Here is a 72,089-nt window from a genome sequence, read left to right on the forward strand (position 1 = left end):
GAATGACTTACTCCCTACCTCCGACCCATCTCCTTTCTTCTCCATAATTTCTCAGTAGCACGTATTTTCTTATGTTCACGAACACCCTTCAATGCCACTAACTTATTTCTAAACCTCACTCCTCCTTGCTTATCCCATTGCCATGAAACCTTTATTTCTTTTAAGACAATTTTATTTGTTTCAGCATGTGGGTGCATGGTGGTACACATGTGTCTGTATTTCTGTGTGCACTTTTAGAATTTTACTTTATAAGAAGTAAAATTCTGTCAAAAGTGTAAGAAGTGCAGAGAAGGAAGTCTATTTGTGGGCTTGAGTCCATTGTTGTCTTATATCCCACATTAGACATTGATTCTGAGCCTTGGAACTGACTTCAGATTCCTCTCTGAGTTTGGGATGGGAGGGAAACAGATTCATGAGTGCTAACTGTGAGTGGTGTCTCCTGTCTTCAAAGGGTGCGACAGTTTCCCAAGGAGCCATTTCTAGCTGTCACGATGATGTAGCATGGAAGGGAGTCTGGAATGAGGCAGTGGCACTTCCTAGGTACACATCAGGCATCTCACCCAGCAATGTGCAAACCTCCCTGCGCAAACGTGCAACTGCCCTGTGCGGGTCCCTATGACTTCACATCCCACTGAACATTCATGTCGATTTAAAAATATATCCCATTTATAGTACCTAAGTCTAGAGTCTAACTTTAAAAAAAGATATACATATTGAATATTCTGATTTTTTTTTCCCGATTTTAAGCTCTGTTTAGTTTAGAACTTTAACATGCACTATGCTCCCTTTCTGGAAAAATCACACTGCCAACAGCTATGCTGTTTGTAGTGTTTCCAGTACAACAGCAGCCATTTGCACTGCTATTTCAGAGCTTCAAGTAAAATGGAAATAGATTAATACTTTTTAGAATATTCTTTTTCTTAAATGCAGATCTGTTCTGTGCATATAACTGCTCCACTGTATCCTCTGGCAAAGCCATGCAAAACATGTATGTACAAAGGTTATTATATGTTATTATTTTTTAATGCTCATTTATATTTAATACAGAGCACTGAGGTTTTGAAATTCTGCATGAAAGTGGATGTATGGCTATGAGTTATATAGTAACGAAGAGGCAAACACATATTTGCCATATTAGCCAGTAGCTCTTATAGGGCTGAGCCTTCTTGTTGGAAGATCTGGACTTTCCTCAGGTTAATCAGAACCACCTTAATTTTTTTTTTTTTTTTTTTTTTGATTCAAAGGTGTCCATGATGTAACGTCCTTTGCCCACTAGTTTTGGCATTATTAAGTCTTTTCTGGAAAGAAATATAACTTCGTCTGTCTCAAAGTTCAAAAACTCCACATTTCCTGCAGAGCTAGGCAGCAGCTTTTCGGCACCCTCTTCCTGTGGCTGCTCCAAGGGCTGGATGATCCATCCTGCCTGGTGTGTGAGCCATACTGCCCCCCCCACCCCCCAGCCCCCCCAACCCGACCTGCGCGCACCTTCACCTCCGAGGGGAGGGGGGCACTCTGTGCACTCCGCCTTCTGCCCTCATTGTTGTTAATCCACCAAGCTAATTAGTCTCGTTAAGGGCCACTAAAGGCAGGAATCTGCTGGATTTTTGTCTCATTCATTTCTTTCAGAGGAACTTGCAAGGAAGATCCTGTCAGCATTTGGAATGGGAATGGAATCTCAAACGCTTGGCATGAGAAACGGCTGAAGGCGCCAGCCTTCCAGGCCAAGGATTCTGGTCACAGAGTCCCAATTCAACTTTTTCCCTTGAGGCAAACTTCAAAGTATGCAGAAATCAAAAACTCAGAATGAAAATAAACCGAGGGTATGATACCGCACTTAGCTGGGACTTGCTTGAAACACAGTTTTCCTGCTCTGTCTCCAGAACGGCCTCACGGAACACACTCACTGGAGAGACAGAACAGGTTTGGGGATATTGGATTGGCTTGTTCGGTTTAATTACTCGAGTTTTACAGAAAGAGACATATGGAAACGCTGTTAGCTGTTTTCCTTCCTCGATTTTTTTTTTTTTAAATTCGTACTTTTATTTTATTTTTCTTACAACAGGTTTCTGGACAATATGCAATTGTGTTTTACAATCAAGTTCTTTAATGATTGAGAAACCCTGGTAGGGGCCAGAACAAAGAACATCTTAAAGAACGGTAGTCAGAGTTATGGCTTTTTAAAATACTGTTTCTGTAGGTGAGGTGTGAGCTGCTCAAGGAACCTCACAGAAGGGCATAGACTAAAACTGTTTAAGAGTTTATTTAGTCATTAGGCTCGATTGAGCAGAATAAAATGGCACCAGGGGCTTGGGGTCTTGAATTTCTCTTGTTTTCATGTGTTCTTAGCATTGGTGAATTTCTCCCCTGTGAATTGCTCACCTTCAGGATTCTGGTCATGGCAAGAGAAGTGTGGTACCGTCAGCCTGGGTAAGGGTCTTGTTAACACATCAATGCACACTTTCAGAGAGCCATGCCAGGCCGTGGTGGCTACTGCATTGGGCCATTCACACTCCTTGCTTGCATCTGCATAGTATGCTTTTGTGTGGATTTGGTAATGTCATTCTGCGACGTGGATTCAGCTAGTCAGTTTATAACGATTACCAAACGGCTTGCAAAATCTTGGAACCTGCTGTCTGTTAAATTGAGAACTCTCGGGCTGAAGCACTTCTGACTTCACAAAGGGAAGAAAAATAGAAACGGTGATAATTGGATGGGTCTTACCTCATGTGATTTCTCTCAAGCATGACAATTTCACCACACTGTTTTGCAATTCTGAAGCCCATGCCATTTAGATTTGGACTATTGTCAACTATCAATTAGTGGAGAGAGGTGCAGGGCTGCTCTCCCCTTTCCAGCATTTTCCCAGGCCACTGGAATCTTATAGCAAGTTTGCTATGAGCTAGCATGTTCAGACAATGTGAGGGTTTGGCTACTCGGGCAAGGGAAGAGCTCACGAAGAGGCCCATTCTCTTCAAGCTCTTGGGTTTCTTTATAAAATTAATCAGTCCACTTAATGGCCTTGGAAGACAATGTGTGTGTTGCTAATACCACTGCATTTCTCCTGCAGTGAGCAAGATATTTCTGTGCTTAATGTCTCATTCTGAAAATGTGTTATTACACAGCAAGCTAGTTAGAGGGCAAAAGAGACAGGGCTGAACCTCCAGCACTCCCTGGATTTACCTACCAAGGAATTCTCATCACTTATATTTCCAAACTACATTTCTTTTCTTATTAATTACACAGGTTCTGCAGTAGCCTGTCAAGTGTTTAAATTCTACTTCTATTGTTGATTCACTGAGTGATACTGGGCAATATCATGTTTTCAGGTCTCTCTAGATCTGTAATTCAGGGAAACCAGTAAGACTTATCGTGACCGTTAATGTTCCTATTATTCATATTCATTATTCATTCATATACATATGATATTCATTAGTCATACAAAGGCGCCAAAGAGAATGCTTATACCAGGACTTAGTCGGAGTGCAAGAACTCAAAGGCACAATCTCCGAGACTGTTCTGAGGGCAGACATTGACACCTTCTGCAAGCTAAACATTTTCCAAACCACTCCTGATTTGGACACTTTTCTGGAAAGGACAGAGAACTTAGTTAAAGCCGTTCCATTTCATTAGTGGCCACTGATCATTACATGAAATGATGCCTCTACAATAAGAACCCACGAAAGGTGGAATATCAGTGTGTGGTAATATGTATGGGGTGTGGCAACCTGGAATGCTCACCTGAGATGTAGTGTTTACGGTTTTTATTGAGACACATAGGCTGGGTTGCTTCAAAGTCTCCTGATCCCTGAGGCTAAGCTGATACCCACAACCTCAGAGGCTGCCCACGTGCAACTAAGTTAGCACAAACTGTCAGTTATAGACAAAGACTAGACAGCTCCCTGAGGCCAAATTTATGCCCCCACTTTCTGTTTTTCTTTCTTTCCCCCTTTTAAGATAAGGTCTGACATAACGGAGACTTCAAATTCTTTATATATCCAAGAATAACTTGAAACTTTTATCTTCCCGTCTCTACCCTTTGAGTACTAGAATTACAGGTGTGTATACTACCATATGCTACAATGATGGTGATCAAACCCCTGGCTTAATTTATGCTAGCCAAGTACTAGACCAACTGAGCTACATCCCCAACCTGACTTAGGGCAAAATCATTATCATATAGTTGGCACAGATAAGCATTCTGTTACTGTTTATGTGTCTCAGGATTTTCCCTGTCCAGTCACATTAGTGCAGAGGAGGTCTATGACTGGACAGGGAAAATGGGGCAGAGCTAAGAGTTGCAGAGCAAGGGAGAGTTTAGAGGGTAGGAAGAAGAACCAAGATGGCTTCTGACCTGCACGGCATTTACCAGCCACAAGTGTCTATGACTTCACAAGGTTAGAAATATTGGGATAAAGCTTTTATCATTATCAAATGGCTCTGAAATAATTGTATTGGCATCTTGTAAATTGTGATATTATTGATTCATAAATCTGACTGGTTAATTAAGCTTTACGAGTCATGATTCTACGGAGGTACTGGGTGTTGTGAGATGCAACCAAGAGGGTTGGCGGTCCCATTTAGTTACTGGAATGTGAGATCACTGACTACATGGGTTTATGGCTGAGGAAGAACTTGCAGAGTCTGGGACAAGCGCAGCGGGGGCTAGCTCAGAGAGAGTAGCTTGGCTGTGAGAACATGGTGGAGCGGGACCCCTACAGGACATAGTGTTGTGACATGGACCAGTAGGGCAGGAGAACTGACAGGTTCTTTTTGAATATTTGCCGCAAGAATGATGGTTATTTTAATTGTTTGTTTCCTTCTATAGGAAGATGAAAATACAGCATTTTCAGCTTCTTTTTTATTATGAAAATGTACAAATACACAGAAAATAGTGTAAAAAATACCTTTTTACTGGAGGGCTAACAACATTATGCTAAACTTCTGTGTGTGTGTGTGTATTTTTGTTAAGGTATATGAAAATAAATAACAGCTCTTACAGTCATTAATATTTTGAAATACTCTAGTATGCACTTTATATTAATAACTGTGATGTCCTTAACTAGGCAGCTAACAATAATATCCTAATATGCAATAGTCTGGATAGTCTGCATGTTAAATAAAGGGGAAATACGAGCTAACGAGGGGCCCAGTTAGTTGCCGTGCTCCTTTGCTCAGAAACCAAGCTATTCCTATTTCTCTCAAATGGAAAACACTGGACTTCTCATTTCTCCCTCAGTCAAGTCTAGGACTGTGCATGCCTCATATTCTTAGCCTCTATGCCCACATACACTGTTGTACCAGGCCATGAGTTTTGGTGTGTGCCAGTACGGTCTGCTGGATTCTGTCATTCTTTCTTTCCACTGCTTCTCAGCATCAACAATGCTCCTCCCCCATCCCCTATTCCATCATGGTATTTCTGTGTCTTTCTGATCAAAATGTGCACTCTGGTTGTTGGGAAGAGCTTTTATGCCACCTGTGGTCCTCTGGTTCAATAGTTTTCAATATGTATGCAATTTGGATTCAACCAGTGAGCTCCAGGGACCACCTCAAGGGTGAGGCGCTGGCTAAGAGGTGAGTCATAGAGTTGACAATGACTTTTCTCATTGCCATGACAATATATCTGACTTCAACATCTACAGCGAGGAAAGACTTTAGACTCATCGTTTCTGAGATTTCAGTCTGCAGTCCTTGGCTCTGTTGCTTCTGGCCTGTGAAGCAGAGTGTATCCTGTCCACAGGAAGGGACTTGCAAGGAGAAGTGGCCCTCTGTGATCGATGAAAGTGATCATGGTTTGCCCTAGCCCAGTGCAGGGTTCACTATAGGCACTTGTTGATTGGCAGGGGATTTTGTACCATCTCATCTCAGTTTTAATGAGTTAATAAGGAGCTTACAAAACACCCCAGGAAGGTCTATGACCAAAGACTTGTCTTGTCTCCTCAGAGCAAAGCCAAAGAATTATGTCTCTTAGAGTTGTGTTTTTTTTCTGGATGACATACTCAGTCTAGCCAGGGCTTTATTGATAGATGGTCAAACTATCTTTTTGTTTCTTTTTCTGCAATGGAGACTGAACTTAGGACTTAACATGTGATTTTCTTTTGGGACAGGGTCTCTCTAAGTTAGCTGGGTCATCCTGTATTGTGATTTTCCTTCCTCAGTGTTCTGAATAGCTGGAGTTATTGGCAAACTCCAACAGGTGCAAAGAGTAAACCAGTTTTTAAGAGAATCACTCACTTCCAATTTCTCACACTAAATTCTAGTAGACTGAATTATTATTATTTTTTACTGTTATCATCATTGTAGTCTTCATTATCACCATCACCACCACCACCACCACCATCATCATCATGATGGCAGGATGGCCTGAGATTCTCTCCATAGCTAAGGGTGTTCTTGGACTCCTCATATTCCTGCCTCTATCTTCTATGTGCTGGAAATAGAGTGTGCCACCATGCCCATATGAACGATTATTTTAAAAATTCCCCTATTCTTAGTTCCTACTCCAGAAATGCTCACAGATGTCTTAGAAAAAGGAAATTTTTTGGAATCCAAAGGAAACTCATCTCTAAAACCAAGAATACATCACATCATCTCCAAGGTCAGCCCTAGCTCTGTGATTTCTATACATGAAGTCCCTCTCCTATGCTCCATTCACCAGAAAGCTCTTTTACTTGTTAGGCTGTTCAGATTTCTGTGGTCATTTGTGTGGCAGACTATAACCTTCCAGCCCAGAAGACACTAGTAGACAAGCCATGAGAAATAGGGTTAATTATTTATTGGAAGTGCAACTAAACTTTTATCATACCAAACCCAAATTGTCATTTTCTTTTGGCAGGTACTTTATGGCAACCAGATGAATAATACTTTAAAAATGTTACTCTGAAAGTTAACTTAGTTTCTGTGGGTTTGTTTATGGCTAACATCTGTTAGGGCCATGAGATAATAGCCCTCGAAAATAAAATCCATTAGAGGAATGACAGAGTTTAGTGTGGAAGAGGTTAGGATTCTATAATGGCTTCTGCAAATGTGCATTATTTGTGTCACTATGTAATGAATGTTGGCTTCTCCGCTAGAATCTCAGCCCCATAGTTCTTGGAGACTGACCTCACTATTGTATGTAGTCCTGGTGCAAAATGCCTGATATTCAGACATTATATTTTTATTAACAATATAAAAGACAGACTCTGATGATGTAATCCTGGAGTGCTCTGCCCAGAATAATATGTTTTATCTAGAGCTTTGGATGAACACACAGAAGATAGGATACAATTGTGAGGCAGGGGTGGGGTGGAGGGTGGAGAAAAGTGTTGGTATAGGCACTTGGAAACCAGCTTTTGCAGGCTCAAAATAAGAAAATGGGCATTTCCTGTGTTTAACCTGAATGCGTTTGTTTTTTCAAAAAACCCTCCTGTTTCTCAAAGATCTGAATTTGAAAGACTTATTTAAATACAGCACACTTAAAAAGAAAACTGTGTATCCTACCATAATCTTTGAGAATGGATGAGTGGCAGTGTTTCCTATAGGACGATGACATTTTCAGATGCTTGAGAAAGCAGAATTGACTTAATTCATATGCCTGAGTCCTAAGAGAACTGGGACTAATGACTGGAAGTGACTCAGCAGCTAAGGAGTCCTTTGTGGAGCTGGAGAGATGACTCAGCGATTAAGTGTGTACACTGCTCTGACAGAAGAGCAGGCTCAGTTGCTAGCACCCACACTGGGTAGCTCCTAATTACTCGTAACTCCAGCTCTAGAGGATCTGATCGCTCTCCTGGCCTGTGTAGGCACCTATACACATATGCACACACACAAAGACACAGAGGCACATATACACAAATAAGAATAAATAAATCTTTTAAAATGTTAAGATTGAAATAAATATAGTATTGAAGTACTTTGTAATTACATCTAGGCTGGCCCTGAACTCCTAGTCCTCCTGCCTCTACCTTCCAAGTGGTATTTTAGACATAGACCAGTACAGCTAGCTCTTGGTGACAACTCCTTTTGTCAATCTGAGAAGCTCTTACTTAGTCATATTTTAAGGGGGAATTTAAGGCATATCAGAGAGGGGGCAGATGACCCCATCTTCCAAGTTTATGGCCAGGCTTCAAGGAACTCACGAGGCCCATTAATCTAGGTCCAGGTAGACTATCTCTAAGGGACTATCCCCTTCACTTGTTAAGTACTTTATGACCTAAAATGAAGGGTATCACAAATCACAGTATGTATTTATAGGAAAAAAATTGATGCTAAATCCTAAGTGAATGTGTATATACACAGGCTAAGTAAATATTGTCACAAGAACAGGACCACAATTAACAGAAAGATGCTCTTAAAGTGTGGCATTGATGTTGTCAAAGTCTTTATATAAAGAGGAACTGAATTAGGTGGATACAGCAGTGGCTATGAGCATCTTTCTTCCCTGTCCACTGAAGACAACATTTAGTTCAGCATGTGTATTTGCTCCCAAGACTCAAGAGACACAGGCAGAATGGAACAATTCTTCCTTTTCTCTCTCTCTTTTTTCTATTAGATATTCCTTTTTATTTACATTTCAAATGTTACCCCCTTTTCTGGTTTCCCTTTGAAAACCCCCTATCCAATCTCCCCTCTCCCTGGTCACCAACCCACCCACTCCCGCTTCCCTGTCCTGGCATTCCCCTATACTGGGGCATCAAGCCTTCTTAGGACAATGGGCCTCTCCTCTCATTGATGACTGACAAGGCCATCCTCTGCTACATATGAGTCTGGAGCTATGGGTCCCTCCATGTGCATTCTTTGGTTGGTAGTTTAGTCCCTGAGGCTCTAGGGTTACTGGTTGGTTCATATTGTTGCTCCTCCTATGGGGCTGCAAGCTTGTTCAGTACCTTCAGTCCTTTCTGTAGCTCCTCCATTGGGGACCCTGTGCTCAGTCTAATGGTTGGCTGAGAGCATCCACCTCTGTATTTGTCAGGCACTGGCAGAGCCTCTTAGGATACAGCTTTATCAGCAAGCACTTGTTGGCATCCACAATAGTGTCTGGGTTTGGTGATTATATATGGGATGGATCCCCTGGTAGGGCAGTTTCTGGATGGTCATTCCTTCAGTCTCTGCTCCACACTTTGTCTCTGTATCTCCTTCCATGGGTATTTTGTTCCCCCTTCTAAGAAGGACTGGAGTATCCATAGTTTGGTCTTCCTTCCTCTTGAGCTTCATTTGGTCTGTGAATTGTATCTTGGGTATCACAGCCTGATCTTTGTAGTGTAATGCCTTTCAGGGGAAGCCTGAGGCCTCTTTTTAACTGAGCCTGCTTCAAAAGCTTAAATGTGTGTGTGTTTTAACATGGCACAATGTTTCCAGGGTCCACCGTGAGATAGGATATTCCTCTTTACATCTGCATACTAAAATAGTTTATAGCCTTTATTTTTTATCTTTTCATAAATTGACAGGCATGTGGATTGGTTCACTGGGGAATTATAAGGAGATATTCTACTACGAAAACTCAGACATGCCATTTTGTCTGAACATGTTTTCCATTCTCTTCAGGTCAGACCCAGGAGTGGAACTGATGCCTGCTAACTCCATGTTGAACTCTCTGAGGAGTGACAGAACTTTCCCCCCAAAAGCCTGCAGAACGTTTACATCCCACCCAGCAGTAAATGCTCCTACTTCTCCACACTCTCCTGCACTTGTTTCTTTCTTTGCTGGATTACACTGTGGTTTAGAGCCACATTTTCCTTCAGGAGTCATGATGGCGACTGTCCTGGTTAGTTTTATGTAGGGCATTTTCTTAATGAATGATTGACACGGGAGGGCCCAGCACATGGTGGGTGGTGTCATCCATGGGCTGGTGGTTGTAGGTTCTATATGAAAACAGGCTAAACAAGCCATGAGGAGCAAGCCAGTAAGCAGCACTCCTTCATGGTCTGTACTTCAGCTTCTGTCTCCAGGTTCCTGCGCTGTGTGAGCTCCTGTCCTGGTATCCTTTTTTGATGAACAGTGATTTGGAAAGCCAGATAAATAAACCCTGTCCTTCCCAAGTTACTTTGGGCAGGGCATTTCATCACAGCAACAGAAACCCTAAGTAGGACACAGATCATCCCTTTAGAGGCCTACGACCTTTGTATGTTCTAAGAAATGTCTTTTTAAGTCATCTTTCCATCTTTAAAGTGTTTTTTTTAAATTGACTTTTCTCTTATATAATAAATCCCACTTTCCCTTCCCTGCTCTCCTCCCATTCTCTCCCTTCAGAAAAGAACAGGCTTCCCCGGGACATCAACTAAACCCTGCATCACTACAATAAGACCAGGCACATACCATCAAGGCTGAACAAGGCAAACCAGTAGAAATAAAAGGATCCGATACATAGGCAAAAGGGTCAGGAACAGCCACCAGATCCACTGTTAGGATTTCCACCAAAGTGTCTTTTTTTTTTTTTAAATGATCTTAGAATCTAAGATTATTACATATTTTGGAACCAGACCCATATGAGATAGGAAATCTGGAATGTTTTCTCCCACTCTGTGGGCTGTATTTGTTATCCTAAAGGGTTTACATTTAGATGTCATCCAAATTATCTTTTATTTGATTTCTTTGTGCTTTTGGTTTCATACCCAAGAAATCTTACCATTCAAAGGTCAGAAACTTTGACATATAAGCTCATTCTTAAACTGGACTTTCTAAAACTTCCTCTTCTCCCGTGAGGAGTGAGAGGCATTATGCAGCTTAAAGGGAGCCAGAGTCTCCACTTAATGCTGGGGAAACTTGGTTTATTTTTTACTAAAGGATAGAACATGATATTAAAGAATTCATAAATCATCTCCCAAATTAATAATTTATATGCAGTACTTATTACAGGACATTGAATGTATTCTGGCTATTATTTTAATCACTATAATTATCTGAGACTTAAAAGTCAATGTTCTCTGAATAAACTAATAGAAAACAATGCAGTTTGGAATCCATGCTTAAGAGAAAAACATTCAAAGACATTAACATGCGAGAAGCTTAGCTGAGGAGTCTCCCTTAACCCTGTTCAGCTAACTAAAGAACAGCATTTCTACATGTAGGCAGGAGAGCAAAGTCTTGTGAAACTTGGAAAGAAAAACAAATCATTTTACATCGTTTCAGAAGTATCATTTATGTAAATGCACACTCAAGAGTGTTTCCCTATTGTTAAATCCTGGTATATGAGTTGCTTCATCACAGAACAAGTAAATGGGAATGTTAGGGCTGTGTGCCTCTAAAAAGGCCACTCTAACTCCATTAGAGTCCACTGGGCAACTGCAAGGGATAGTTCTAAGTATGCAGTTTACCACTCATGATTGTACACAGAATGCAATTCAACTCCACTGGGCGCTGTTTGACTCAGTTACTAAAGAGTCACAGAGTTGTCGCCATTTCCACCAGATTAACACACAAGCAGTCTGCAGGGAAGGGGGACTGCATTTTTAATGTGTATCAACCAGCCTACAGAGTGGGAGTGGGCAGGGAAGGGGCATTCCTACCCGGGGCATGTGGCCTCTGGCAGTGTTTCCTTCCTGTGGCACAGTGTACATGAGTCTTCAGGTGCTCAGGAACCAATCTGTGGCTGTGAAGTTAATCTGGTATCTGTTCACAGAAGTTGTGAAAGAGTGGGTGAAGATGCCCATACTCTTAGACACATACCACTGATGATGATTATGAGGGATAGCCAATATCTCAACAGAAAGATAGACAAGAACGGAGTATTCTGTGACTAGGGTATTATTGCGTACATTGCTTTCAGCCTTAGAAATAGAGCTGGAGAGATCTATCTTCAATAATACTTTACTAGCTGAATAAATTAAAACCTAGTAAAATTCCTACTTTTAAAAACAACACACACACATATGTATATATATATATATATATATATATATATATATATTACAAATGCACAGTGACTGCCTCTGAGACACAGGAACAAGGAAAGGAAAACACACATTCACTTCTCTGCGTATGATTGTAGTGTCTAGTATTTTTTAAATCATCTGTATCCCCTTATAATTCTTAAAAAGTAAAATTTATGGGCATCCTAGTCCAGTTCTGAATTGGACACTAGCCAGCAAAGTGCTTCAATTGTGCATTAACAGAATGTTGAACATACTTTTCTTAAAGTACCCATCGGGAGCAGATGTTTTTCCCTGAGGGGAAGCAGCTTTCAGCACAACCCAAGCCCATGAATTAAGGCACGGTTCATAATAAGAACTCAAGGAATACCAGATACGAGATTATCCTTAACAGAATGTGGCTGGGGTTGATGACAGATTTAGGACAAATGACAGAAGTTTAAGTGCTTAGTCTAAAATGCTTGCTGGAGGAGGGGGGCCTTGTTTTGTGGACATGTGCAGTCTTGAGGACCAAGAACCTCTTACACAGGTCTCTGAGTAATGCAGCCACTATTTTCCACCTTGCAAGATGTTTCCATTGGAGCAGAATCCTGAGCAGTCAGCTTTCTGGGGGTGGGGCTCACATTTGGGGACCATTAACAATAAGCTTCATTTAGAATAACTCTCTTTGTTCCTGACACTGGTAGGCCTTTCCACAGACAGACATTATTTAAAAATTAGTAAGACAAGGCTGGATTCTCCCCTTCCATCATGTCCCACACTCCCATTTTCCTCACCTGCGGAGGAATTCTAACAACATCTCTCAGTGTTTCTCTGAGGCCAAGCAGAGGCCAGTGTGACTGTATGGGACCAAGAGCCTTCACAGCCCTGAGGTCCTCATAGACAGGAAAGCACTGTTATATAAATCTGACTTGGTGCTACTCTGAAGGTGGGAGACATTAAAAAAATGAACCCATACACACAAATGCACACATACACAGAGACACACAGATACACACACAGAGTCTCACTATGCAGCTCTGACTGGCCTGGGACTGGCTCTGTAGAACAGGTTGACCTCAAACTCTCAGAGATCTACCTGTTCCTCACAAGTGCTACCCTACCCAGCTTATTTTGATTTATTTATTCTTCAAGTTATGGTTTAGCAGAACTCTATCTTGTTTTTAGGAACCTTAACAAGGTTGGTATTATATTAAGGTTTATTATGCACAGCAACCATGACTTACTGACCATTCCTGTTACAACGTGAGATGGATGTAATTCCCCTAACCCAGCAGTCACACATGTTTTATGAAATAATGTTAAAATTCCAGAAAACTATGAGTCAGTGCTGTCTGACTTCTTAGAGATAACGTCATGGTGCCAGCTGTGGATAATCTTTACGTTGTCTGCATTAATCAAATGAATCACTTCTTAAATTTAGTAAAGACACAAACAGGTGGGTGGGTATTTTGCAGACAAGAAAACCTTTTTATTTTAAACCACAAATAGTCAGCAGGTGGCCACAACTATCCATATTTCATTAAAATCACATAAAACCTAGGCACAAAAGCACCACTGATTATTGCTCTAGAAAAATTGCATGAAAAAATTTAAATATGCTCAGTAAAAACACCACAGTCTGCACAGGACTTAAACTGTAAAGCAAGGGCATGGAATGCTGAATCCATTTCACACGCAGCTCCGATGTGAAATTGGTATTTGCGTGACTTGAGGATGATGGAAATTTCCAAAAAACATCACCATAAGAGGATAAAATGTCCATCTTCTTCATATAGATTTTATGCTGACTAATAGAGTCCTAAAAAATTAGCATTTACAAAATACTTGGTAAAAATAGCTTTTAAAAGTTGTCCCGAGAGGTACGTGAAATCGACCCTAGTTTTCCATGACAATTCACTCTCCCTCCTTTTCTATAGATTCAGTTCTCTGTGCCTGTGAATAAGAAAGGAAGGAAAGAAGGAAGGAAGGAAGAAAGAAGACATCTTGTTACCAGTAAACCAAGTAGAAGCAAAGGCGAGTCCACCCACCAAGAATACACTTGAGCATTTGGCCCCCTTGGTTTTGCTTCCAGCTCTACTTGAAAACACACTTCAACTCTGGCTGGACAGACAAGGCAGGAAGGCATTACGCAACACTCGGCAGCACTGGTTGCTATTTTTCTGCTATTTAAACAACCACAGAAGCCTTACCTGCACGCTCCTGTGTGCATGATAAGAAACAGCACGCTACTCTCTGATTCTAGTCACTGCAAGCATGCAGAATGTCTACTGTACCCTTAACTCTCACTGTTTCAATCTGCCCCTTTACTGACAGTGTGCTGGGTGGGGGACTTCTGCAGGCTGAGACATTAACAGTTGAACGAGAGACGTGGATCTGCAGTAACATTACAGGCGATAAAGAGAGACATTGTGAGTGCGCTATCCAGAGCTGACGGGCTGAGCAGTTTTTTAAGACACTGATTCGGTCAGTGGGAGGTGTTTGTGGAAAGTACCTCTTCAACTTTAGTGTCACCATTTGCAGATGGTGTAGTACCTTCCTTTCCAGCTTCCTGCTTTTCTTCCTTCTTCCCCTTAGCACCTCTGCTAATCTTTGTTCCAGGTTCTTTCTAATGGATCGAAGCACAGGGAAACAGAAAACACATTAGGCGCAGCGTGATGTTCGTGAACACCAAGGAGCCCCTGCTGGAACTCAGCCAGACACCATGGTGGCTACCATTGGGGCTTTGGTGGAAAGTGGGGGGCCCAACCTGCCTTTTTCACTTGGGCTATCTGCTGATCCCATCAGCACTTCTATTCTGTGGGAACATGGTGACTGGCTCAAGTGTTGATAGTACCAGGGACATTTCTGCTATGACTGGTTTTGCTGTGGCGAGGGCAGCCATAGGGCCTGGTAAAAGGGTAAAAGCCTGCGGGGGGAAACCCACCCACCAGAGGCCGTAGATTTCTCTGTTGCTGTCCAGTGTGACCAGTCATGTGGAGTCGTAGATCTTACACAACTAGAAAGGTATTTAAAATAAAGGCCCAGATGAAGAGAAGTTGCTCATTTTATGCCGGCACCACAATGGTGAGCCCTGTTTAGGAAAACTGTATTCACTACCACATACAATTTTAGAGAGTTTGGGTGCTTTGGGGGGAACATACAGCACAGGACAGTCATTGTGGCTAAATTCATGGGCAGTAACAGACTTCAGTTCTCCTCCTAAACAGGATATTCCTATCTATTTCAATAGAGTAGACTGAGCTCGGGCTGACTAAATAAAGCACCCAGAACGTGTTTCCCAGTGTCAGGCTGGTGTTCACTACTTGCTAGAGTAAATGATTGTATTTTTATTGCTAGTCATGGGAATGGCCATCTCCTAGTAGTTCTATGAGGCTGTGACCCCACCTCTGACATTTGGTGCTGGTGGCAGCAATGGGGTCCAGGGCCAGCTCTCACCAGACTGCCTTGTGATTTACTGTACGCTCTGGGGGAACTTCCAGGATGTTCACACAGGATGTTCAGAGAAACTTGCTGTGCCCCCTGCACCTCACTGACCAAATGCAAAACACATTCCCAGTAACGTGTAAAATGTTGCCCATAACCGTGGGGACAATTCTCTAGTCTGTATATTTTAGTGTGACTCATTAAACGGGATCTCTCCTCAGATGATATTTTTAGGCACAGGATTCTAATTTACTAGTTGTTTAGAAAGCCAAGGGAGGGAAGAGGGGAATACCTCTTACCTTAGCAGATGTTTTTCTTGGTTTAGGCTCTGGTTTTGGTGGAACAGGTTTCTGCAGAAATAATTTAAATTATACAAACATTGAAACGGATACCATTAGCACCAAAACGAAGACAAACGGGCTGAGACAGCCATGGGCTCTGAGGGTGGCTCTGTTCATTTGGGGTATGGTCCTTTCAGTATCAGGTACTATTTTCGTCCCAGGTTTGCAGATGGGAAGGAAAGGCTGACTCATTAGGCTCTGGTCCAGTAGACCTCTCCTGGGCAGGGTTAAGTTTCTCTTTTTGATATCTGTAGTTCCTCTTTTCAAAACTCCACAGCAAAAGGAGAAACTCTGGCCCTGGCTAAACGGCTGGATGAGTTTGCTCTCAGTGGCCTTACTGTCCAACTAGGATCTACAGTGAATCACAGGCAGAGGCCACCATCTGTCGGTCATCAAGGAGGACTGTGATGGTCTTCAAAGCCTTATCCAACCCCCTCCTCCTGACACAGATTTCTGGTTCTGTAGCCAAGCCTCTTGTCTCATCCCTTCAAAGTCAGCGTAAGGTAAGAATTTAACACAAGACACCAGGTTCATTTATCTCTGGGGCTTTTTATTAAGAATATAAATGCAGCAACATGTCTGGCTATTAGAGTTAATTTTTTTTTTCTGTGGGTGTTTTAGGTCAAATATTTCTCCAATAAAGGTTTAAAATGTGTACATCTCTCTGAGATCTAAAGGAATGTTTTAAAAATATAAAACACTGTCTAGTGTATCCCTGTGAAGAAAAATGTGTGCCCCCCCCCAGTATCTGTAAAAGATTTGGAGATCATATTCAATATAGCCTTTATGTATAAAATTTAATTGGAGATAGTTTGGTTCCAAAGGACCAGCTGTTAGAAATAAAGCCAGACATGGCCACTCACTCTGGTAACCCCAGCATTCAGGACAATGAAACAGGAGATGGTTACCAGGTTGAGGCCAGCCTGGGCTACAGGGTGAGACACAGTCTCAAAAAAAAAAAAAAAAAAAAAAACCCAAATAGGAGGGCCAGTGAGACATCAGGAAAAGATACTTGCTGCTAAGCCTGATGACCTGAGTTTTATCCCTGGGGCACACATGATGGAAAGAGAAAAACTGCCTTCTCTGACACCCTCACACACAAGTAAATAAATGTACCAACAATATTTCTTTTAAAAAGGAAAAGAAAAAAGAAACGCCCTTTCAAATGAAATTAAAAAAAATGTTGAGCTTGAAAAGTAAGAAAATTTTTATTAGTCTTCTGATCCCTCTAAATCTTCAGTCTGCTTTCCAAATACAGAAGCTTTCCTGGCTCCTACATCTTCTTAACTTTAAAATCCATCACTGTAAGTTTTGACAGATCAGTGTATGTTTCTGTGGTTGTTAGCAAATTGTTTCCACTTATATCATTTCCTGTGAGATAGACCTTTTATTCTGGTTCAGCATTCAGTGTTATCAAAATAGTACTAAGAAACTAAGACTTTGTGTGTGAGGGAGGGGGGAGGGGGAGAGGGAGAAGAGGGGGAGGGGGACAAGAACTCCTGTGCTCGCTAAAGCACAATGTCAGGGATGTTCCTCAACCACTCTCCACAAGTAGCTGGACTGCTTGCCTCAGGACTCCTCCTGCCTCCGCTTTCCAGTGCTGGACTGCACGGTGTGTATGTGTGTGTGTGTGGGGGGGGGGCACACTGCTACACCTGGCTCTTTATGTGGGTGCTGGGAATCCAAACACGGATCTCATGCTTGCATGCATTGCAAACACCTTTCCCAGTGAGCCATCTCCCCAGTTCTCAGAGGAGGGCTAGAGTCTGGAACACTGCTGGCTTCAGTCGAAGGCTGTGCTGGCCCCGTGGGCCATCTCAGTGAAAGGGGCTTCTTAAGTTGCTGGTTCCTGGAGCTCATGAAAGCCCTCTTTTAAGTTTTGGTTTTCCTCTGACTTTCGAGGGTTACTCCCTTGCTGGCTTGCTACTTGCAGCATCCCTTTCGTCTCTCTGGTGATTGACACTGTTCTATGGACTCAACGTGACTGAAACCCTTCAACTCCTGCGTGGTGTGAACAGCCACTTCCACACACACTCAGCAGCACCTGTGACGTTCAGTGTGGGGATGGTTCACTGCCAGAGAAACTTTCCCCAGTTCTTTATTTTGAGAAGGCAGCTTGGGGGCAAAACCCTCTAGACATGCAGAGTCCGGCTGCTCTGTTTGTTATAGAATGAGGAAGAACTGAGGCGCACAAGGGCCAGAGTGCAGCGCACGCAGGCTGGCTCATAGCTGGAGCACAGGCTCAGTCTCACCTCTCCATCCTAGCTCTGGAATCGTCCCCATCCCTTCCTGGTCATGACCTACTGAAGAAGACCCCATGAGACAAAGTAAAAGTGCCACTCTTTTACGATAACCCAGGACTGGAATACAGCTGAAGTGTATGGACATTTAGGGACATTCAGACCCAGGAGTAAAATGCACACTAGTGTGGGTTGTGGGCAGAGAATCTACACTCCGGATCCATTTCAACATTAACAGGTGTAGAATTTGGAAATCAGGATTCTCTTAATGTACTAGCTTGTCTCCGGGATCTAGCAGTTCCAACCTGCACGGGTTTTGTATACTTGATAATGGTCTTGGCCACTGTTTCTCACTGACACAGATAATCAAGTGAATTGCTGGGCAATATGGGTCAGATCTGCTGGAAATTTCAACCCCTAAGTACTTCCTAAAAGGAAAAGAGACTCAAAGAAAATGCCAGGTAATCCTCCTTTTGCTTTAGATAAGGGAGCACACATTCTTCAGAAGCGACAAAAAGGGGCTCTGAGGACTTACCGCTGACAACCTGGCCGACCGTCTTGTGGGCTACAAAAGAATAGGAAAAAAAATTTTTTTTTTTTGTATTTTAAACATCCATGTTAGTTGTAAAAATTCATTCTTGATATATTCTACTTTGTTGAAAGAATGCAATGTATGACTGCCATCATCCTCAACAGGTTAGCACCATGGAACATGCCAAGTCCACCAGGCACTCCAGAGAATGAGAGATATAGGATACAGGGTCACCTTTCACGGAGTGGCTTCTCCCAGGTAAGAGGGAAGGGAGGAATCCTGGCTCCACCCTACACCATAGACACTTCTTTTGTGATACATTGACACGAGAACACTGAATTATCTTAAAAATGCTCTCTTTAAGACGGAACCAAAAGCTGAAAGCTAGTAAGAGACTGATGTAATCACCACAGAATCAACATAGTACCCCCTCCCCCCTCTGCCATGCTGGAAAACAGAGCCTGTGAATCTCACACAGGTAAGAAAGGTTGTTTGTTTGTTTGTTTGTTTGTTTGCTTTGTATTGTTCGGTACTTTTCAAACCCAGAACAAAATTAACACAATTACCTACTTAAAATAGGTTTCACTAATCTCTTCATTTCAAACATTTAGAAAAATCAATGAGATAGATATTGAATTTAGTTGTTTTTTTTTTTCTCTTCAGAAAACCTTTCAAGGATTTATCAGTTAACAGCCAATGTCATCCTAAAGAAAATACAACATAACCCAAGCATCCAGCACACAAAGATGGCACTCTTAACTACGCAGGAGGACCTACTTGTCCTGGGCAAAGGAAGGGATTCAACATCCTAAAACTAACACTGGCTTTCTCCGCAGGTTTGACTCTATACTTCCTTTTACTCTTTTCTCCATCTCTGGTCGAACAGTAGATACTACCCCACACATCCCAGAATATTTGCTGAATAAATGAATGCGAGTGTTTCCCTGACTCACATTGGTTTATGAAGACTCTTGACTCATTTTGCTAATTTAAATGCTTCAAATAATTTTTCTTAACTGGGTCAGCAAAAATGGTTAGTGGGACCGCATGTCATGATTGAGAAGAATTGGAGAAATTCTTGAATCTGTGCCATGGTCAGTCTAGGTCAGTGGTCCAGGTCACACTGGAAGAAACAGTTCTTGACATTGCCATAGCAAAAAATTTCCTTGGTGAAAGTCCCACGAGAAGCTAAATTCTTTAAACCACAGAAGGAAATGAAGGGCCAGAGCATCCATGAATAATTTTAACCCTGGGGTCTCAATGAACAATTGGAGCTGGACATAAGTCCAGCTAACAGAATGTGCAAAGAATAGGAAGTCATGCCTGGGACACAGTCACCACCCAGAATAGGACATAACAGTCAGCACACAGCCCGAGGCACAGCTGTGGTCAGGAAAGAAGAATCATGAGGGATTCTCCACAGGAAACACCAAGGTGCCTGCTAGGATTCTCCTGGGTGCATTTGAGACATCACACCCACAAGTTCCTAGGAGACAGGACCCGAATTCTGTGATTCCTTTCTCAGGCTGGTCAATGACGTTGAGTATTGCTGAAGAAAAGACAATATTCCCACTTAAACTTCGCAAAAACATGTATGTCCTGTGCTTGTTCTTTAACATGGTTTCTGAATGTGGAAGACTAGAAGATCATCTATCCCTCAGTTACCACAAAGGTCAGGTCTGAAGCTCCTGTATGGCAGCAAAAACATACTCCCACCATCTAGCAAGTGCATACTCCCACCATCTAGCAAGTACAGCAGGGAAAGCAACAACGTCCACAGGGCAGAGTGTCAGCCTCCTTGAACGAGAGAAACAAATAAACCTGCTTGCCTGTCAACCCACAAGCACTCTGTTGGCTTCCCTTCGGTAGTCACTGCAGTTTCCTACCCCACAGCACCATCCTTTTCTACTTCAGTACTGCCAATGCCTAGTGCGGACCCTTACTAAGTGTTGAGGCAAATGGAAGAAGCAAGCGCCAGAAAACCACAGACTATCATTTAGAAAGGGGCCAGACGCTCTAACCATTATACATGACTGTCCATTTGCCAACCAGCTGCTGTTACAAACTTTTATTATAGAGAGGTTAAAAAAAAAAGTCATGTGAAGGATTTCGCAGCTGCAAACCCTCGCCTTGCCCTGACAACTCTTGAACATGCAGAACAGGCTTTCCAGAGGGATGGGCTTGTCACAACACTGCTCATAGGCCGGGCCTCCGGTGGACTGATCCACAGGCTTAATTTAGAGATTCAGGATGAGCGTTCCAAGAGAAACGCTTGGGAAATTGATACGCCAACAGTCTCTATAGGCTATCCAAGTCAGCCAGACTCCAAAAAGTAGTTGTTCTACCATAAAATCATTTTATGGCTTCCTACCTAAAATTTACTAGTTCTTCTGTGTCATAAAAAAAAAAAAGACTCTTTAAAAACTTCCTTTCCAGTAATCACTACATTGGGTTTTCTTTTTTCCCTGCAGTGAAGGCTGAGACTAACATTTCACTCAGTCAGCACTACGCTTATGCATGCAAGTGTGGGTACCTTCCTGGAAAGTTCCATCAGCTTCCACGGCCTTAACATCTATAAATGATTGGACTAAATTTATGGGATACGAAACAGACTAGACTGCTATTTATTCCCCTTTAAAACATTTAAAGCATTTGAAATATTCATTTAAGGCTCAGCCTTTACTTAGTAGAACTGGGGGAGGGCGGCGTTATAGAATTTCTCTTAATTTGTTGATTAAGTGAGAAATCATAGGAAAAGGTTGCAGAAATAATGACTCTCGTACAAGGAATGAAGGGTTTTAGGCTGCTGGGTCACTGTGGTTTATAGATACTGGAGACATTGGACGTATCTAGTAAGCATTATTGACTGACCAATGGCCCACATCTGAAAGACACTGGGTCTGTTTCAACATCCTGGCTGCAAACGTAACACACACATCTACCCGCACTAAGTTCAAAGGGAGAGCGAGATCCAGGCAGAATCGCTGAACTTTGCAGATTATTGCTTCAAACTTATTTTCACAAGATGCCCCTTTGCTTCTGAGCCTCGGTGTGCTCTTTTAAAGCAAAGCTTAAAAGCCAAGCTGCTTTTGATTCTCAAAAAACAAAACAAAAACGGAGAAATTCAGCATGAGCGTCCTTTCCTTTTCAACGCTGGGAGACAGAGAGACAGAAGGACAGCCTTGGCTGGGGCAACGGAGAAGGTGAAGAACTAGTAACAGGGTCACTTGACTGAAGCACCACATGAAAGGTGGGTGGCGACCACAGATCGGGGATCGGGGACCTCAGGTGTTCTCCCTGCTTCTGCTGATTACAACTTGTGACATTTGGAGAAAATTTTATTATTTCTCTAAGAACACTTCTCCTTGAGATAAAATAGGGATCACTGTCTGCTATCTAACCCAGTCGCTCTTCTCTCCCCCCACCCCCCGCCCTGCCCCCTTGCTCTTTCTCTTTAACAGTAAATATCCTATCATTTTACTTTCCTTTCTTTTCCATACTAAAATGGAGGTTTTAGGAAGGCCAAGTTCTGCTGGCTTTTCACTGTGGGACCCACAGGGCCTGTTATCATGGTGGGAACATTTGTAGGTGCTCCTATGTTTTTGATAAGGAATGCTTCTTGGGCAGGGGTATAGTACAGTGGTAAAGTCGAGCATGTAGATCCAAGGTGCTGGGTCCCATCTCCACCACCACAAGGAGAGAAGAGAGGGGGGCAAGTTTCTTAGGGTTATTGAACAGATCACATGCAAGAATGGACATAAAGACTTTGTAAGTGGCAGAGAATAAGGATCACGATACACTGTTTAGATCATTTACTGTCTAAGTCTCCTGATGTTTGGGGCTCTGTACAATGCCCTCCAAATACCATAGCTAGAGTGGGAAATCTTCAAAAGAAGAGCTTCCTGTATAACTGGTATCTGTCCATCCTGGTTGACATACAAAACAACATACTGGGATCTTCAGTTTGAGCTGAATTTCAGTTTGCTGTGGGTAGGGGTGGGGATCAGGGTGCGTCTGGCAGTTCTGCGTGTTAGTCAACAATCAATCTAAGCACTGACCTTTTCCTTTCAAATGACAGTGGATGTCCTCAAGGCACTTGATGAGTTTTAATCTAGCCTTGGCTTGAATAACAGGTTTTAAAAAAGGCATTGTCCATACAATATTTTTGTTAGGAATAATATAAGAAATATAAAATATAAAATGGTAAATAAAAAAAATAGAAAAGCATTGCACATGAGGATCCTTGGGCTAACTAACATACCTAAGTTATACACGCAAAACTCATGTTTACCTTTTGTGTGGACCCCAGCCAGCAGGATTTGCTTCTGGCACAGAAGGACTGGGAAGGCTTTCTGCAGTCAAATGTTTTCTCTGAGCAATGGTTTTAAGGGTTTCTGAATGACCAAGTTAAATGTCAGTCGCAGAGAAAAACCCAAATGCAGTGTGTGTGTGTGTGTGTGTGTGTGTGTGTACCTGAATCCAAACACTTCACCCAGTGTTCTAAAAACTATGTCTTGCCATTTTCTGCATGTTCATCAAGTTTTAGTTGGCTCTAGCATGGGTGGTGACTCAACTGTAGATTTCTGATTTCATGATTGATTACCTCCAACAGTTCCTGGTTGGTACGTGGCTGATAAGGGCAGGTGGTTTTGTTCTTACATTATAGCTTCTCTTAAAGATTTTTTTTTCCCGTGGCAGAAATGATTTTCCCAGTATCAAGCTTATGCAGGGACCTGGGTATCAAGATGAATTCCTCTGAATTATTAACCATAATATGAATCACCCATCAAAGGATCTGTAACTGTATACTGCTTGTGCTCCCTTGTGACCCCTCTTAGTTTATACGTTCAAGTGTAAGAGCTGAAGTTTTCCACACACTGGAAAGCTCTCTGCAACAGGGAGGAGCTGTCATCACATATGCATATCTCACTTCTGAGTTTTTAAGACATCTCCTTTGGTATCTCTATCACGGGTGAGACATAAGCATGTCTTACAAGTTCTTAACCCTTTCTCAGGTTTCTGTATTTTAATACAAAGCAACTTTAATGCATGGACTAATTATTTATCTGAGTATCTTAAGAATTTCCCTAATTAAAATAAAAGCTTTAATATTTTGACATATTGTGGATTGTTTCATACTTTTGTCTTTAGAGATGAATCCTCTTAGGTAAATACTCAGAATCAAAAAAAGGAATTCATAATTCATTCATTGGAGCAGAAAATTTATAAAATCAACAACCTTTCATTTTCTTGTTATAAGAAGCGGGCTCTGTTCTCCTTGATGAATTTACCTATTATCTTGCTCTCTGCCCAGAAAGAATTCTCAATACCCACTTTGACAGACAGCAAGACCAACATGCAGAAACACAAATACAGGAAAATACCTTATCAGAGTATTCAGTGGAACATGCCTAAGCCACGTGAAACTGCATGAAGACTCTGACCTCTGATGTTAGCCATAGCAGACTTACTTGCAATGGCATTTCTTCACATGCAGACAACACGAAACATTCAATGGTAAGACTCATGCAGGGATATCAAAGGCTTGCTTACCTCCTGCTTACTTAGCTTGGTTCCATCTTTGCCCTCTGTGTTCTCGGGAGACTAGAAAGAAAACATTTCAGTGAATTGGATTTAAATTTGAAATCGCATAAAAAGGCTTAAAATATACTTGGATAATATGGATCCCAGGAACAGATAAAACAACGTAGTTTTCAGGGAAGTACTTTTATTAAATACATATTTCAAGAGTGTGAGTAGTGGGCATGCATGTGTGTTTGCATGTGTACTCGCCCTTCGTGTGCATGGATGAAAGCCAGAGATCAGCAGTGGGTGTCTTCCTCTATGGCTTTTCACACTACTTTTGAAATAGGGTCCCTCAGTGAACTCGGAGCAAGTTGGTTTGTCGAGGCTGGGTACCCAATGAGCTTCTGGGATTGCATATCTCTGCCTCTGAGCAGGATTAGAGATAGAGGCAGCCGTGCCTGGCCTTTATAGAGGTGCTGGTGATCTAAACTCGAGTCTTCATATTTTTTATAGCAAGCACTATATCCACTCACCTATCTCCCTAGTCCCAAGGTGTATATTTTACACACACACACACACACACACACACACACACACACACACACACACTTTAGCTGTTTAATTGTCCTACTTTTAAAAAATTGTCTCTGGGTATGTGACCATGCATGCCGGTATGTAAGGAAGCCACTAAAGGCAATTAGAGGAGGTTATGAAGCCACCCATAGGTGCTGACATGAATGGTGGGAATTGAACTCCGGTCCTCTGGAAGAATAGCTTTAACTGCTGAGCCATCTCTCCACCTCCTATCTTAGTTTTAAAACAGCAATGGGAAAAGAACCGCTGTGCACACTTCTTTGCAATGCACATGTGTCTTAAGTGCTTTTCACGTCTCTGTAACGAATCTAGGACTCATTAGGCAGTGGTGCAGACTACCTGGAATCCACACCTTGATGACCTCCTTGTTCTAGTTACTTTGTTCCTTTAGAAAGGGGGACAGTAGGATGAAGGTGCCATGAAGGGGGAGATGGGAAGAATGGGGAGGGGGGTGGAAACTACCTGGGGGAGGGACAGAGGGCAATACAGAGAGAAGGAGAGAGGAGGGATAAACAACAGGAAGGATGTTTTTAAAAGCTACGGGGAAACATTATTTGATGCAGATATTTTATATATGTAACACACACACACACACACACACACACACACACACACACACACACACACACGGCATTACTTGAGGCCGTAATACTCCTTTGAAGAGTCACAGACTATCAGACAAAGGTCCCAGTTCCAGGCATAGGAAACCTCCCTTCCCGTTATTAGTCAAGAGAGTCCATGTAATCCCCCACCCCCAGAAAGCCTATTGGCAATACCCTTGTTTGCATTCTAGAACTTGAAGGTAAGATCTTATTGCTGAATATAGCACATATTTCAGATACAAGACTGGAAGGAATCCTTCTGGAACTGACCTGGAACCTCCTCCCTGAGGGTTAGCTCTTACAGTTCCTGACGGTACTCAACAAGTGCTCCAGGGAGAAAATTATAGTCCTACCCAGCTATGACACCTAGGAACCACCATAATAACCAGCATGGCAGGGTACCCATAAAGGTGCAATAGCGGCACTCATGAATAGCTTGGTAGCAACCAACAGCTGCCTAATTAGATTTAGTTATGCTCTGTTTAACAGGAGGAAAATCGTGCCCAGTACTGGAAACCCATGGTTAACACGGTTATGAATCATATGGGAGAAGCTACTACCACTTTCATAAATCAGTGTCATTTCCAAGTGTATTCTAAATACTTATCCTTTTACCCAGATAAGTGTAGGTTTCAGTCCTCATCAGAGCATCTGTTCTTTGAAGCAGATGGAGACCAGCATGAAAAGCCACAGCTGGTCAAAATGCACAGAATAGCTGACGGAGGGGTGTTCCACCAAATGGATACATCTACAACCACTATCCCTAAACCTCAGGGAAGACTGTGGAAGAGAAGACAAAAAGACTGTAAAAGCCTGAGGGCCAAGATGTCTGTTACCCGACAGTTTCTCTATACATGACAAGGATGCTGAACCTGTGAAAGATTAAAAACACAGGCCTAAGAAGATGATACCATGAGTCAACATGCCAACATGGACTGAAAGATCACACAAGGCCCTACACCCCTCTAGATGAAGAGCTATAGGCAATTAATGGCTACTAAAAGATGGAGATTCATTCTTCCCTAGAGCTGAACCTTTGGTAGGTTATCAAACACTTGAATACATTACATATATGAGTAACAGTAAATAGCCTTATTAGGTTGCATTTATATATACCTATGAATATATAATAATGAAGCATAAATTTGAGAGGAAAAGGAGAGAACACAGGACAGGAAGAGGAAGGGACAGAAGTGATGTAATTACAATACATATGTATGGAATTCTCAAATAATAAAAAAAATAACAATAACAATATAGTTATACTCAACAAAGCCCTAGTCAAACACAAGCATATTTCATCTCATATTTGCTTTGCTTTGATCTCTAGACCATTCCTCGATATGTTTTGATAAATTTATCCTTTATTTCTCTGCCATCAATTCCAGCATCTTTACTACGCTCAGCCTCAGCATGGTGGTCAGGTGCCCTGTCGCTCTCAGTTAATTTGTCTCCAGATTGTGATCTATCTCTTGAGGCAGCACTGCACACGGCTCTGAGAGTTCAAACCTGAGCACCCACATCAGTGGCTCACAACTGCCTTTAATTCCAGTTCTAGGGGATCAGAAACTCTTTTCTGAGTCGACTCAGTGGTTAAGAGCATTTGCTGCTCTTCCACAGGAGCTGAGTCCAGTTCCCATCACTCATGCTGGCTGGCCCAGAACCACCTGCAACTCCAGTTGTAGGGCATCCGCTGCTCTCTTCTGGCCTCCACAGGTGTGTACACACAGTGTGTAAATACATACTCAAGACATATAAATAAATAATAAAAATAAGTCTCAAAAATAAACTATTTAACTATTAACACAGTGAGATTAAAATAGGCTTACGATAAAAGAATGGAGGTCTACATAAAATAATAATTTTCTAAACATCTTAGGTTATAAAATAGTAAGTTAAAGGTAGGAAATGCATAGTCACTTTGGGGAAAAACAAGACGTTTCAAGGCAAAGGTCACAGGGAATCGTCTCTGTCCCTGATCTAGCTGTTACACTTGGCTTATCAGTCCCTGTGTCCAGAAGCTTCCTCACCTACAAGGCCATAGTCTATTTCCCACAGTTGACTAATTGTTTTCTCCTCCAAATAGAACCTCCCCTGCCCTGAAGGGACACACAATGCTCTCTCTTCTGTTCTCCATCCTTGTACAAGAAGGGCAGCTTCACAGGCCATGTGTTGTATCTGTTAGCCGAGTTCTAGATAGCAACACCCCAGCAAGTCTGAGCACAGAATGACAGCGTTTCTATAGAGGTCCTTGGTTTTCCTATTTCCAGCGTTGCAAACTCAATGCTTCTGTCCATCCAGATTTGCTGTCGGGCCTCTCAGTCACCATCAATCAGGGATGTTCTCTGCTTGGAACTGATAAACATCTAAGAAACCATTACGCTGCTATTACAGACATGTATATAAGTATAAACATACTCTGGTTAGTTTTTTTTAACATGTCATAGATAAGTGTCATTTGAAAAGAGGGTACCCCTGCTGAGAAAATGTCCCCATGAGGTTGTCCTATGCACTAGCCTGTGGAGTACTTTCACGTTGATGTGATTAATGGTAGATGTGTGCCCACTCCACTGTGGGTAGTGCCAACCTGGGGCAAGTCATCCTGAGTTGTATAAAAAACCCGCCGAGCAAGGACACCGGTCAGCAGCATCTTCCATGGCTTCTGCCTCCGGGTTCCCATCCTGGCCCTGCCTTCTTTCAGCAATAGAGCCATAAGGTGAAACAAACCCTTTCCTCCCCCAAGTTACCTTTGGTCATAGTGTTAACCAGAGCAACAGAAACTAAGACTGTATATATTACTATTATATAAACGCAATGCTAACATTGCTTTCAATGTTCTATGCAGGTTAATATCATCAAGACATCAATCTTTAAATACAGACCTAATGATGTTTATATTAGATGCAACAAAAGACACGGCATTAAACAGGCACGAAGAATGAAATTGTCAATGCTTTCCCATGAGTAAACTGCATGGCTACGGATGTGACAAACTCCAACTCCAGACAAGGCTGGTGGCTTTGACAGTCTCTCCACAGGGGCATTATTTTTATCAAGCTCAGACATTTTCCAGTTAGCACCTGATGTTTTCTCTGGGGTTCAATGTGCTTCAGTGGCCTGAATACAGGCTGTGGGCTCAACACTATGCCTTGAATCTTGGCATCAAGAACTGTGTCCAGCAACTCAGTCAGAGGCTCAACCTCCACCCCCATGAATGACTTACCAATGACATGTAACTAAAGGGTCATGCTTATTACAACTAAGCCAGAGGTTAGAGAAATGAGCTTATGAACTCAACTACTGTGTTATACAACAGAAGGTACGGGTGATCTTAAAGAATCTTTGGATTACAAGATGTGAAACTGCATTTAACAGAGCCTTAAAGTTGCACACACTTCTTTATATCCAGATTCTCTGTAAGTGGCCGTGATCCTGTTGCTCACCATGACCAGGTGTACTGTTTTGGGAAGGCCATCATTACTGGATGTCTTATAGCTTCACCACTGTAACTTGGCTGTGGGGCTGGATCAGGAAGGAGGAGGGCACAGTGTGAAGCAACTGAAACCGATTACACCAAAGAGTCTGCGCAGTAAGGATGAAGAAAGGAGACAGGATTTGATTTCCAGTAGGGTGGGGAGCATTTCATGGGCTGCAAGGAATGCCAAAGCAAATAGGTTCTTGCCTCATTGCCAGGCTTCTACGAATCTGGTGAGGACCAAGAGCACTCAGGAGTATGAGAATCATGGGCAAACAAAGGTCTTGTGCATTTCCACGAGGCCCCTCAGCTCCCAGTTGCCCTAGTACTAGCAAGGAAGGTTGACAAGTTGCAGGATGGTTAGGAGGTGGGCACAACAGAGGGTTTGATACGTCAAGGCACCAGTGAGAGTTTAGCTTGTGTTAAATCTGAGGCAGGGGGATCACCAGCTTCCCAATGACTGGATCAGGACACAGGCTTAGGCGGAAGCACTGAAGCCAGACACTTTGCTGTGTGGCTGGAGCTGAACAGCATCACCCTCTCCAAACTGAGCTGAGCAGGAATCGGATGGGCAGCAGCATGCGACTCAGCTGTCCTACTCCCAGACATTTGTTCCATGCCCTAACAAGTTCTAAGAGAGCTAAGAAGCAAATGGCACAGGGGGTTCACTAGAACATTAGCCTTACAGTGGGAGGGATGACTTCTTAACTGAAGACAGGCTTCCTCCATAGCTGATGTGCTACACCCAGGTAAATTACTGTATCCCTTTGTTACTGTTAGAGCCCAGGGTAACAATTTGTCAGGACAGCAATGGTGTGCTATATGGCCACATATTAGGGCGGACACATCTTTCTCCCTGACACGAAGTGCTAAGGCCAGAATGAACATTTTTTTTTCCTCTTCTTCTCTGCAAAGGGTGTTAGATTTTGTTTGTTTGTTTGTTTGTTTAGTCTAGTAACTGCTTATGTAAAGATAGCATCTCTATGCTTTTGCCCCAGGCTAGCCCTGGGTTCTGTTTCCAGGAACCTTTTATCGTTTCTAGAGAAGGAAAACAAACGGAGTAGGGATGGGGGAGGGATGCTTGGTTACTCACTCAGACATAATAAAACAAACAATTTACATGTAGTGAAAACTTGTGTAGACCTGCATACCACCCCTCCAAAAAGGATAAAACACTAAAAAACCTCAAGAATACAGAAAGCATTAAAATAAAGGATTATATAAATACACACACACATACACACACACATATACATATACACACACATATAAACATACACATATACATATATACACACATATACACATATACATATATCATATATTATATATATATATATATATATATATATATATATATATATGCATGCTACAAACACTGCTAGGTCCCTGAACAGGTTTGATTTTCAGCACCAACAATGAGGGAATAAGCAAACACATACATTGCTGTAATTAAGTGAAAACTAGAGCCCACCTGCATCAGGAGGATACTAAAACACAACACAGTGCACAGTAAAACAATCTGTAGCAGTGAAAACTAACTATGGGTATGTGTCCCATCCATCAACCTCACAAATGCGAAACTAAAAGGAAGGTATTAAGTCATTCCAACCAAAGTTTTAAACTACGTGTACATGCTTAACCTGTAAGGACAGCGAGGAAAAAACCCCAAAGAGGCTACTTAACAGGGGTTACTTTTGGGTGAAAGTGGGGAAAACAAAGCCACCAGCAATGTCGGATTCTTGGGTAGATACTTCATTCCTCCTTAGAATAGGGAACAAAATACCCAAAAAAGGAGTTACAGAGACAAAGTTTGGAGCTAAGACGAAAGGATGGACTATCCAGAGACTACCCCACCCGGGGATCCATCCCACAATCAGCCACCAAACCCAGACACTATTGCATAGCCAGAAAGATTTTGTTGAAGGGACCCTGTTATTGCTGTCTCGTATGAGGCTATGCCAGTGCTGGCAAATACAGAAGTGGATGCTCACAGTCATCTATAAGATGGAACACAGGGCCCCCAATGGAGAAGCTAGAGAAAGCACCCAAGGAGCTGAAGGGGTCTGCAACCCTATAGGTGGAACAACAATATGAACTAACCTGTACCCCCAGAGCTCGTATCTCTAGCTGCATATGTATCAAAAGATGGCCTAGTCGGCCATCACTGGGAAGAGAGGCCCCTTGGTATTACAAACTTTATATGCCCCAGTACAGGGGAATGCCAGGGCCAAGAAGTGGGAGTGGGTGGGTAGGAGAGCAGGGTGGGGGGATAGCATTTGAAATGTATATAAAGAAAATATCTAATAAAATAAATAAATAAAAAGAAACTGAGGAAATTTAAAAAATCAAAAAAATGACGATGATGGTGATGATAACTGAGTTACTAGTCTTATTTAAGTCATATATAGATAGAGAGATAGATACTATATATGCAAATATTCTATACTAAACTGTCTTTGACTTGTAAAACTATAAGAAGTTCTGAACCAAACATGCAAGGAAAAAAAGAAAAAACCAAATTCTTAATTTCTTTAAATTACAAATTTTGAGAAAGAAAAGTGACTTATAGATTCTGAAATAAATAAATGAGAAAAAAAGTTGAACCAGGAATAAACCCAGTAAGGGGTCAACAAGAGAAACGACTGATTGCCTTTGAGCAATTATCCCTGAACAATAAAGAGATGGACAACGGGAGTGGGGGTGGAGGGAGGGGGGAGGGGCAGAGGGGAGACAGGTGGCTGCTTGAGAACCTTCACATCTAAGAGGAAGCTCAGGAGCCAGAAAAAAGTAGTTCCAGTTCGAGAGAAAAGACATAGTGCCGAACACACAGTCTACTATGCGAAAAGTACAGTAAAGTGAGGAAAAGTGGAGAAAAACTTAGGCTAATGGAGTTAAAGGGCAGGCTGGCAGGCTACCTGCAAAGCACTACTCCTCACTAGTGATCGTAAATCCCAGTCGATATTGTCCAAAGACTCCAGGCAAACTGTCAACCTGGAATTCCACACCTTGTTGACACTCAGAACTGGTTCGGATTACAAACACAGAGCTCACCACCAACAAAGCCTGTCTTTCAGCATGGCTTGGTCACAGAAGGGTCAAATAGAGAAACAGGAGAAATGAATCTACATGGAAGGCAGGCAGGTAAGAAAAGAAACGAAAAGAAGTGCCCTGGTAAATGTAATTAGCATGCACAGATAATACGACCCGTTATTTGTTTTGTTTTAAAAGTCTTAACAGAAATCTGGGACCACTGCCAACTATATTACGTTACATATAGGGCATGTAATTTTAGATTTTCTGGGAGCCATATTAACATAGTAAAAAGAAACAGGTGGAACTATGGATGGTGCTTCAGCCAATTTAATGTATAAAATTGTGCCATTTTACTATGTAGCCAATATATAACTTATTAATGTGGCATTGTACTTTTTAAAAATTAAATCTTTAGTCCGTTGTATATTTTACACTGAACAGAGCAGCTTTAGCAAACACTAAGTTTTCATTGCAAATATCTAATATATATTTAGAGTTCATAAAAATTATACTTTAACCCAGATTATTCTAAGAACACTTAAAATTTTTTACAATGATGAAATCTTTTCAGTTTTGACCCAAACTGAAAAATCTATGCTTTTACGTGCTCAATAAACTCTTTTGGCTACCATACGAAACAAAGGGGTGGGGTGGAGAACAATTGGCATGGGTGTCTCTGTGCTGTTACAATCTCAGGAGGCAGGAATGGGAGAATGGCTTAGAATTCAATCAGCCAGGGACCTGGCATTGATTTGGAAGATAACAGGCACCAAAAAATTTTCTGACTTACAGTAAGATGTAATGATTATTATTTAAAAACTTCAGTCTATGAACATTTGAATCAGGAAGGTGAATGGAATCAAGTTGGCTGGTAAGGCAGAAGAGAAAGAAACAAATCAAAATCACAGGATAAACAGAAACATACACCATTCCATGAGAGAAAGCCCAGTATGTAAGGAGCCACAATGTAGGCAAGCAAAGGACACCCACTTTGAAAATTTTACTGCAGATGACAGATTAGTACTAGGAACGGAGATATGAGCAAATTGTGAAAGTATAACGCATACAGGAAGAACACACCACAAACTCACGGTAGCAGTTACCTCTAGAGAAGGTGCAGAGCCAGGGGGACTAAGGGAGTCTCAAAGGAAAATTTCTCCGTATGCGCTTACTTTTTAAGAAGGTGGATCTGAAGCAAACAGATAAAATATTCTAATTCGTGCAATCTGGGCAGCAGATAGAGAAGTATGCTCTGTCATTTCCTGGATTCCTGCTTTAAAATGTCTCTAAATTAAAAAAAAAAACTGCTGCTCATATTGGGAAAAGAAATTAAAGACAATTTTGCCGTATTAAGCCCCATTTAACAACGCTAGGCTCTTCTCCGACAACTTCCCTGATGACAGCCAGCATTTGCTGTATTTCTTCCATGTGCTAACCAGTCTGCTTTTCCGTTCATTTCTTCACTTAGGAAAGGAAGGACCTGGATTTAGAATTCCTCTCCACCTAGGGTATGAGGCGCTGGCAGAGGGCATATATGGCCAACTTCAGCCACTCAGTAAGAGTTCTCAAAAGATATCTGGGTTCTGTCCTATAGTTACTCAAGGACACTGCAGAGAACACACTGTGTGATCCCCAAGTCCTTCTAGCAGAAAAAAGAGAAGAGGGGAGGGGAGGGGAGGGGAGGGGAGGGGAGGGGAGGGGAGGGGAGGGGAGGGGAAGAAAGGGGAGGGGAGGAGAGGGGAGGGGAGGGGAAGAAAGGGGAGGGGAGGAGAGGGGAGGGGAGGGGAGGGGAGGGGAGGGGAAGGTTGAGGAAGAAGAGATCTGGTGTTTCTAATCCATAGCACACCCATCTAACAGGTAACGCTGAGCCACTGAGCTTCACTGAGAGCAAGCGGGAGCAGCCATTCTGTAAGTGAACCATTTTGCCCACCAAAGAGATGAGAAATCCTTTTCTACTTTGCCATTTATTTGGGAACTGCTGTAGATGGCATCATATTGAAGATCTGTGATTCAGAGAAAGCTCCTGAGGGGGTGGCAAGAAGCCACAGAAAATAAGACCTGTGCTTCCTGGTGCTGGATCATGGGGCATGCAGAAGAGGAAGGCTCAGAAATCTCATCACGGAGTCTTCACACAGGAGTGTGTGTGTGTGCGTGTGTGTGTGTGTGTGTGTGTGTGTGTGTGTGTGTGTGTGTGTGGTGTCTCTCTGTGTGTATATACGTGCATGTGCATACAGGCATCCATGATGCTGGAGACTGATTTGGGTGTCTTCCTGTATTGTTCATTCTCATCTCATTTTTAGAGAGCAGTTTTCTCACTTAATCTGGAATTCAACAAATGGCTACACAGGTCTCCACGACAGTCCCTGATTCCCAGTGCTGGGATTGCCAGTCCATGCTCCCAAACTGGCTTTTTACAGGACCTGTAAGCATCAGAACACAGGTTCTCATGCTTGAACAGCAAGCACTTCCCATCCTGGGTCACTTTCCCAACTCTGGTCAGATCTGTTTTAAACATCTCCTACCAATGAGGAGATATAAGCATAATAAGAGGCCATTGGTCACTTCTTTTCACCTACACAGTATATAGATGACTCATCTCCAATTTGCTAGTCAATAACTTTAAAGATTATGTCATCATTCCAAATTTCTTTAACAATTAATATGCCTTTTATTTTAAATCCAAAGCCGGGGCTGGGGATCAGAATAATAGTGAGCTTGGTTGCAGATGAAAACCTTTCTGGAGCTTTAAAATTCAAGTAACTCATCCATGAAGAGAAAGGCTGAAATGTGCCTATCTCTGACCCGGTCCTCCTGAGCAAATATTTACACATAAAGTAATTGATGGACACAAGATCAGTTTTCCCCCACAAATGATGGGACCACCCATAAAACTGGTAGAAAATGTCTCCAATAACAGGGAATTCCTGAAACTGAAATGTCTTCTATGATATAAAATACACTGACATTTTCTTCAAAGCCACAAGGCTTTATGTTTAATGATATTGCAGTTCTTTTTGTTTATTCTGTAGCCCCAAGTCTGAGACTCCTTCAAGCTGTACTGCATTTTGTTTTTCAGTGTGTGTGTGTGTGTGTGTGTGTGTGTGTGTGTGTGTGTGTCGGGGGGAGTGTGGTGTATCCTCAGGGGCTGGTCGTTGCCTTTCCTCTGGTTTGAGCCAGGCCTCATTGTTTGCTGCTGCCTATGCCCAGCTTCTAGGGATTCTCCTGTTTCTGCCTCCATCTCCCCATAGGAACACCAGGATTGCAGGCACACAATGCTATGCTTGGCTTTACCTATGTCCTGGGGATCTGGACTCTGGTGCTCATAGGGCAAACAGTTTAAGGCAGAGCTGTCTTCCCAGCTCTACACTGGACTGCTCTGTAAGGTTGTCTTTAGGTGTTCAACTCGGAACTAGGGGACCATTGTTGCAGGCTATTGATCACACTGTGAACCCCGAGATTGTGTCATTTACTGGAAAAAAGCCCTTGTTTTTAATTGTAGTGTTGCTCAACCCTTAGCACACACCTTTAATCTCTCTGGTTGGAATACAGACATATCCTTAGTATATATCTTTAATCCTAAACAATGTAGAAAGGAAAGTACCATATTTGAAAAGTGATGTCTAGTTGAGTGGCAGACAAAGTGATGAGTCAGAGAAAGATTTGACAAAACAGGATCTGCCCAACTTGCATGAGAGAGGAAAGAGAGGCAACATAAAAGGAAGCAGTGCAGAGGGAGGGAAGAAAGGATTGGTTTTACTGGGACAGTTGTACATAGACAAGTTTCAGAGAGAGAACAATCTAGACACAAGTGAAGACAGAATGAACCAGAGAATGAGGAAGATCCAGAAGATTAGAACATATTGCCAGAGTTAGTATGAGGTCAAGCAGAGCAATTGAGAAGTGGAGAGAATGAATCAGTCAGCATGGAGAGGAGTTTGGGCCAGAACAGTTGAGTTGAATCAGCCTGCAAGAGTTCAGAAAGAACTATAAAGGTTGAGCTTATTCAGCAGTAAATCTCAGAGGCTGGAAACATTCTAGGCCTAGATTTGATTGTACAGAGGCTAGAAGCTTCCAGGATTAGGCTTAGGTTAGCAGACTGAGGCTGTAAGCCTCAGAGACAACAATTACATCAGGTAAATAAAAGCAACTGTTATCACATTCACATTATTAACAATCAAACCTACATCAAATTCTCTGTCACCTCCTCCTGTGCCTGTCTTCCCCAAATGTTTTGTTAAGAAAAAAAATTGAGAGAGGAGTCTGTTTATCTGTTCAGAAGCCTAGAAGAATTCAAATAAACACTGGTTTTCTAGGCTGTATTTGGAGGTAAAAACATTTTATAAGAAACCAAACAAAGGACAATCAAAGATGACCAAAAATCCTTCATGTGTGCATAGTGCATCTTCACTGGTTTAAACATATATGATCCAACACCAAACAATGTTATACCCGGTTTTCATCTATAGTCAAAGTTAGCATTTTGGATATTTTCTGGCTTTGTATGTATAGGATAGTGGAGAATGCTCCTGGTTAAATCAGAAATCTGTATTCTAGTCTAGCTCACACGATGCTGTCTGAGTATGCATTTCTTCATGAGTACATCTAAGAGAGACATGAGTTTTCACCTGACTTAGCTGCTCACTTACTGATTACGCTGCAGAAAAGTCCTACACGTTATAGGGGCGCTAGGCTTGTGGGAAAGGTTGAGGGAAGCAGAACAGAGTGATAATCGTAATGTAAATAGTGAATAGTGATAGTAATCATAAAGTCCAAAGCAATGACCAGATGGCTTAGCTCTCAGGGCCATCTAATGAGGCTGGGAAGACAGTGCTGTAGCCATTTTATATGAAACTCCGAGGCCAGAGAGGATATCTTGTTCAAGATGATTTCTGTTGGGGGATCTTGCTGGCACATGAAAATAGCAAAGAGCTCTCAGTTTGGAAAGCGGTTCAAATGTAGTCTAACCCAGGAACACATGATATATCATGGATGATTCTGTCTGTCCTCCATGCACCAACAGTTGCCCGTGAAGCATCTACATTGTGGTGTACATGATTTTGTTTTTGTTTGAGACTTCCAGGCTGGCCTTGAACTACTGACTCTCCTGGTTCCACCTTCTAAATGCTCAGACTGAATGATCATCTACACAGATAACAAGCTTTTCTTTTAAAAAACCTCATAGTGATGGCAAAAGGAAAAAAGCAGTAAATAATCGCATCCTGTTTGCAGTTTTGAGGCAGGCCCTCCTATATCCCACGCTGGCTTTGAACTCTGACGCGGCTGAGGATGACATTGAACTTTTAACCCTTCTGCTACCATTTCCAGAGTGCTGGGATTACATGCATGCCACCATGTCTAGTTTAAGCAATGGTGGGGACTGAACACAAGGCTTCATGCAGCTAGGTGAGCCATCTACTGACTGAGCCCAGATATGAACCAAGTCTTAGAAAACAGTAAGTAGTTAGAATATTCCACGGATTTTTAAAAACCAATCAGCTAGCTATGATAAAATCTATGCATGGCTGCTAAAGGAACATTATAAGATTGATTGTGTCATTGGGAGTCGATAAAGCAAAACCAGACTACAACACAGCTTTAAGAAGTCTACATATTGAGTACACATAGAACCGGATGGAGAAAGAGGACTGGTTTTGTTGGGGGCTTTGTTGTTGTTTTGTGAGAAATGGTTTTAATGATTCCCCAACCTGCCCCCGCCCAGCAGGGCTTCAGTTTGATACCCTCATGTGTCTGCCTCCAGAGTGCTGGTACTATAGGTGGGTGTTACCATGCACATTCAGAGGCAGTCTTTAAAACATTTGACCACCTCAAGGCTTTAGTATATTTATTTCCCATGTAAATGACATCGAGGTCTAGTATTCATGACTACTACGGAATTTAAGTAATTGTGCCTGAAAAGAACGACTGAAAGGAGGAGGAGGAGGAGGTGGTAGAGTCTGAGGCCTGCAAGATGGCTCAGTGGGTAAAAGTGTTTAACTGGCTAGCCCTAGAGCCCATGGAAAGGTAAAGAGAGAGAACCAACTCCAGGAAGTTGTTCTCTGACATCCAAACACTATTGTGATGTGTTCCAATAATAACTGTATTAGTAAATTAAAAAAGTGTTTTATTTTAAAAGTACAACTTACACCTCAAAAGGAAAGACAAAAAAAAAAGGATAAAAAACAAACACATTTCAGTATAAAGTATTATTTCTCTGTAGGGAGGGTCAAATAATAACATGATTTGAAAGCAATTATTACTTTTGTCTAATTTAAATTTATGTTTGTTATTAATGCAATGGCAATCCAGTTCTGTGTCAGACAGATTTTTCAGAGATTAACCTATTTCATTTTTATTTGATGTATTCTTAAAACAAAAATACCTTTCTATTTTCTAAATCTGACATCTAAGTAATGGTGGTTTAGTATTTACGCTGTAATCTCTGACACAATAATCAAGAGTATTTTCATGTTTCTAGCCATAGAGGAACACCTCTATTACTACCTATAACAAATTAAGGAACAAACACTATATCTTGAGCATGCAAAATTGAATGTTTTATTGTGGAATATGAGAAAATATAGAGACAAAGAAATCAATTCTCTGGTGGGGAAGGTTTGTGTGTGTGTGTGTGTGTGTGCATGTGTGCACGCATGCACCTAGAAGTGATGACAACAGCCTGTATTTCAGTAAAGCTAATATTTCAAATCAACGAGCAATAACTTATTTATATAACTTACTTAATTCGTTAGGTACCTTAGTTTAAATTTTAAAAGCTGAACTTAATAGAAATAAATGGATGTGAGAAATTTGATGGTATAGTGGTTAAAAGAAAAAAAATATGGGTTAGATTGTTGGTCTTCTAACTTTCTAGCCTTGTGACCCAGAGGAGTGGCCTTCAACTCAGAGAATCCCCATATTCCCTTCCCATGGTTGAGATGACAGGCTCTGGAGCCTCTAGAACTGAATTCCCCGCAGCTCACAAGGCCCTTGGGAAAGTGTCAGGGGCTGGTGCTTCAGTGTATAAGATGAAGATGAGTGGACCTGATTGGGGGTGCTGAGGGGATTAAGATAAAGCAATGTGAAGTCCCTGAAATGTCGCATTGACAGAAAAACATGTGTTTTTCATGAAACTGTAGTATAGCATGCCCTCTATGCACTTATTTCTCTTAACACTGCTTCACTTAACTATAGAGCCCAAAGAGCATAAAACCCACAGCTCAAACCTGGCACAGTCAGGCATTCAATACTGTTAGTTATTTAAATCTGAACAATACTATAGATGCCCATGTTCATTACTGATATCAATTCCATTTTAAAGATGGAAGCCATTTTCTCTATTTCCCTACTTCCGAATGTAAGTGTCACTTTCTGTATGTGTGGCCAAGCATGCGTTTCTCTTGGGCACACCTACAAGGCTGCTCCTGAGCACGCTCATAAGATGTAAGAAGACAGGAGTCCGTAAATACCTTCGGCAGCAACTACAGTGGGATTTGAGCGAATTCTTCCGAGACAGTGAAATGTGCAATAAATAAGTTGCTAGTGGAAGGATAAAAAAAGAATTCAACATTTTGATTTGGTTTATCTTCAACACTGATTTTTAAATTTCTCAGGAGAGCAACATCGTATTTCAGCAAACCAGGTACTGGGAAAGCAGACGCTGTCAATGGCATTTATTTCCGACACCATTGCCAAATTGCACCCTACAGGAAAGTGGAATATATTTAACTTCTGTGTCAACAAATATAGCATTTTAGGGGAGAAATATAGAGGGGATAAGGTTATTTACCTGATTTGCTAAAGGAATTTTAATATTATAGAGAGCTATATTTTGAAATTCCCTCCTGTGAGAAAAATCAACCATCCACGATGCTCATCCACGAGAAGAGCATCCACGATTAAAGTTTATGCTGTGGCAACAGGACATTTGGGATTTGGTTACTGAACACCTGCCCCTAAATGCAGCTCATCTGTCCTCTACTGTGAGAACTGCTTGCTCCCTATCTGGCACAGCTGTCAATAACTGGAAGCCCAAGGTCAATGACAAGCCCATTATTTCATTATGATTTTCTTAATAATTAAAGATTTCATCATTTTAATGATGCCCACGCTTGACTCTTCTACCCATGCCAGCACCACGCTAACTTCTCTCAGGACCACAAGGATGCAAGGCTCATGCCAGTAGCACACTAAGTATCCTCACCATCCCCATGAATTCCCAGTGAGGTAGAACGAACTGTCATCCTGGCTTTATACAAGAGGAAACAGTCCTAGAAAGCAACTATGACAAAGATGCTAAGGAGGGGGTAGGTAAACTGCACCAAATCATCTGGCCATACAAGCATCCTATTAGACGAGCCCCTGACCCGACAAACTCTGAAATGATTAATAACTATTTTCCTCCTTTAAAAACAATTAATAGAGCCACATGAATAGCACGTCTGTTAAGTGCTATAGAGAAATAAGAGACTTCATGGCTCAGTAAAATTAGAAGGATTACAAAAGAAAGTTAATTTAAAGACATAATCACAACTAAGATGTTGATTGAGATAGTTGGTGCTACACAACAACCTTTAAAAAGTATGAGGGCAGGGTTAGTAAGATGGCTCAGGAGTAAGGGCATCTGCCATCAAGCCTGACTACCTGAGTTGGTAGCAAATGTCCAAGAATCACATACCTGGTAAAGAGCTGACATTTTGAAGTCATAAAGAAGTCTTACAAGTCAATACAATGACAAACACCTCTGCTGCCTATTTTTTTTCTTCCTGTCACCTGACACAAGCTAGGGCTATATGGGTAGAGGAACCCTTAAGTGAGAAGTTGCCTCCCTAAGACTGTTCTATAGACAACTCTGTGGAGTACAGTGTATTGACTAATAACTGATGTGGGAGAACACAGCCCGCTGTCCGTGGTGCAACACCTAGGCAGGTAGTCTTGGGATGTATGAAAAGGCAAGCCAAGCAAGCAAACCGGTAAGCAGCGGTCTCAGCTTCAGTCCCTGCCTTGAGTTCCTGTCTTGGCTTCCCCTGATGAAGGACTGTGACCTGTAAGCCAAATAACCTTCCCCAAAAGTTGCTTTGGGTTATTTTTTTATCATAGCCATAAAAAGCATATTAAGTTACAATCCAATTTAATAATGGACAAAAATATCTGACTAGGCATTACTGCTCAGAAGTAGAGGAATATCATGTACAAGGGCCTGGTTTTGATCTGCAGCACTACACACACACACACACACACACACACACTTAACATATGGAAAGATGCTCATCATCTCTGGCGACAAAAACATAAATTATAGTTCATCAAACTGTCCGTAAGTAAACATCCCATAGTACAAAGTATGAGCAGAAAGGAACCCTTCCTCCATTTAAAGACAGCCTGGAAGTTTCTTAAATTATTAAGTATAAATTTTGAAAACACTCACCATTTATTTCTATTCTTTGAAACATTGCCAAGATAAATTAAAAATATGTATCCATGCAATGACATGTACAAGTATATGCAGAATTATATGTAGGAGACAAAGGTTGAGACAATCCTAATACTTTTCAACCTTTGTAAGGATGAGCAGGAAGGCAAGGTACCCATACAATGGGTATTGACAGACAACACAGTCAAGTCCTGACACATGCTACCACATACATGGACCTCAAAAATATGAAACAAATCAGAAACAGAACAGTATGCACTGTGCAGCTTCTTTTCTATGAAATATCCAGAAAAGGCAACTATAATAAGAAAGAGCAGCAGCCCAATGATGATAGGTGGTTACATTTTTTTAAAAGGCTGTCTTTTTGAGCTTTGAAACTGGATAATGGGAATGAATGCACAAGAATCCTCCAAAACTCCAAAACAAACAAAAAACAAACTCAATTAAGCTAGTTGTCCATTTCTCTACCTCAGGGTGTTCCTAGCACTGCAACAGAACACCAGCTGTAGCCTCCCATCCCTCCTGACTTCCCTTCCCCCACTCACCCTTGCAGCCCAGTCTCCACATCAACAGGCATTCCCTGTGTACACACCAGCCTAGGAGGCCAGTAAATCAGCCATCACACTCTTCCTAAAATCCAGACAGGAAACAGAAACCAGGGATGCCTAGGTGCACACCAGTATGAGAACACAATCAGTAACAGCCAGCCAACATGTCTCCACCAGAGCTCAGCTCTCCTACCACAGTAGGCCTTGGATATTCCAACACAGCTGAAGCACAGGAAGATGATAGAGGTGCTTATAGAAGAAATGAATAAATCCTTTAAAGAAATTCAGGAAAACACAAATAACTGGAGGAAGTGAATACATCCCTCAGAGAAAGCCAGGAAAAATCAAAGAGTTGAAGAATGTGAATAAAAAATTTTCAAGGCCTGAAAATGGAAATAGAAGCAATAAAGAAAACAAAAACTGAGGGAATCCTGGAAAGGAAACATTTAGGAATTTGAAGAGGAACTACAGAAGCAAGTTTCACCATCAGAATAAAAGAGATGGAAGTGAGAATCTCAGGCATTGGAGATACTACAGTAGAAATGGAAACATTAGTCAAAGAAAAAGTTAAATCTACCCTGCCCCCTAAAACCCCAAAATACAACAACAACAACAACAAAAAACCCCCAAAAAACCAAAAAAACAAATCCTGACACAAAAAGACTAGGGATAGAGGAACAAGAAGAATCAAAGGCCCAGAAAATATTTTCAATAAAATCATAGAAGGAAAATTTCCTAACCTAACGAAGGAGATGCTTATAAAGAAGCATTCAGAACACCAAATAGATTGGAATAGAAAAGAAAGTTCCCTCATCACATCATAATCAAAGCCATAAACATATAGAACACAGGAAGAACATTAAAACCTTGCAAGGGAAAAACAGCAAGTAACATATAATGCCAGACCTATTTACATTACACCTGACTTCTTGATATTCATTGAGATTGAGACTCTAAAAGCCAGAAGGGCTTGGACAGATGTTCTTAAGTCTCTAAGAGACCACAAATATCAGTCCAGACTTCTATACCCAGCAAAACTTTCAACCCGCATAGATGGAGAAAATAAGATATTCCATGATAAAGTCAAATTTAAACAGTATATACCTACAGAAATATGACCCTATCAATCAAAGGTGCTAGAATAAAAACTCCAATGTAAGGAAAATAAATATACCCATAAAAACACAGGAGATAATCTCACACCAGTAAGATCAAAAGAAGGGAAGTAGACACACACTCCCTACCACCATCACCACCACCACCACCCTCACCACAAACAACAACAAAATAATAGGAATCAACAATCACTAGTCATTGATAGCTCTCAAAATCAATGGTTCTAATTCTCCAATAAAGAGACACAGACTAACAGAATGGTTTTGAAAGCAGGATCTATCCTCCTGCTGCAACAAGAAACAAACCTCAACATCAAGGATGGACATTACTTCAGAGTAACGGGTTGTGTAAGAGTGTTTTCTTGAGCTATTTTATTGGGTTATTATATCTACCACCCTTTTAAACTTCATCACATCCTAAAATAAACCCTTCAAACCTCCCAACACTGGGTAGAAGAAAAAGGTTAGAGGGGAAAGAAGGTATAGACCTCTTTATACTACTTCCTGTTAATTAGGGACATTGAGTTCCTTGGGGGGTAAGTCCAATCTTCATCATCAGGCCATCTCCAATTTCTTCTGTCTCTGTGACCACAACTTGATAAACCACAGCAGCAGAGGGAGCAGCAACCTTCATGGAGGGTGTGCCCAGCCCCACTCGGGGTTCTGGAATTTATACTGTCTCAAAAGTCCCCAGAATTCCAAATTCACACTCCCAGAAACTATATGCTTCTGGCAAAATCACACCCCTGCTAGAGCAAGAATGAGATCATAACCACTGCTATGAAGTAGCCTCTTATTCCACACCTGAGATTAAAACAAAATATATTCACATACATAACTGGGTTTCTTTTAAGAAACCAAAATTTTCACTACATTAGAAAAAAATATTAAGCAAATGGTCCTTAGAAGCAAGCAGGTGTAGACATTTTAATACCTAACAAAACGGACTCTAAACCAAAACTAATCAAAAGAAATGAGGGAGGGCACTTTATACTCATCAAAGGAAAAATCCACCAAGATGATATTTCAAATCTTAACATTTATGCCCCAAACACAAACCCTTATCCAAAATAACTAAAGGACACTGAGAGATAATCCAAATTAATAAAATCAGAAATGAAAATGGGGAGATAACAGCAGACACTAAGGAAATCCAGGTAGTCCTCATAAGGACATACTTTAAAAACCTGTACTTCACAAGACTGGAAAATCTAAAAGAAAGGGATAATTTTCTTGATAGCTACCACTTCCCAAAGTCAAATCAATATCAGATAAGCAATTTAAATAAACCTGCAACCCCTAGTGACACAGAAGCAGTTATTAGAAGCCTCTCCACCCAAAAGAGCTGAGGGCTTTAGCACAAAACCAGAATTTAAAAGCCAAAATTCCTCAAATTATCCCATAAAATAGAAACAGAAGGAACATTACCCAACTCATTTTATGATGCTACAGTTACCCTGACACCCAAACCTTACAAAGACTCAATAAACAAAGAGAGTTATAGGCCAATTTTTCTTTATGAACATAGCTGCAAAAATACTAAAATACTTGAGATAAAAAGGACAGAATCCAAGAACACATCAGAAAGATCATCCCCCATGATCAAGAAGGTGCCATCTCAAAGAAGTATGGATGGTTTAACATGGGAAATGGTAAATATAATCCACCACAAACAAACTGAAGGAAACAACCAACATGAGCATCTCACTAGATGCTGAAAAAGCCTTTGACATAATCCAACACCCCCTCATGACAAAGGTCTTGGAGAGGGGAGAGATACAAAGGATACACAAACTAAACACAAAGAAGGCCATCTACATCTACAGCCAACGCCAAATTAAATGGAGAGAAATTAAAAGAAATTCCATGAAAGACAATGCTCTCTCAATATCTACTCAATACAGTACTTGAAGTTTTAGTTGGAGCAAAATGACAACTGAAGGAGATCAAGAAGATACAAATTGAAAAGAAAGAACTCATAGCATTGTTATTTGCAGATGTGCATATATGTGTTATTCATAGTAGTGCATATAGGAAATTACACACAAGTATACTATCTGTGTATACCACAGTAAGCATGCATACTATGAATGAGAACATTCCACCAGGAGACTCTTACAGCTAATTAAAAAAAAAGTGAAGAATAGGAAGGCTTTTCTTTCTTGAGTCTCTAAATGGAAAGAGACCACTGTACACCCTATATCTACTCCGTAGACATTGCCATACTAGACAATTTCTGGAATGATATGCCAGACACAGAATTCTAGGGATAAGGAATTAGAAACATACAAAGGATGTGAGAATGTGTTTGCTGACCAGGCCAGGACTGAATGCAGGCCTTGCTGGTAATGCTTCTGTATAGAACATCCCATCACAACATGACTGCTGATGGCATCTGTCGATGTTTGAGCAGAACAGTCTAGAACTCAGGCAGTCATTGTCCTACCCCTACCTGAATCCATGAGACTTCGCTCACTCATCACCATTATATAACAGAAAACTCAGCAGTATTTAAATCTCAGAAAGACATTAAAAAGTTGAGGGCTACACTGCTTAAAAAAAAACAAACAGCACTCATTTAAATTGGTTTAATCACACACACACACACACACACACACACACACACACACACACACTATACAAAGATGTGCCTTAAAATAGTTTCTAATAATATGGGTGGCAATATGGCCTTGAAGTTGAGCAGTTGGGGAGTAATCATGTTAGGATGTAATAACAAGAGGCATCTAAATGCCTGGTAACAGAAAATGATCCTTATTTTTTTCCCCTTGAGTCCTACCCATACTTTTTCAAGACCAACCAGCACAAATTCAATCTGTGTTCTTATCTATCTATCCTACAGTCTTTGAATCTGAACAGCATATTCTGTAACCTATATAAGTCCAAATGTCAGTCAGCACTTTTTTTTTGGTTTGCTAATCTTATCACTTCACTGAATTAAATATAAGCTCCTGGAGAACGAACTGTGTGTCCCTCCAATATTTAAACAGTGCTAGATCTTCAGATGTTTCCACTGACTTTATGAGTACCACCCCTTGCTCTGCAGTACTGGGGAGTTCTTTAAATAATGTTTCCATGAAACAAGGAGCAGAGATGGCAAGGAAAACATGGTCTGAGTACTTTTAACTCTGATTTTGGGTGGGGGAGATGGCTCCGTGGGTAAAGGGTTTGGCCCTGAAACTTAAGGAACTGAATCTGATCCCTGGAGCTCAGATAATAGCTAGGTGTCTGCATGTCTGTAAGCCTAGTGCTGGAGAGGCAGAGATCTAGCCAAATCAATGAGCTCTAGGAGAGACCCTGACAAAAAATAAGGTGGAGAGCAATAGAGAAAGATATCCAGCTTGGACCTCTGGCTTCCACCCATGCTCCTATGCTTGCATTCCTCTCTCTCTCTCTGTATGTGTGTGTGTGTGTGTGTGTGTGTGTGTGTGTGGTGTATACCACAATTTAATTTACAAAGCAGAACAAGTAGTTCTTTAGCTAAGAAAATTCAGTGTGCAATATAGTATGCAAATCCTCAGGTTATTACCTGACCTTACAGACCTCTAAGGACTATGCATGGATTGTCTCCAATTCCTTTCCTGCATGGCTGTGTAGGCTTTCACTTGGGGACAGTGGTTTCTAATGTCAATTCCGAGGAACTCCAAGACTCCACCAGGCACTATAAGGCTTGACTCCTAGGTGGGCTGGCGGTCACAGCCATGCAATCTGTGGCTGCGCCTACCCAGGTACCAAGACAGGTGTCTGGCTTCCAGTTATCAGTAAAAGGACTTCCTGTTAACTCAGGAGGCTTTCTCAGATGTCCTGAAGACCCCCACACATACATGCATGCATACATACATACATACATACATATGAACACCGCTTTGCCCCTAGTTGAAGGATTGGGTATTGGCTAACTCAATAGAGAGCCCCAGCCTTCCAGAGAAGTAAAACATAAAGCCACTTTGTAACCCACTCTTTCCTTCCCTTCTTCCCTTTTAGAGATGGCTAGTGACAGAAAATAAGAGGAATGGCTTCACCAGCAGTGGCCGTTGGTCAAGGAAACGTTCCATCAAACCTGCTGGCTATTCAAACATGTTAATAATTCCAGGGAAAGAGTTGGCCTCCATTCCCTCTCAAGCTCTTTTCTGGATAATTAGTTCCTCTGATTCTGCTAGAATTCCCAACACGTCACCAACCTTAGATACAAAGCTGCAAACAGTGACATCACTCTAGAACAACAGCACTGTAAAAACAATGCTGCCATCAAAGGACACTTGAACAAGAGTTTCAAGTGTTCCCACTCTTCACATGCCATGAGCTTCTTCAACTACAAGGCTCAGGATTTCCTGAATCCCTCTATATGAAGAGAAAGAGTTAACAACGGTGTCAAGTAAGGTCTTCGGGATTCACAGCTCCACTCTAAACCAATGACTGGTTAATGAAATGTTGGCAATGAATCTTAAGACATTGCTCAATGAGACTAAAACAGTTCCGTGGTTATGTAGATTAAGCCAGATAAAGCACATCAGAATCCACCCACCATGAGGCACAGAGTAGGTTCATGTTCTAATAGTAGGATCGATTTTCTTTTAAAGAATGGAGGTGCTTGGGCTGGCTCAAAGAGTAAATACACTTGCTGTAGATTCCCACAACCCACACCCACACGATAGGAGAGAGCCTACTACTGCAATCTGGGTGTCAGTGCCTCCCGTGAATACAATCAATCAACCAATCAATCAATCAATGTAATAAAATACATTTTAAAGGAGTGGAGGTGTTTATAATAAAATTCTTAGTGACGATGCATAAGGAAGCAAAAGCTTCTAAAAATTTTAAAGCTTTGATAGTTTTAAACAAAGCAACCACACACACACAGTGCACAGTCTTCGGGAGAAAACAGAGTATTAACCAAGTTTCAACTTTAATGGCCAAGGTGGTTGACTTGGGTCCTTTGGGCAGGTGGCAGGAAGGTTTTTTCTTAGGACGCAATCCTCACACATCGCTTTTCTCTGGGAGGGGTAGAAAATATCTGCCCTTCCTTCACCAGTCCAATGACAAGTCGAAGCCCCACCCTGAGGAAGCTGTGTGGCCCCACGTGTGGCTCATGACGTCCCTGCGCGGAGGGGACACAACCCACCAGGGGCAAAGGAGAGACTAAAAAGACCTCGGTTCCCTGCCTGGTCAAGCGTGGGATCGTGGGTGGGACAGTGGCAGAAGCTTGGTGGTCCCTGACCTTGGCAGGGTCAGTGAGCTTGGCACCAGTCCCCTTCCTCGCAGCCTTCCCGGCGCTGCGCACTGCCCCGCCCGCCCTCGCAGCTGGTGATTGACACCGGAGTGGGTACATACGGGTCCGCTGCGCAGCAGGGCTGGCGTAGGGAAACATGGCTTTCCCTCTCCCGGCCTTCCGCCCGCATCGCGCTCGCCCTGGGCACGGCCCAGGGGACACTCGGGACCCCGCCTGGCTCCTCTGAGTGCTTCCACGGTTTTCGATTTCCCTGGCACGGGAGACTCCTCTCATTGCTTTCCCTCCACCCTGAGAACAACCTGAGTTTGCCAAGAGGAAACTCCTGCGAGGGGGATGGATACCCGCCCTGGCTGCTGGCAAGAGATGGAAACCATTCCAAGCAGTTGATGGAGAGGGGAGGACGTCCCTGGAGGGAAAGTAACACTCAGAGCTCCGTGCGGGGCGAGCGAGGTCAGCAACAGGCATCTGCAAAAGGAGTGGGCAGCGGCCGTGCCCAGCGCCCGAGTTATTAGGCGCATCGCCGCGTTCATCGCAGCGCAGGGGGCTTACTCCAAACACACTCGAGGGCCTGCGAGCAGGGGTTTCCCCCCCTACAGGACTTACCTTTCTCTTCGGCATAATGACTACGTTGGTGCAGCAAAAAAAGTAAAGCAACGTTCTGGGCCGCCTGGCACACTGCTGGATGCTGCTTGGCCGCTGCTGCTACTCCCGCAATGGGCTCGGCTAGCCCGGCCTCTCCGACCTGCACCTCCACTTCCTCCCCCGGCGCTCCACTCTCTCGCATCCCGGTCCCCCAATGGCGAGCCCTGCCAGCCAGCCGCGAGGCCCCATTGGCTAAGAGAACGTTCTAAATTCCACGAGGGCACGCCCACCCCCGTTCACCCGGTACGTGCAGTTGTAGTTTCCACTTCACTGGGAAAAAAAAAAAAAAAAAAAAAAAAAAAAAATTCTGCCTGGCGACTGAGCATGCCCAGTTCAACTAGTATCCTTCAGGCTGCACTAACTTGGAGTTTCATTGTTAGACGCGCCTTCTTTGGATTAAAGCATTGTGCATCGTCATAGGAAAAAAAGTTAAGTATTAAGTAATGCTGTGTTAACTTTATAATGTAAATAGGGCCACGGGGTGCCTTGTACAATTGTTACTTATAAAAGCTTGTTCATGGTGCGGGTCTATAGAGGGTAGGAAGGTCTGTTCAGGAGGAGTCTTGACAGTTTCTAAGGTTCTCAGTTCCATCTCTAGCAAATACCACCCCCACCCCCATAGTTCCTTGGTCTAATTTGTTTTGTTTTTTGTTTTTCTTTAAGTCTGTGTTACAAGTCATATATGAATTCAGCCAATTATTCAGCTATGTGTGAAAGTGGATATAAATATGTTGTGGAAATTAAGGGGAAATCGAGAAATGTAGGAACAAATAAATCACTTATATATTAAATATGTACATTTAAACGACACCTGCCAGGTTACCATTTAAAATGTTTCTCGACATTCTGCAAAGAATTGCAAAATACATATCTGAATTTATTTTTTAAGACCTGTTTTATCCTGACGAAAGACCTCACACCTGGGAGGCTGGGGGGGGGGGCGGATTTTAGGTCAACATCCTTCATAAACATAGGCACAAAGACACAGACAAAATTTTAGCAAATCAAATTCAACAACATTTAAAAAAGCTAATAACCAGGGGAGTTGAACCTGGGAACACAGGATTTGTTCTGTGAATCAAATCATCCTGAAAATCAATCAGTGTGATCATAGCACTGATTATATTATAATTATGTAATATAATATATAATTATATTATGTTTATTATAGCACAAAGCTATAATCGAGACTGTGATCATCTCAAGGGCTGCAGGGGGAATGCTAGGGAATGGGTGAGCAAGTCATGATAAGTCTACATTAGAATATTACTCTGTGATCAAAGAAATAAGCTTTTCCTGAGGAGATAAATAACAAAAGAAAAATGCTAAATGGAAGTCAATACAAGACACTATACTGGGTGATTTTGTTTATATGAAATTATAGGAAAAACAAAGCAAACTAAGCAAGGTTAGCCTGAGAATCATTTACAAGCCATCTTAGGAAACTGCTCTAAAGCCTTACACTACATAGGATGCAACCTACTTTACTCACAGAGGCTGCATGTAAGTATCAAACAAAATCATCAGGCAATTCATTTTCATACCTACTGTATTAATTTCCAGAATAAGTGAGTTGGTATCCTTGCACACTCAAGAGAAAATGAATGACTTTCTTTCTTTTTCTTTCTTCCTTTCTTCCTTCCTTCCTTTCTTTCTTTCTTTCTTTCTTTCTTTCTTTCTTTCTTTCTTTCTTTCTTTCTTTCTTTCTTTCTTTCTTTCTTTCTTTCTTTCTTTCTTTTGTGCAACTTTATAAACCCGTGGTATACCTGGCTTTTCTGTCACTATTTGGTGTGCTTCAATGTCTTGCTACCTTAATTCTCTTAGTGGTCATAGCTCCCCATCCTCACTCTGAGAGTCTTCCTTTGGACATGGTCCCAGATGTCTTTGATGGATTCTTTATTCTCAGAAATCCAGTGGATGACATTATATTTAAAAGAACTAAGATAAGTCCAATTCATAGCTTTAAAGCTGCACAAAACCTAGAGGTTCATAATTTTACCATTAAACTCATATGTCTAATGAACATGTCTTGAAAGAGAGTTAATTTGCCAAATGTCTGATAGAAGGAGAAGGAGGAGGAGGGGGAGAGGGAGGGGAAGGGGAGGGGGAGGGGGATGGGGAGGGGGAGGGGGAGGGGGAGGAGGAGGAGGAGGAGGAGGAGGAGGAGGAGAAGGAGAAGGAGAAGGAGAAGGAGAAGGAGAACGAGAACGAGAACGAGAACGAGAACGAGAACGAGAACGAGAACGAGAACGAGAACGAGAACGAGAACGAGAACAAGAACAAGAACAAGAACAAGAACAAGAAGAAAAGAAGAAAAATGCCAGGGAAGATATTTTTAGTAAAATGTGTGGGGAAGATGCTGGGCAGATCAGACTGTAACATAGACTGAATTGTGCTTTTTGCTTTTGTTTTGTCATAATGGCGAGCCAACCTAGGCAAGTGGTTTACCGCTGAGCGACATCCCCAGCCCTGCTGTTTTACTTTATAAAGATTTAAAGGTGTTGGTGTTAGGGATAAGGTGAATTTTCCCCTTCAGTCATGAAAAGTGACTCACAAAGTTGGTTTCTCTTTAATTGATGTTTTTAAGGACCAAATAGCACATCTGAAATGTAAATAAATAAAGTAATCAATAAAAAATATTCAATATGTCCCTCCCAAAGAGTAGCAAACAAAATTGTGATTGCTATTCAGTGCCCACAATAAAACAATTGCTATGGAATTGGAACTTGTTAGCTGGGAAAGTTGACTGTGGGGCTTGAGAGATGTGGTTAAGAACACTGGTGGCTCTTACAAAGGAGCCAAGTTTGATTCTCAGCACCCACTGGGTGGGTGGTTCACAATCATCCAGAACTCTAGATCCAGGGAATCTGATGCCCTTCTCTGACTTCAAGGGCATCAGGCATACACACACAAAGGCAAAACACCCACACCAAACATAAAATGAGCAAATCTAACTTTTTAAAAAGCTGATTATGAAAAACCTTGAGTGTTTGAGTCTTTATGTTCATTTACAAGTGCAGAAAGTAACAACTTCAGTTGAAAATAGCAGTGACTGACTGTCTTTTGCTGTGGGTTGCACCTGCCTATGCAGGACAAGGGAACTGTATACTCTTGCACCTGTATTACCCTTCAGGACAGGGGAAATGAGCACTGAAGGTAAGAGGCAAAGGGAGGGGTTTGATAGGCAGTTACAATTTCAGGTTAAGAGAAAAAGGGGCCAGAACTTGCCCACTGTGGGACAGCGAAGAAGATCACCCTGGTAAGAGGAGAGCACGCCTTTGTCCTTGGATGTATTCCAAAGAGCGTTTTTAATGCTTTTCTGGATGATCAGTCTCTAAGACAGCAAGACCTTTTCAACAGGATGCATGAGCTCAGGAAGATGACACATGAATTAAGGGAGCTGCTGTCTGAAGAAGAAAGACGGAAAAATTAGAAAATAGATTGTAATTGTATTCTCACTCCCTTTTTCTTCTGTTCTACTCATATTTGTTGGGATAGTAACTACCCTTATCTCAGCCTTCTTCAAAGGCAAAACCACTTGACTGCTGTCAAGGAAAGGGGAAGGGAAGAGATGGGGCAAGAGGACAGGGAAAGGGAGAAGAAAGGACAGGCCCTAATGGAAATTAAATGCCCTAGTAAAGCTAATGCTTTATAAAATGAGTTTTTCTGTTTGGAAGATACAGCTGGAGACAGTCACAGTAAGCACATTAAGCCAGTCTCAGAAAGACAAATAGCATATGTTTGACTCCTAGGTTTAATAGAGATAGGTAGAAGTGTATGTGTGTGTGGGGGGGGCATGACAGTAGAAGAGAAACTGTCTAGAGAGGAATTGGTAGAATCAGAAGGGTGGAGTCAGAGAGAAAGAAATAGGCAAGAGAGATGTGCTCAATATACAATATATTCACATATCCATATGTCCTCATGTAACAGTATGGTGTATTTAGTAGGCACTATAAATTTTTAAGTATAATAGATGTGCTCATTGTACAGTATATTCTTGTGTGAAAATATCCTTATGCCATATATTAGCAGATAGTATATTATAGTATTAGTAGACACTAAAATTTTAAAAATAAAAAAATTACTTTTATTTTCCATATACCTGTACACAAAGACACACATATTGTGTGTGTGTGTGTATGTGTGTGTATGTGTGTGTGTGTGTGTGTTTGTAAGAGTGTGCTTCCACTAGGTGTATGTGTGTACTATTACATGAGATGTATTTTCCTTATCAGCTACAACTATCTAACTGTATAGTGCACAGTTAACTGCTAAAGAATGCTGTGAGTCTTTGTGGCTCTAGTAAGTTGCATCTGGAAGTAAGTTGCTCCGTCTTCAAATCATAGAGGAAAACTTCAAAGGAAGTTTGAAAAAATTATTTTCCAAATCCCCTCTCCACTTGTACTTCACCTCTGTTCCTCCCCACTGTCCCTCCCCACTGTCCCTCCCCACCTGTGCCTCCCTTATTAATGCAGGCACAAGCAGTTCCCCTGAGGCTTTTGCTGGAGAAGTCAGATCCACAATTTGTGATAATGTTGCTTTCAATAGAGCCATAATTCTAAATCATTCCAAGGGTCTTCAGTTGATAGGGCACAGAGTGTCAAGGTGAGTGGAAGTGTAACAGAAAATAAAATATAAAAGAATGGGCGGCTGAGAAAGAACTACTCTAAGGGATGAGGAGGCAACAAGAGGAGATAAGGATGGATGGTGTGGTATTCTCATGTACGAAACCCATACATAAACACGGGTGTGAGATGAAGAATAAGAATATTCTATTTTGTTTGTGTCATACTGATGAAGCCTCTAATTTATTGACATGCTAACTTGGGAAGAGACTAAAGCAACCAGGATATTCTAAGACACACTCATCTTAAATTAAATTAATAACTTGCTAATGGTACAGATTTCTAGACTCCAAGTCCAACATACTAAATTAGAATTTTACAACTGAGACTGTGTTTCAAATAAGCTTTTCATGTTCTAGCACTAGAATTATTTGGGAGTGCTAGATTAGGTCCATGCTCTCAAAAACTTATATACTGATTGCTGGAACAGCAAGTTCTGTGACCTTTGATATAGATATCTATGACTGTCTCTTTATGAAATGGTGCCTTGTCTGTATACATCAAGTCATCTTTAGATATTAGAGATACCAAGTATCTAGTCATCTCTAGATACTTAGAACTAATACAAGGTTGACACTCTAAGAATAGTTATCATAGAGGATTGTTTGGGATATCATATGTAGTAAAAAAGCGCATGTCAAATTCTCTTGACTTTTTAATGTCTTTGCAAAGTGGGAACAAAATTCTGTGAGTGAAGTCGTCCCTGTAGACTCACTTTATGTTCCATTTTCCAGCTTTGCTTGGTACTGATTTTTCCCATGTTTTTCCTCTTCCTTAGTTGCAAGATACACGAAGAGTGATTAAAACCTATCACTCAAATTAAAAGCAACTCTATCTTCCTATCCACCATTCAAGGCAACCCCTCATCCCCAAAGGGCACCTGACCACCAAATTTCTGCAAGGCATACCTTTTCATTGTGTTTCCATGTTAATGATCATACAAACACCTATAACTATTAATAGCAAGAAAGGCCAGGGTTTCCTGTGACCCTCTTACAGGAAACCATCTTTTCTTTTTCCCAAATTCAACCCAATTAAATGCCTCTGCAGGTAACTTAACCTCAAGTGTGTTTTTTATACATCTCTCCCACCTCCAAGTTCTTTTGGGTTCAATCTCTGTGTGTTTACCTTTGCTTGGTTCTGATGTTGTTTGAACTCACAGGAGTGTAATTAATTTGCAAACTGTAGCTCCCAAATGACTATGTGAAGATAAATTAGGCATGCTGGGTAGCTAGGTCCAGGGAATGAGCTACATTTTTTTTTTTGAGTCATCTTTTTCTACATGCCCCATGCAAGGAGCCAGTTGGTTGAAGGAGGAGAAACTTAGCAGGGGGAAGCCCCTAAGGTTTGAGATGAGGGCAGAGCCAAGTAAAGATGACCATCCTAGGGGAAAGACCACAAAGTACCAAAGACCAGTTAAGAGTTGCTGCCAGGCCCTCTGGCTGAGTTACACATCTTTGGAGGGTCCTGTCATTGTCAGCCCACTCTTAAACAAGACCACATCCTGGCTTGTAACCTGGTGAGCTTGCCTGCCCATTTCAGATATCTTCTGCATTTCTTCAAATAAAAGAATCCCTGGGAGTTGGCAAGAGACCAACACCTTCCTGTCACTGTGCATGGTAAATGATAAAGCTGCCTTTCAACCAAACCCATCATTTTTGTTTTCTTAATATAAGCAAAGAAGCCTAAATTAGATTTAAAAGATAAATGAAAAACAAAGCTTAAGGCAGCAGTTCTCAACCTGTGGGTCACAAGCTCTTTGGGGGATCAAGTATCAGCTAACCCACATAGCAGATATTTACATTATGACTCATAATGGTAGCAAAATTACAGTTATGAAGTAGTAACTAATTTTGTTGTTGGGGATCATTACAACATGAGGGATTGTATTAAAGGTGGAAACTTTAGGAAGGTTGGGAACCACCGAGCTAGCCTGTAAGTTCAGCTTTACTTAATATCTCAAAGACATCTCAGATTAAATCTCCAACCCACCTACCATTTCTTCTGTGCTGCTCAACACTGGCTTAAGACCACGATAATTAAAAAACCAAAACCAAAACATTATTCTTTAAGTGTCATAAAGTAGTTGGAGATGATGTTCAGACTAACTTGGTTAGGAGCTATTCTAACTGGTAAAGATTCATCGAGGCAACAAAAAGAGTTTACAGGTATATATATAGTTATCTCCAAGTGAAAGGTAGTCTGAAAATCCTTAAGATTCCTTTTTATTTGCCTTTCAATTTTTATTTATTTTATAGTTAAATCTTTATTATAAAGAATTCACACATTAAAAAAAATACCATTCAGAAAAAAACAACTTATTACTACTAGCTATCTGAGTGACTAGGTGTTAGACAGATTCCTTGATAGGAAGGAGAGGGGTGGGGCTTAACTAGATAACAGAGATGATAAACTTCCAAGATGGCTGGCTTTTTCCTCACCCTCCAACCAGAGACCAAAGCCAGTCATCTTAAGACAAATGCTTTTCTTGTCAGTAAGCCTGCTGGTGAATTGATTCAACAAGTTCAAGGCCTGATGAGGACATGTCACACAACTGCGGAACAGTCGGCCATCTTGTCTTTGTTCAAACTAACCTACCCTAGCTTGGGAAAGGAAGACCCTGCCTCAAAGACCCTTAAAAGCAGAAGCCTTAAGGGGAGGCAGGGCTTCAGCTTCCAAGCTCTGTTTTGGAAGGGGTCGTTCTCTTTGTGCCTTAGCAACTATTTGTGTAGGTGGTAAGTGTCTGAGATTTGTGTTGTGTTGTTTATCTCTGTCCCTCGTGTCATGACACTCACCCTGTACTCCCCTTACCACCCTACTCTACCACCCCACTATCTTTCATACCTGAGATTTTTTTTCCTGCTTTCAAATCCTTAAAGTGGCAGAGACAATGAACCTCGTGAAGATTCCTAGACAGTAGCATATAGATTTTGGGTTTGGCTATAATTCTGTTTTATAAGCATGCGGTCATGTGACTTCCACTAGACATCTCTGGTCTTCTATGGTAATTCCCACTCCCACTTCTACTCTTAGGAAACTGAAGGAGAGAGAGAGAGAGGGAGAGGGAGAGGGAGAGGGAGAGGGAGAGGGAGAGGGAGAGGGAGAGGGAGAGGGAGAGGGAGAGGGAGAGGGAGAGGGAGAGGGAGAGGGAGGGAGAGAGAACCAGAGTCCCTAGAAGCTTTCTGGAGACATTCTACAACCCATCCCTATCAATGTCCAAAGTAAACTTGCCTTTCAGAGCAGACTCATGAAACAAACCCAGAGTTTGAGACTACCATGATAGCTGCAGGGGCCTGTTTGATTTCCAGAACCCACAGTAAAAGGAGAGACTGAACTCCTGAAACTTGTCTTCTGACCAGCACACTCATGCTCTCTCTCTCTCTCTCTCTCTCTCACACACACACACACACACACACACACACACACACACACACACACACAAAATCTTAACGTGTTTTTAACACTCTACTTTATCTGTTAATAATTTAACTCTTTATATGACAGAATCTTGCAACTTTAGCAAAGACTGATCAAAAATTGTATGACTAGTAGTCACATGTGTGAATTCAAGCCCCAACTCACTGAAATAAGATCACACATTAGCATCTTAGAACTTAACTGGACCTTTCAGCTATGACTAAACAGAGATAGCTCTCAGAAGCTAAGCTAAGTTTCTAAGTGACAATGGAGGACATTGGTTTTTGGCACAATCTTAATAATTGGTCCCACTTCCTGGCTGAAAACTAACTGCCAAAGCATACTGGGCTGTGTGTGGATGAAACATTAAAGTAAAAGCCAACTGAAATCATGTTGATACAACAGAGATCAACAAAAAGTAGACTTTCTCAAGCAGAGGCAGATGTTTGAATAGTATGTGTTTCACACACACACACACACACACACACACACGAATAGAATAGAATAGAATAGAATAGAATAGAATAGAATAGAATAGAATAGAATAGAATAGGGTGGGTGCAAACTCTTCTTATAAACTATTTTTTAAAAGGACATTCTGTAGGGGTTTTCCTTGGATAAAAAAGTCTTTTATAAGGAGATCTGAACTTGTGGTAGGCTTGAAGGTCTTCCTGAGTCTCAGGCTGCTTCTATCTGTCCTCCAGAAGAGCTGGTATTGTTCATCTAAAATTGGGAGAAACTATAGAAGATTCAGGAGAGATCAGGGCAAGAGTTGGGTTGGGCATTCTCTACAGAACTTTTTAAACTATTTCTTTTGCAAAATGAAGAAAATTGTTTATCACAAGGGAATACCAATATAAACTTCTTTTCTAACAGAATTCTGATTTGGGAATAGTTCTGGCCAAAACACAACAAAGACTTGTTTCCTAGCTCCACTGCAAATACATGTTGCTAAGTGACAAGGCTGTGGCAATGAAACACATGCAAAGAGCCACAGGCCTTAGTGCAAACACCACCTGCAATTAGCCAGTATTTACCCTTCAGTTCTGTGACTCTCTCCATCCTGGGCGTTGCTAACAGTGTCTGAAAGAAGAAAAAGTCACCTGATGTCCAAAAAAAATGAGGGCTGTCTACACAGTAAAAATGCAAGTTTCTGAGTCTCCGTCCTGGCTCTGGATGACCCGGCAGCACACTACTTCTTTTTTATGGAAACTAAACACTTATGTGATGAAAGTTGCTGTATGTAGATGGTGCTTGTGAAGTGTATCTGAAAACAACCACTAGACGATACTAGGAAAACCTGAAAGTAATGATTTTCAAGTTAAGGGCATATACATTTGCCTGATAGTGTACATTATATATTTTGTTTGAAGAAAGCATATTCTATTTCTCCTTAGATTACTCTTTTAAAAACCAGAAACTTTAAATTTTCCTGAATTTCTGAGAGCCTGTTTTTATACATTGAACAGGACTTTTTAAAAAATCAGAGTAGACCAGTATGTATGTTTGGTGTGTGTGTGTGTGTGTGTGTGTGTGTGTGTGTGTGTGTGTGTGTGTGTATGTGTGTGTGTGTAAAATGATAAACAGGTGTTTGATAGATGTCCATCGTTCTTTTCAAATGGTGAAAGTGTTGGAGAGTTGTTCAATGACATCTTTGTTCTACCTATAGATCCTGGGGTTTCTATTGCAACTAGAGTTTCATGTGTGATTTGCATTTGGATTATCAGACACATTTACATATTTACATGAGAATTAGAATGCAGAAGTTATAGGCAGCTGCCCTTACTGCATCTCTATGTGGAGAGCTTCTTGCTTTTCTGTGTCAGTAAAGTTCCTAAACATATCCCTTCCAGTATGCCCTCTGTGGGCATAGAAGGCCTGTTACACGCCAGAGATAGTGTCTTCTTCATTGAGACAGGGTTTTGCTTGGTAGAGTTAGGACTGCAGAAGAGGTATGGCCTTCTTTGATGACCAGATCTGATATGTGACTTTGAGAGACTTTTCAGGTACCTAGAATCTGTTTCTTTCATTTTAATTCTTTCTCACCTGGAGTCTGTTTCTTTAGTTTGTCCAGCTAGTCTACAAATCACTAAATATCAAGCCTGTCTCTCCTTCCATTGTTAGAGTGGGTCATTGTAGAGACACCACATTATAGAACTTCTTATGGATTAGTTACAGCTTTGTGAGTTGCACCTCTTTCTACTGAAACCCTGACTATGGAAGCAGATGTAGAGAGATGTACTCTTTGTGTGCCCTTGAGTGTCTGTGGTGAACAAAGCCTCTAAAGGTACTGCTTGAGTTAAAATTTCTATTGTTTTTATAAACACCATGACCAAAAACATCTTAGGGAGGAAAGAGTTTATTTCATTTTATAACTTGCAGCCCATCATCCAGGAAAGTCAAGATAGGAGGGACTCCAGGAACAAACTGATGCAGAAGCCATGGAGGAGCTCTGTTTACTGGTTACTCTCCAAAGTTTGCTCAGCTAGTTTTCTAATACCTCAGGAATACCTGCTGCAGCGTGCCACTACTCACAATGGGCTAGGTCCTTACACATCTTTCACAAATTAAGAAAATATAGCATAGACTTGCCCACAGGCTAATCTAATTGGGGCATTTTCTCAATTGAGTTTCTCTCTTCCCAACGAACTCTAGCTAGTTTCAAGTTGACATAAAACTAGACAGCATAACACTCCAATGGGCACAGTGAAGAAAATACGTTTCATATTTAAGCTGCTGGGATTTTAGAAAAACTGTTACTACTGAATTATACCTTATTATGAAATGATATAGAATTTAGAACCCAAGAGTTGGATGTCTTTAATAGTAAACTCTAAAGTATGTTGCTTTGGTTTAATGGCTCGTCAGAGGGAATCAGAAACCTATTACTGATAACTAGAGCCATAGAGATCCACATTTCCTAGTGTTGAAACATTTGTCTGCAAAAATTGAAAAGTCAAAATGGCACAACTAACTTTAGGGTAAAGGTTGAGATAAGGTTATTAATCATGGACCTGACAGATGGCTCAGCTGTTAAGAGCACTGACTGCTCTTCCAAAAGTCCTCAATTCAATTTTTACCAACCACATGGTGTCTCACAACCATCTGTAATGGGATCCGATGTCCTCTTCTGAAGAGGGTGACAGTGTACTCACATACAAGAGAGAGAGAGAGAGAGAGAGAGAGAGAGAGAGAGAGAGAGAGAGAGAGAGAGAGAGAGAGAGAGAGGTATGAATTGTTTATTGATTGCTACAAGTTGCACTTGATAAACCATTGTAAGGGGAAAATGAGTTCATAAGGATAAATGAAAGAGACTAGAGTCTGCAAAAAGGGACTTCATAGAGTTGGAAAAGGCAACTTCCTCTTCCCTCAAAGTGATCAAAGATAAAACCACTGCTTGATCAACAAAAAGTGGTAAAACTCAGCAAAAGTCAGATCAGCAACTGCAGATTGGGCTGTGGTACTCTGGCATGCCATTCAGTTGCACCAGATGACTCAAAACGACTTAAAATGCTTCAGGAAAGTGCCATTGCTAATAAATGGAAAGAGACCTGGAGGTGGGAGAAGCATAACAGACTAAAGACAGACACTCAGGCCGGAGAATGCAAAAATACACCCAGAGCTCCAAATACCCAAGATACAATTCACAGACCACATGAAGCTCAAGAAGAAGGAAGACCAAAGTGTGTGTGTGTGTGTGCTTAGGTCCTTCTTAGAAGGAGAACAAAATACTCACAGGAGCAAATATGGAAATAAAGTATAGAGCAGAGACTGAAGGAAAGGCCATCCAGAGACTCTCCCACCTGGGGATTCATCCCATAAACAGTTACCAAACCCAGACACTATTGTGGATGCCAAGAAGTGCATACTGAAAGGAGCCTGAAATGGTTGTCTCCTGAGAGGCCCTGCCAGAGCCTTACAAATACCGAGGTGGATGCGCATAGCCAACCATTGGACTGAGTTCAGAGGAGTTAGAGAAAGGACTGAAGGAGCTGAAGGTGTTTGCAACCCCATAAAAAGAACAACAATATCAACCAACCAGACCCCCCCTCTCCCAGAGCTTCCAGAGACTAAGCCATTAACCAAGGAGTACACATGGCTCCAGCTGCATATGTAGCAGAGGATGGCCTTGTCAGGCATCAATGAGAGGAGAGGTCCTTGGCCTATGAAGGCTCAATAGATGCCCCAGTATAGGGCGGGGAGGTGGAGTTGATGGGTGGGTAGAGGAACACCCTCATAGAAGCAGGGGGAAGGAGGATGGGATAGAGGGTTTCTGAGAGGGAGGAAAACCAGGAAAGGAGATAACATTTGAAATGTAAATAAAGAAAATAGCCAATAAAAAATTTAAACACTGAAAAAGAAAAGAAAGTAGTTAGAGTCAAGGAAGTATAAGTTTGTAAGACAGTTTCATTGTTAGAAGTCTCCATTCTAGACTAAATATGACCACAGCTCTCTGAGACGCCCATACTTGGCATCCCAACACATGTAGGCAGAATTAAGTTAGGAAAGCTGGCCAACCTTTAAGAAAAGCATATTCTCAATTTTCAAAGCTGGTCAACCTTTAAGGAAGGCATATTCTCAATTCTCAATAACCACCATAGGCAAGGACAAAGTAAAACCTCGCTGAGGAGAGAATTCCAGAATCCTGGAGGACAGTCAGCTTCATTGCAGCCTATGTGTTCAAGAAGATTGATGCATCAAACCCTTAAATAATTGTGACTCAGAAAAGGGGAGCTGGTTTTCTTCCTAGCATTAAATAGTGACACACTGGTTCCACCACCAGTGGGGTAGTCTGCTTTCTCATTGTCCCATCAAGCTCATCGTCATTGCCTTCTGAACTGGGGCCTGAATGTTGGATCCATCTTTCTCTTGTATAAGCATGTTTGGGGCAGCAGAAAGGGTAGAAGAGAAAGAAATACCTTCTCTCATCATGGAAACACCCAGAAGCTGCCCTTACAAATTGCATTTCCATTTCATCAAAGGAAACTAAATAATGGAGTTCCTACTTGTGAAGAAGAGGAAACTGATATTGCAATACAAGTAGCTGTGGTTGGCAGAACAATTATCTCTACATGTCCTAGGTTGCAGGGCATTCATGTGGAAAAGAAGGGCTATACACTTGTGGTTAAGGTAATGATCTAAGATGGGGAATTATTCTGGATTATACAAGTGAGTCCAGTCTAATATTCTTAGATTCAATCTAAATTCTTAGAATTCAATCTAAATTCTTGGAGGCTAGGGATATAAGTCAATGATAGAGTATTTGCCTAGCATACCAAAGTCCCTCAACCTTCCTAGTGTTGTGACACTTTAACATCTCTTGTGGTGACCCTAATCATAAAATTATTTTGTTTCTTCATAACTGTTATTTTGCTACCGTGATGAATCATAATGTAAGCACTTGATACGAAGGATATGAGATTGCAGAGGGGATGAAACCCAGAAGTTGAGAATTGTTGCTATAGTTTCTATCCTTTGGGGTTGGGGGCAGGAGAGAAACCAAGAAGGGGGGTGCTGACTTACCAGTTGTGATCAGAAAAGAGATAATGACTTCCAGGGGAGGCCCTGAAAGATTCAATGCGAGAACTCAACCCACTGATGTAGAAATGAGACCATGAACCTAGGAACATAGGTGACATTTAGAGACCAAAAGAGGGAAGAAAACATTTTTCTCTGGAATTTCCAGAAAGGACATTAGTCTAACCAATAGCCCAAATAGAACCACACTGAACTTCTGACCAACAGACTTCAAAGACAATTCACTTCTGTGGTTGTAACTCATCAACCTTATGGTTACTTATTATCATAGTAATAGAAAGTTAAAAACGTAGCCATCTTAGCCAATCGGCCACAGTTTTGGCCATGTATATTTCTGTGCCCTCTTCTATTCCTATGTTACATAATCATATCCTAACCAAGAGTAAAACTCTTTAAATCCCACTTCATCTGTTCTAGTCTAAAGATGGATGGCAAATACATTTTCTGAAGTCATGCAATTGGCTAAGTTGCAAATTTCTGGCCGAAACCTGTAATATTCTTTAGTGATGTATGCGCCCTCAGTGTGGGCAGCATGATATACTTGAACTGTAAGGGCATGACGGTCACTTCCTATGGATGGAGGTTATTGGCTGCTTTCACACCCTGTGCTTGTGGGATCTTCTGTCTGTAAGCCTGTGAGGTACAGTATTATCTATAGGCAGTACACAGAGGAGGCTGGAAAACAAAATGCTGGTGCAGCACTTTTTACAGGCCCCCTCACCTACCAAATAACCCAGTGTTGAAACCAAAGAATTGCACCACAATAAGTATGATTCACAATGGTGTCCCAAGAGGAGGTTGCAAGTTTCCAGGATGTGATATGAAATATCAAAGAAAATATGAAATTATATAGAAAAGCTTTGTCATCACCTTCAAATGATAGCATTCTGAGGTGACGGTGTGGTAGCTCTCAGTCAAATGCAATTTATTAAATTGACACTTAAGTAGAAAACAATTTAAGGAAAACATAGTGTCTAGGTGTATAACTGATTAGTTTAGTTTACTATGCTGCTTGCTATGGTATGGTTGCCATTGATATTGTACTTATTTTGAATTATCAAACACTTTAAAATGTAGTGAGTCAACTTTGCCTTTATTCAGCAAATTCAGTAGCCACCTCTTATGTGCCAATTTTTCATAGGCAATGAAGAGATATTAGTGAGAAAAATATTACTAAGTTTACAGTGCTTTGTAGTACAGCTGGAGGCTATGATCTCAAAAACTTGGAAGGCTGGAACAGGAACAATGTTGATTCAAGACCAACTAGGGCTGCATCACGAGACCCTGTCTCAGAAATTATCTTACTTTAACTTTAATTTTTTCAAAACCTATTTTTAATGATGGTTCTCAAATGCTTTAACCTCCCTTTTAGCCCACCACCCACTAGAGGTAGTAGGAAAGAAAATATATGGGGGATGGACCTGTTTAGAAAGGTTCTTTGGAGAAACTCCTGTCTGTATTGTGTGGAAATTGGCAGTTCAATTCACACGTCATCAGCAACATTCCGATCCACTCACAAACACTTCATGGATACACCAGCAGTCCAGTTTGGTAGAGTCAGGTTAGCAACAGCAGTGACATGACCTAGCAGAGACAGCCAGGCCCCAGCCTCAGCACAAGTCAGCAGGAGGGGCCAGGTGGAACTTTAGGAGAAGTTCTTGGCTGTGCCTCTCTTAGGGAAGCCAAGATCAGCAAAGACTCAAGACCCATAAGTGTTGCACAGCCAGCTGCACCAGCAAGCCTAACTCTGTCTTCATTACTGTCCGTTGAGTCCTATTTATACCCTCCAAACATCATGTGTTTTGCCTCAACACGTGCATCTGTCTTAGCTGAGATCATTCTGCCCATCAGCCCAAGTCTGTGGAAGCAGCAAGAAACTGCAGCACACCACCAGAAGTTTTTTGATGCATTTCTCTCTATGGAGTCCCGGCAAATGCAGCTCAACCTTGCAATGTAAGGCAGAGCAATACATGTGTGTTATTAGGAAAGAATCCTTCATTGTGTGTCCTTTCACATGCTTGCTTTAGCAGAACATCTTTCACCTGTGTCTGCTTCAGATAAATGTTCCTTCACTTTTGTTCCCCAGCAATACACCATCCAACCAACTTTCCAAATAGGCCTTAAGTTTCCACTTCATCTTACTTAGGGTTTTACTGCTTTGAACAGATACCATGACCAAGACAACTCTTATAAGGACATTTAATTGGGGCTAGCTTACAGGTTCAGAGGTTCAGTCCATTATCATCAAGGAGGGAGCATAGCAGTGTTCAGGTAAGCATGGTTCAGGAGGAACCGAAAGTTGTACATCTTCATCTGAAGCCTGCTAGTAGAAAATTGGCTTTCAGGCATCTAGGACGAGGGTCTTAGAGCCCACACCCACAGTGACATACTTCCTCCAATAAAACCATAGCCACTCCAACAAGGCCACACCCACTCCAACAAGGTCACATCTATTATGCCACTCCCTGGGCCAAGAATATTTAAACCACCACAGAAGTGAATGGATGAATAACTAAAGAGCACAAATAAATATTAAATCCCAGTGGTGATGAGTGCCACTGAGGGGGTATATCCATATCTGTTTGTTAAAGGCAAATTTAATTAAACAAAAGTCTAAAGCAACCACTTTAAAGTAAGTAAGGAAAGCAGAAACCTATTGAAGCAGAGCAGCAGGTACATCATCCCCATGGCTCAGTACAGTTCTGCACAGGAAGGACTCAGGTATTTGGGCTGTAGAGAGGACTGGTAGATGTTTCAGGCTATGATGCCAAAATAAGGACTAGGTTGAGCATGATTCAATGGTGCTGTAACATTTTATTTTATTTTTATTTTAAGAACAGTTCAAAGCACAGAAAGGGGCAAGTGACTGGGCTTGTTCTGAGGAATCCTGGATATCATTGTGAGCAGATCAGAGGGGCAAGAGAGTGGAGAGATATGGGAGCTCACTTTAGAAAGAGGCATGATTAAGATGACTGTAAACCATCAATTCTCAGTGGTGATGATGTCACCCCCCAACAGGGCAAAACAACAACAACAACAGTGGCAACAGCAAAACAACAACAAGCTTAGCTATTACAGTATTTTGTAGTCACTTAATGTTTGCTCAGTGTCTAATGAGAGGTTGTTTTGTGAAACAGACAAGTGAGAGGGTGGTTTTTTCTGAGAAGAGACTTGTGTTTTTCTGGAAACTGTCTTTTGAGAGGGCATGGGATGTTTTGCTTAAACAGACACTTGAGAGGGCATAGAATGCTTAGAAAGAATATAAATATAACCCCACAGGCAACAGGGGGATGCTCTTGCATTGGTTCTCCTTGCAACGCTTTGCTGGTCTTTGCTGATGATACTCTTTGATTGATCTGCTTTGCATTGTTGCTGGTCTCCTCTGATCTTTGCTTGTCAGGATTTCATTGAGAGAAGTGCCAGGGAGCAGCTGGTGGTATCCTGGCTGCTTGCCGATTCCTCAGACTGGTGCCAATTCAATGGAGCCTAGCAGTTTCTTCTGGATCAAGTCACTGCTATTGATGTCAGGTTTTGTGTTTGCAATTGGGCTGGAATGCCACTGCTGATTTATGTTTGATGTTTTGGACTGGACTGCTGATAGATATCCTGATAACCAAGATTGGAATCGCCCCAAAGAAAACAGGTCCACATCTCCCTTTTCCTATTAACCTTTCTCGTCCCCTGTCTTTGCCAGTAGGCTAGAAAGGAGGTTGAAGCACTTAAGAACCCTTATTAAAATAGGTTTTGAAAAATCTAAGCCTACAGAACTCAGGGACTCATGCTTGCTAGACAAGGACTCAAGCTCCGACCTAACCTTTCAGTGCATGATTTCTTTCTTAGCTTTCCTGTTGCAATTCCATGACTAAAGCAACTTGGGGAAGGAAGGACTTAACTTCTTACAACTCTCAGGTTATCCTCTATGACAGGGCAGGAATGTAAACAGTGCTGCAATCTGGAGGCAAGACCTGAAGCAGAGGCTATGAAGGAGTGCTACTTACTGGATCATTCCTCCAGGACCACCTGCCTAGCAGAGGCATGCCTTCAGTGGTCTGGGCCCACCCATCTCCATCACTAAACAAGAAAAAGCCCTATAGGGTTGCTCACAGGTTGATCTAGTGGAGGTATTTTCTTAATTGAAGTCCTCTTCACAAATGACTCTAGTGTGTATCAAGCTAAGAGAACACTAGTCAGCACAATCTCTGTACATTTATGGTGGGCTTTGAGAATTAAAATGATGTGTTTTGTATATAATATTTGATTTGTTAAAGTTGACTTACTGCTTTTGTCAAACATTTTAAAATGTCAGAAATATCCAGATAGGTTTCTAGCTGCTGAATCTGTTAAAAGATTTTCTCATATCAAGCAAAAATCAAAAGTTAGGCTCACTAAAAGTAATTATAATAATTTTTAAGAAGTGAATTTTTTTCAATACTTTTACTTTCGCTGGAAAATACAATTTGAATGACTCAAAATTATTATGGATGACTTTTAAAAATAATATGTTAGTATAAATTGCTCACACATTTAACTTGATACATTACAATTTTATAAGCATATAAATTGTATTGAAAGTTAGTACATAAGTTTCTGTTTTTATTTTAGGTTTTGATATCTTGAGATAGTGTTGTATATAGCTCAGGTTGGCTCCAATCTCTCTATATAACTGAAGATAACCTTAATTTTCTGATCCTCCTGTCTCTACCTCACAAGTGCTGGGATTAGAGATTTTTGCCACCATATTCAAGCAAAAAAAAAAATGAAATGAAATTAAATGATAATAGTATTTTTTTAGTGGGTTTGGCCTAATGCTGCTTGTATCCTAATGTTAATTTGGGTTCCCAAAACTGCTTACATCAATGTCTTCATATAGATTCTGGGAACCTGCCCCTCATTGGTTCTAACTGGTAAATAAAGATGCTGGCAGCCAATGGCTGGGTAGGGCAGACAGAGGCAAGACCTTGGGATTTTCCCAGGCTTGGGACTAAGACAGAGGAAAGAGGAGGAGCTCGGCCGTGCCAGGAAGGAGGAGAGGAGGGATGCCATGTCTTAGAATAGTGGAGGACAGGGAGGCATAGCCAGCATAGGAAGGAGCTAGGAGAGTGTTACCCAATTGGGCAGCCCTCTAGGTTCAGAGCAGGCAGGTGGAATATAGAATTTAATAAGTAATAACTCAGGATTATAGGCAGGAGATAGATTAACCACAAGGAGGTTAGGAAATGAACCAGCTATTGTGCTGTTTAAACCATATACAGGACGCATATGTGTCTTTCATTCGGGAACATAAACCTTTGAAGCCGGTAGCAAGCCCTCTGCTGAGATTTATTAATTTAATATATTGCTACAGTTATTTATTATTATTATTATTTGATGATGATGATGCCAAGGATAGAACACTGAGCCTTTCACATCCTGGGAATATGCCAGTGAGTTATATCAACAATAGTTTTTAATTTACATAAAAATTCTTATTTAGTTATTATTGTATATGTGCATAATATTGGGGATTACAGGTGCCATGGTGTATATGTGAAGGTCAGATGATAACTTTGTGAAGTTAGTTCTTCCCTTCCACCTTGATGTGGACTCTGGGTCTTGAGCTCAGGTCATCGGGCTTGCCTTGCACACATCTTTACCCACTGAGCCAATCATCATGCAGGCCCTTGATTCACCTGTTAATTATAAATTGTACTTAGCCATATTTAATGCTGCATTGAATAAAAGAGTCTTATGTTTTCTCCATTATTCATAAATTACAGATGCATACTATATTTATAATATTAATGTTTTGTGGATAGAAAAATTGTGAGAAAGTGTTCACAAGGTTTTACATGCAATAGTAATGAAGAGATAGGTTAGAACATTGGAAACAGACATGTAGAACAGAGGGTGGATTGTGGGTAATTTGCTCTAAGACTTGCTAATAAATAACCTGGAAAGTGAAAGAGGAAGGTACTGTACATGACTCCTAGGTCTTGTGACACATTTATCATTTATCTAGCCAGGTGGGAGCAAAGGAAAAACACTGGAAGTTTATGAGTCATTTGCTTATTTTGAAGGGTCTGTTCATGTGTGTGCAGTCATGTGTTTAAGTGCACACACCTAAGAAAGGGTCTTAGACATCATTACTTTTAGTTACACGGGGCTAGCAGAACAATGAGCCTTTTACAATCTTTAAAATGTATAGATAAATTTATTTTGCATAAATAATTCCAAACAGAAATTATGGTTAAAGATAGAATTAAGGTTGTTAATCAGTTGACTTTAAGATACCAATTATACCTGGGTGTGGTATAACACACCTGTGATCCCATCAATCTGGTGATTCAGTCAGGAGGATAGTGAGTTCCAGACAAACATGGATACTTAGTGAGACAATTTCTCAAAAATAAAAAAGAGAGAATAAGACAATAAAGAAAAAGTATATTAATAATAATGCCTAAGGTTCAGAAATATAGTGTAGGTAATAACTGCTAAAAGATAACTAAAATTGTATAGTACAAATATTTATTCAACACAAAGGAAGGCCATTGTGAACAGAGAACACAGACATGATGTGTGTGTGTGTGTGTTAAATCTTATGTTATCAATACTTAAATGTGCCAATTGCTTAGGTTTTCCAGTTCAAAGACAGAGATTGACAGGTATATTTTTTTCAGTTTTTATTTGATTACATACTGCTAGCATGAGTATCTTTAGATCCAATAGCACCAATAATTCTAGAGTAAAAGAATGAAATAGAGACATCTCAAATACCATCTATGTTGATTGCTGCTCCATTCACAACAGCTAAGAAATGGAATCAGCCTAGATGTGCATCAACAGATGAATGGGTCAAAAATGTGATACAGAGCTACAATGAAGCTGTATTCAGTCACAAAGAAAAAAGAAAAAAAACTTATGACATTTGTAGGAAAATATAATGCAATTGGAAATTATTAATTTAAATAAAATAAAGACAGACTCTGAAAAATAGCTTTTCTAATCTACACTCTCAGTTTTTGTTCGTGTGTGTGTGTATGTGTGCGCGTGTAGCTTAAGAAAATAGAATGCAGACCATGAAAGGGAGAAACATATCTTTAAAAAGGGAAGGGATTAAAAATGAAAGTGACATAAAAGGAGAGGGAAGAAGCATTTCGGGAGGAAGAGGACCAGGTAGAGTGGTGTAGGGAGCAGAAGAACAGCAATGAGAAGGGAGATGAATAAGTCAAAGCTATGGAAATGCTATAGTGAAAGTATTGCATTGTATGTTGTGGTTAAAGAGGAGATATAGAGGGTGAGGAAAGGAGGGAGTTGGATGATTGGATTGGAGAGAGAGAGAGAGACAGAGACAGAGACAGAGAGACAGAGAGACAGAGAGACAGAGAGACAGAGACAGAGACAAAGAGAGAGCGAGAGCTGCAGTGTCTATTCAAATATTAGTCAAGATAGATTTTAAAGCAAAAACTGTAGAGACAGAAAATAGAATTTTATAATGGCCAAAGATCAATCTACAAGAAAACTACAACAAATATAGACATAGATACCTTTATAAATTTATACACACAGAGGCTTGGTATATATGAAGCCAAAGTTGACCAACAACATATAGGAACTTGATCACTAAGGACTTAGAGTCAGTAGACAAATGTTAACAGCAAAGAGAGCTTGAAAAACTCTATAGACAAAGCAGGCCTAACAGAGGTCTGTAGAGCACTCCTCCCAACAACAGCAGTATAAATATTCTTCTCAAGTGCTTGGTGAAAGGTCGCAAAAATAGACCATATGTCAGACCATTAAAGAAATGTAACTTTCAAAGGATTAAAACCATACAAAGCATGTCCTTTTGAATGCAATGAAATGAAACTGAAAATCAGAAACAGAAGGAAATTTAGAAAATTTACACGTTGCAGAAATTAAGCAACGTACATCTAAAGAACCAACAAGTCAAAGAAAAACCACAAAGGAAATTAAAAAATACTTTAGGGTGAAGGAGGGTGAGAACACAATATGCTAAACATGTAGAGTAGCCAGGGAAAAGAACAACCAGAGGGCAACTCATGCTATAAATAGAGCTACAAGTTACAGAAGAAATTGAGCCAATAATTGACCAAAACTTCCACGTTCACAAACAAGACAAATTAAGTGCAAACTGAATCCAGCACAAGCAGAAATAAGTAATGATAGGGCCGAAATCTAAACATACAGAATAGAAGAATAATTCAGAAAATTGATAAAACGAAAAATTGGTTTTCTGAAGATAGCAACAAAGTTGATAAAATGTTGGATGTGCTATAATAAAGAGAAGTATGATAGAAGGCTGGAAGTATAAAGTTGGGAAAGGGCTTTGTGTGTGTTGTGGGTATATGCATTACCATCAGCTTTGCAGAGATCAAAGGGATTTTTAATGAAGTACCATAAATAATGGTTTATCAGGAACTTTGATTATTTAGATAGTGTCCACAAATTCTCAAAAAGATACAAAGGACCTTCTTTTAAAAAAGTAATAGGAAACCTGACTTGCCTATAACAAGTAAGAAAGCTGACTTAGTGATAAAAAAAAAAAAAAAAAAACTTTCTAACAAAGAAAAGCCCAGAACCAGATGGCTTTATGATTGAATTTTACCAAACAGCCGAAAAGCAATTTATGCCAGTCTTTCAAAAACTCTTCAGAAAATCAGAATTGAGCATTTTTATTCTGAAAAGCCACCATTATTGTGACAAAATCCAGATGAATTTATTTATCAATATGTTCAATAGATTCTGTTCATCTGAACCCATCTGCATAGGTCATTGACTATATGCAATAACAAGAGAGACTTATTTCTGGAATGCAAGGCTAGTTCAGCAGACAAAAATGAGTCCTTATAGAACGCTTTATAGAACACAGGGGAAAACACTATATGGTCATCTCAATGGATGCATAAAAATCATTTAACCACATGCTGCATGATTTTATGACAAAATACTCAAGAAGGTAGACATAGAAGAGAGTCTCTTCAAATTGAGAGTGGACATGTGTGAAAAACCCGCAGCTAGCATTGTGTGTATGATGAACAAGTGAAAGCCTTCTCCTAAGATAGGAAAGCCAAGCATGCTGGCCATCACCACTTCTGTTCAATAAGGAATGAAGAAGCAAAAACATCTCCAGCCATATATGTAAAAAACCCTAAAGAACCCACAAATAACTTTTAAAACTAATATATTAATGTAGAGCGCATCTCTTGTGTACTCTATGAAAGCATCACCTGTCAATAAAAGCTGATGGCCTATTAGCTGAGGCAGGAGGTCAGTGTTCTGGTAGGGAAAGAGGAACTTTGGGATAGAGTCAGGCATGGGAGAGATGCACCCTGAACAGTGATGGAAACTGTCCCATGAACTTCAGGAGAGGCAACCAGCCACATGGCAGGATATAGAATAGAACAAACAGGTTACACGAGTTGTGAGCTAACAGGAACAAGTTAGGTCTAAACATTATTCATAAATAATTCAGTCTCAGAGTCGTTATTTTGGGAACTTGAGTGTGGGTGGAAAAGCCCATGGTTACAATTTAACATGTTTGCAAGATCAATATAGAAAATAAGATATTGGTATATCCTAGCTGTGCAGGATCTGAAAGCAAGATTAAGAAAGCAATCTTACAATAGCATAAAAAGAATAAAATATGTAGAAGTGAATTGCCCAGGGATACACAAGACCTATATGCTGAAATGTGGAAGATGTTGCTGAAAACATTCGAAGACCTGAATACCTGGGAAAGCTGGAGTGTTCTCAGAATGAGAGCTTGATGTTGTTAAGTTAGTGACACACGTCACCAAGAGTCATTGGATATGAGCAAAATCTCAAATTGCCTTTTTCTTTCCCCTGCAAATGGATGGTAGTTCCAAAATTCATGCAGGATTCTGAGAAGCTCCAGGATAGTCAATATAACC

The 72,089-nt window shown here is 41.1% G+C and overlaps 1 protein-coding gene across 4 annotated transcripts; it reads right to left on the minus strand.

The window, feature by feature from the left end:
• Positions 1 to 13,293: 13,293 nt before the first annotated feature.
• Hmgn3 (high mobility group nucleosomal binding domain 3) lies at positions 13,294 to 48,751 on the minus strand. Of its 4 annotated transcripts, none has more exons than XM_085827780.1 (7): positions 48,563 to 48,592; positions 23,939 to 23,989; positions 18,389 to 18,418; positions 15,572 to 15,622; positions 14,341 to 14,454; positions 14,136 to 14,222; positions 13,294 to 13,781 (listed from the first exon to the last, which is right to left on the minus strand). In XM_085827780.1, the coding sequence occupies exons 1-7, from the start codon at positions 48,575 to 48,577 to the stop codon at positions 13,743 to 13,745; spliced, it is 387 nt and encodes a 128-aa protein (XP_085683906.1). In that variant the 5' UTR covers positions 48,578 to 48,592; the 3' UTR covers positions 13,294 to 13,742. The 4 variants fall into 4 exon arrangements, with proteins under 4 accessions (XP_085683906.1, XP_021027834.1, XP_085683907.1 ...); XM_021172175.3 differs by having other exon boundaries at positions 14,123 to 14,222; XM_085827781.1 differs by having other exon boundaries at positions 13,294 to 14,222; positions 48,563 to 48,751.
• Between the last annotated feature and the right edge of the window lie 23,338 nt (positions 48,752 to 72,089).

The sequence above is a fragment of the Mus caroli genome, unplaced genomic scaffold (genome assembly GCF_978045245.1).
Source record: "Mus caroli unplaced genomic scaffold, Mus_caroli_1 scaffold_11, whole genome shotgun sequence".
Lineage (NCBI taxonomy): Eukaryota > Metazoa > Chordata > Mammalia > Rodentia > Muridae > Mus > Mus caroli.

Coding starts and splice junctions, on each gene's coding strand:
- Hmgn3 (XM_085827781.1), bottom strand. Junction 18,419..23,938: donor CCAAGCTAAGTAAGCAGGAG/GTAAGCAAGCCT, acceptor ATTCTTTTGTAG/CCCACAAGACGGTCGGCCAG. Junction 15,623..18,388: donor GGTCGGCCAGGTTGTCAGCG/GTAAGTCCTCAG, acceptor TTATTTCTGCAG/AAACCTGTTCCACCAAAACC.